General features: G+C 47.2%; 1 protein-coding gene across 2 annotated transcripts; it reads left to right on the top strand.

The window, feature by feature from the left end:
- Positions 1-42,851: 42,851 nt before the first annotated feature.
- LOC119465041 (uncharacterized) lies at positions 42,852-71,360 on the top strand. 2 transcript variants are annotated; one of them, XM_037725872.2, is made up of 5 exons: positions 42,852-43,033; positions 56,338-56,528; positions 63,517-63,626; positions 67,238-67,339; positions 71,147-71,360. In XM_037725872.2, exons 1-5 carry the CDS (start codon positions 42,926-42,928, stop codon positions 71,326-71,328), a joined length of 693 nt encoding a protein of 230 aa, XP_037581800.1. In that variant the 5' UTR covers positions 42,852-42,925; the 3' UTR covers positions 71,329-71,360. The 2 variants fall into 2 exon arrangements, with proteins under 2 accessions (XP_037581800.1, XP_049511836.1); XM_049655879.1 differs by lacking the exon at positions 67,238-67,339.
- The last annotated feature ends 729 nt before the right edge of the window (positions 71,361-72,089 follow it).

Raw genomic sequence — 72,089 nt, 5'->3', positions numbered from 1 at the left:
CCAAACACACTGACGTGTAAAAGCGAAACGCCACGAGCATTTTTTTTATTCCGATCCAATAGATTTCGACCACAGGGGCTGAGAATGGAATTCGCCACCTGTTTTTCAGCAGAAGAATGTCACATCTAATGAGCCTCAGCTGCGTGTAGCGAAATGCGAAAAGAGGACAAAGGCACTAGCAAGAACTAAGACATTCAGGAAAAATATCAGGCCAAGGACCAGCGAATGCTGTCCTGACGTTTGCAGAAAACGCCAAAAGAAGTTTCAATATTTAAATAATAGAGGGCATCTAAAATCTTGCCAAGCAGCTGACGTAGGTTTTCTGCGTCAATGAGCCTACTGCTGCAGTATTTGTGACCGCAGAAACACTTCGAAAGATTTCCAAAAGGCTGACTGAAGTTAGAGTGAAGTTTGCCGGTCATGAATTTGTTCTGGCGAGTTTGCCCTTACTGCGAATGTACTCCAAGCTGCTGGGAAGCATCGTAATTGGAAGTCTTCGAATACAATTGTGTCGCTTACAGTCGAGGACGAAAGGCACATGAAAGACACAAATGAGGTGGTAATATCCACAAATGTTTTTTTTTTTTGGGGGGGGGGGGTAACATGTCTTGTTTCAACCTTCTGTTTCGCTCATCAGAGAACACCTGAGTTAGAGTATTCTCACGTAGTAGTGACGATGAAGCAAACAGTCGTAAAACTGTGAATGACGAAACTGATTCTTTATTGGGCGAACCTGTGCCCACAAAAGCAAGTTACACTCGAAGCACAACGATAGCGGCGAACACAGTCGGTGATCGTTGAAAATCTGATCAGCGGTGAAACGCGTCGGCTTTTATACATGAGGGATCGAAGGGTTCCCTATTATTCCCCGGTGCCCGCGTATCTTCCAGAAATTTCTAGACAATTCGCGTTGCTCATACAATCAGATTACATGAGCGTCGGGGACAAGAGACACCGGATAGAAGCATCGGTAACGTTCGAGAAACTTCGGAAACATGCAGGCGCGTCCTATGCCTAGCGATAACGTTTAACATTTGTTAGTCGGTGAAGAGCGGTCACCGGTGAAAGAAAACATGTACACGTGTCAGTATTAACTTATACATAATAGCAAAAAATGCCATAAATACAACAAATACCACTTGGCGAAAGAAGAGAACCCTGATCCTTTGTTAATGTCGGCTTATGCACAGATATTGTACTTCTTTATTGACTATGGAATAGGCAATTTGCAAACGGATGCATAAACAACCTTGGTAATCCAGTCTCATTTTATATTCAGACATGGTAGCTCGCACTCCTTTCTGCCTAGAATAATCCTATTGTCAAATTGGAGACTGAAGTGAAATTTTTGGCGAAAAAGAGACAAAAACAAGAATCGTCGCTTGATTTTCATTTTATATTTACATCTATCATTCTGCAAACTGCCTGTCTGGTTTATGCAGCTGTTTTACTCGGCTTAGTGGAATGCAAAATATAACTCCTAAACCAAATTTGACAAATGGCTTACTGTGTTTTATTTCAAATAATGCATTTCCGACTTTTGCTCATGTTCTGTCCGGCTAAAGCTATATAGCTTGTTTAGTTAGGAAAATATGACATGGATGTCTGCGCGCGCCATTACTTTAGCTTACGCGAAACGCAGTGAATATAGGGGAGAACAGCAACCTTTTTCTTGTAAATGTTGGCGCCCCTCTTGCTGAGGACACCTCTTCTCTCTGCTGTACTTGCTTGAGCAGGTCTTTTGCAGTGCACATAAGAACATCAGGTAATCAGTCTCGTAAAAGCGTTCTTCGCTACACCACTCATGCCTGTACATAGCTACGCAAAATAAAAATGGAAGGTGTCAAAAAGGGATGAAATTTATTTATGCAGTTATCGCTTATGAATGGTTGTTTCCGACAATCCATGTTCAGGGCTTGTCGTATAGGTTAATTTGGCCACATTGGCACTCCTTGAAGATCCGAGTTCAGGATAGCTTTACGCTTTTCTCGCATAGATTTGACCTCTGTGACTCGAAAAGAATTTCCAGTCCGTATCGCGTTTTCGCTGATGGCTTGGGCCAGCAAGCGATTATGATCGGGGCAGATATTTAAATCAGGGTAAAGAGACGTCGTTGCCTTAATACTATGTTCTCATCCCAAAACTGTTACGAGCCACCTTCTTGGGCACCGTGTGGCTAACGCATCGCGCGTGTTGAGCTATTTCGGCTACCTCTGTAAATAGAAGATATATAAATCACGCCTTGCTTTCCATCTATTTGACGCCCCGTCACACACTGGTAGAGGTGCGGGGTACTACTGCCAGACGACGAAGCTCCGAGACTTTCGGCGCATTGCTGCGACCACCATGGCAGACCAGCCGGAATCTGCTTCAGCGCCGCGAACCAGTATTAAGTTCTCCCACCCTCGACACCCTGGAACCTTCAATGGGACCAATGAAATTGCCGCTGAGCAGTGCCTTAGGCAATGCGAAGTGTGAGCGATCACAACCACTGGGGCTTGACAGTAATGATTGCAAATGTGGTCAATTCTTTTAGTGGAACAGCGAAGTTGTGGCAGGACAAACATGAGGACGAGGTTGGTAGCTGGGAGACCTTAAGCAAAATCTCGCTGGCCTGTTCTGTACGGCAAGCGAGTCAAAAGAAGTTCTGCCAAGAAACGTTTCTGCCTTGTCACTGCATGATTCCTGGCCTTGTCGCCTTGAGTACCTTCATGTACTCAAGGCATGGTTGAACATCTGCCTCAAGTTTTGGCACTACTTTCACAAATTAATTTTTATAATTCTTGTTAGCCATGTTTCTACTGCTAAACAATCGCGTAAAATGCTTTACAATAACGCGTTTGATCATCGTATGATCCTTTGTACCTTTGCCTTCATGCGTTACCTGAAAATGTCCTTTTGGCTGGTGTACCTTATTCCTTTCGATAAAGCGCGCTTGGCTGTGCGTTTTGTCTGGCGACAGTTCGGCTGACCTGGACATCAGCACCACCATCTGTAGTAATCAGTGTCAGTTATCTCGAGTTGACACTGCACCTCGTGTACTTCATTATAATAAACTCCTGTTGTGGCAATTTTCATAGTTATTAAAAATTGAAATTTCGGAGTTTCCGTTTTTGCAGAGTCTGTACTTGTGTTATGCAATGTCCATTTCTATAGCTTTTTATTTTAACGTGCTGTTTCAATTTCACCCACTCGAACAAAATATTGCTTGACTTTATGGACTAATATATCTTATCCAATTCTTTTTTTTTACGCCAGTGAAAAATCATTAATCAATCAGAAGTTCTTCCAGCAGTTTCCAAAGAATCTGGGTAAGAGGGCCGTCGTTTTCCTTATACCAAACGCTGTCATAACAAGGCATTGGTCAATAAATTGGACAGATTTTACTTCCTACTTCATGTAGATTGGCATCAGCTGAAGCGACGCTAATTTCCATTTAACCTAGTGAGGGTGTCTTGCTGACAATGTGTGAAGTGTGGACACCTGAAAAGTAGTGTCGAAATACATTTCGCGATGAATGTGCACGATAATGCATTTAGCACAGAATCAGCATATCACTGCACAACGTATGCCCACCATCGAAATACGTCACGAATGAAGCTTTTTCCTTTTACAGAAAAAAAGTGGAAAGTTAGCTATCAAGAAAGGGTTCAGGCAAAAATCACACAACCTCTCCAATGCTATTCAGTGCACGCTTAGACGTATTCAAGGTCCTTGTCGTCGACGCGAAATCGTACAAAAATGGCCGACGGCGCAAAAGGTGAAGGCACGATGCCGGGTTGGTGTAGTGATTTACTACACCGACCCGGCATCGTTTTTTACCTACATGCAAACACTCACGAAACAATTCTGATTATGTGGGGGTCACCATCCTCATTCCCTTTTATGAGTAAGCAAAGCAAAAACACGTCAAGAAATGCTCGGATTGACGTCAAATTTGTCAGTGACTTGCTACACCAAACCCACATCGTGTCTTACATATATGCAAACACTCACGTAACAATTTTGATGTCGTGCGGGTGACGGTCGTCGTCCTCTTCTATGAGGAAGCGAATTAAGAGGATGAGTGAGGAGGATGTCTAAGCGAATCTGCATTGCAATAATGCATTGGCACTTGGGCTTTCGCGTTCAAGCCATCTTAGAGACAACGTTGGATACCATGTGAATGTTTTAAGCGATAGCGTTAAAGGCACCATGTTGCAGAAATTCCACTGGCACAACGGGAGAGCGGAAGGAAAGGAAACTAGATACTTAAAGCAGTCGGAACGCCGGCAAAAACAGAGAAGTGCGAACGCAGACATGGCCGACGCGGATAGGCCTTTTGTTTCGTACTTTATTATGGACAGTGCTTCAAAATACTGAAATATTGATAAACGCAATCGTTTTCCCTTTAGAGTTGTTAGATTAGCGAGAAAAGCTAAGAAAATTCATGCATGACGTTAGAAATTCTCGCATGAGATAAAAATGCCAGCAGAGTGTTGACTGGACCACGTCGTAGCTGCGTAACCAGGCGCGTGGAAACACGAAGCAACCAGAGCACCGATATCTGTGTGGAATAGATATCCGTGTTCACACCCCTCTACGACTTGTCCGCACCTTCTGCGCGTGCGTAAGCACGCCGGCAGACGTGGCTGTGGTTTGGCCTTAAGGCGTCACTAGTTTCACGAGTGGTGTTGGAGTCTTTATGTGCGTTCCAGATATGTGGTACTTCAGATAAGCGCAACGTTTTAGGTAATTCAGGTGACATTGCAAGATATAGTTTTTCTATTGCTGATGTTGCGCTTTCCTGGAACCTGCCGAACTTTATAGAGTAATTGATATTTGTTTGCCTCGTGGAATTGCTTGTCACGCGAAGCCAAGCCTAGTCAAAAGATGACGTGTGAAGCCTGCTACTTCTAGCATTGAACAGATTTGTGCAAAAGCAAACACGTAAAAAACTTGGAGGACGTTTAAGCTTCGCCTTTAGTAACGCGATAGCAGTTAACGTTTCCTGACTGCTTCTCACGCTTACCGGCAACTGCAGCTTATGTAACCGCAACATTTACCAGGAAACGCGGGCGGCGAACGCTATGCACGAAGGCGAGCTTTCTGGTAGAACCGCGGCCTATTTATTGCCTTGGCCGATCCCGGAGGTCGTGCGCAGCCGCACCAAAAAAATTACATAATTTTCAGGTTTCTGTTATTGTTTTGCACTTTTAACATTTGAGTTAGAGAAGTTTTAACATAAAAGGCAGGCGCTGTCAGTGTTTTGCTTGATGACATTTGTTTGTGCGCTGTCAATGTCAAAATTCCGAGGAATAACTTTGTCAAGAATGTAAGACAAGGTATGAGCAAGATTAGTGATAGTATGGTGTGGCAATATAACCCACATATACCGCATGCCATAGAGCAAGGCATGGCATATACATATACCTAAGTTTATACGGAAATTTTCACTCACTTACACTGCCGCACACGCTGATGGCGACACGGGGCCCTTAACGCTGACGCGGTAATATGTTGACGTAGTCCCTCCCAGAAACCCTGGAAATAAATGTGTTAAATATATGCATAGACAGTTTTAGAATAGCATTGGCACCCTAACGTAAATGCATTACGCACGCTAAGAAATAGCGTTGTCAAACATGGCAGCACCCATGGCTCCCGCTCCAACTTGAATTCTCGTGATGGCTACGCTCTCAGTCTCGTTGACTGCCAGTATCTATTGAAATTACCTATTCCTTTATCTAAGCTCACGTAAAACGGCACTTATGAGCGCTTAACGCGTCCAATTTCTGTGATCGTTTGGCGATGCCGGCGTCCGTTGGCCTAACCAGACGCCTTCGCATAGCAACAACATGGTGGTTGTTAATGGATTGTGTTGGCTGGGATTCGTTTTGCCCGAGGCCCCAGAGGGCGCCCTGTTTTTAACGACTTCCTTACGTTTTCGTTGCCGTCCCGTAAACCAAAAGTCTTGGAGGGACGCCCATGGCACGTAACGTCCCGCAAAAGTACTTACTTAATGTATAGTAGCATGTAGCCACCTGTAGTTTTATGAAGTGTTCGGGGAGATCAACTTCCGGTTCTGATGCGAGCGCACGTCTGCTCCTCGCGCTCCGACTCTCTTCGACTGTTACGCGAGCTGTTCGCGTTTTCACCTCCTGCTGTCGCACATCCTCTTCGCTGTTGCATCGGCCACGCATCGAGACAAGCCTCGGAAAGGTGCATTGCTTGTTGGACGTTTTACGGCCGCTTCTTCGCACCGGCGGGTGGCCTTGCTAAGCCTGATGCATGGCCACGTCGGCATTGATGGCCGAGCCCGGGTCATCGACGCTACCACCATCTGCTGACCATGAACAACAACAACCGGATAATCACCTTTGACGGCGCCAGCCCTAGATTTGAGCAACGAAGCGACTACGCAGCGTCCCGAAGGCGTTCCAGGAGCGTCTACCATCGGACGCTCTGCTGAGGCCCGTGAAGAACGATGTGAGCATGCTACCGCTGCCCAACAACATAGACGCGAACGCCAGAGACGAAAGAACAATCGGGAACTCAACGAACGCAGCCGCAGCCGCCACCGTCGTGAAAGAGACCGCTCTGCAAGCCTTTCAACGACGGCCAGCACGGTATCAAAACGAACGCGGCGCGACTCTTTCACGTCATCGGTCTACGAAGATGCGTCCGCCCTTTCCAGCGACGAAGACAACATGCAAACGCAAACAGTACCGACGTCTTCAAGCCAACAATCTGATGTGACAACGCCACGACAAAAAGAGACTGTACCGCCCGCGTCTCAAGAACTGTTTTCTTACGCATCCTCAGCTGAAAAGCTAGAGGCCAGTCGAGACGCCGGAGGCTTCTCCCAGGACGCGTTCGACGATTACGGCGACGGAGGAGCGTGGAAAGTGCAGCAGCGTAAGCACAACCAAACACGGCCCGAGAAGGAAACACTACCAGAAGCTTTCGTGCTAGTCGTGAAACCACGGGTAAATGTGGCGCTCACGACTGTATCAAGCAAGGACCTCCACCGCAACTTCGTGACGGCCACATCCGCTGCCGTCAACACCAGACCTTTGACGTATTCGTTACAACCAGCATCTAACGCCATAAGATTGCTCGTTTACGACAAGAGGCAAGCTGACGGGCTTCTCAAGCTTTCGCAACTTCACGTGAACCGCGGGCAGATACCAGTACAAGTCTATCAGGCACCCGGCCGAGACATGTGCCGAGGCGTAATATACAACGTCGACTGCAATGAAACGAAGACTGAACTCCGCGCAGCCCTGACCTGTGAGCACCGAGGTATCCTTGACGCGCGCCCAATGGGAAAGCGTGGGACATGTTTGCTGACATTTGAAGGACGCGACCCCCCTAACACTGTTGTTTACTACGGCCGCATCACCCGGGTTTCAATTTACGAACCTAAAAGCATTGTGTGTAAACGATGTCATCGCTTTGGACATAAAAAGGATCTCTGTCCGAACGAAGCGGTATGCCCTACATGCGGCAAGATACACGAAGGAATTACAGTGCTGGCGATGAATGCAAACAGACAACGCCCAAGTGCCGAAACTGTGAAGAAGAAGGTCACAAGGCTACTGATCCGAAGTGTCCAGCGAAACTGAAGTCAGACGCAAAGCCTCGCTAAGCAAATCCGCTCACGGCCCCGCTCTCGTCGTAAAAGGCATGACGTGCACCGATCGAGAAGCCTCCGCACAACTGTCCAGCCCCATGACGTTAAATCAACGCAGCACCGACTTGAGGACGAGAACGTCTCAACGCAGCTACGTACCTTAAAGGAAGCAGTGAACGAGATTGTTTCAAAGAACTGCGCACAAACGACTGCGAGAGGAAGAAGCTCCAACCTCAGCTGCGCAGGAGCACTCAAGCAAACTCGACGAAGTGCTTCTAAGCCGGCGAACGTTTCGCATTGTACCACCCCGATGCCACCTTCACCATCGCAGCTGGCCGACCCATCGAAAGATAGTGTCGAAGCTGAGGTCGCAGAACTCGTACGACAGAACGCCGAACTGCGGCGGAAGTTAGAAGAGAATGAAAAAAGGCATGGAGCTCTACTCGAACGGCTTCGCTCCAAGCGGCAGCAGCAGCCATGTAATCCGCAGGAACCCACTAAAACGCAAAAACCAGCCTCTACTACCATAACACAGCAGACGGACCTGGCTCTGCTGGTACAACAAATTTTGCATCCTCTCCTGCAAGCGCAGGAGCAGCACTTCCAGCGACAATATGGCTTGCTCCAGCAGCTCTTCGCCTCGCGTCAGTAGCCACCCAGCTTCGCGTACAGCTCTCGACGGTCCCACTCCGCACGTGCTACAGTGGAATTGTCGGGGGCTGGGAACCTGTGCGGTGGAACTGAACCTCTTGTTTGACTGTGTCGGACGCCCTCTTGCGCTTCTACTGCAAGAGACCAATGGTACAGATCAGACACTACGAAAGTTCAATGGTTATTACCAACCGTCAATAGAGCATCGAAACAGGAAACGGCACCGGACCCCGCAGCCCCATGGTATCGCCGGTGCAACCGACGAATTTGTGATACGGGGACAAACGGCGGTATTTGTGCGCACAGACATTCCGCAAACTCAGATTGACACGTCTAAGTATTCCACTGCCGTGCAGGAAGTGGTAGCTGTCCGTTGCAAGATCGCAAAGCGCAATGTAGTACTGGTATCGGTATACATGCGCCCGGAAGTTAGCTCCCCCACACGCGGTTCGTTCACATGGATTCGCGCTTTGCGCAGGTGTTACCCAAACGACGACTTCCTGATAGGTGGCGATTTCAACGCCAAGCATCCGCAGTGGGGCTATGATTATCACACGCCCCGTGGAACGGCACTCGTAGATGCCACGGAGATAACTGACTTAGTGCTCGCAAATGACACCGACTACCCCACCCGAGCCGCGCTGCATAGTGGACAGCGTAACACGACCCCGGACCTGACGTTGTCCACACCAGACTACGTGAAAGACTGGCGATGCGATCCAGACGCTTGGGGCAGCGACCACTATCCACTGTGGATTACTTTGAACATGGGACGAAAATGTGCGGCCGGCCGCACTGTGCGTACGATCAGGTGGGATGCCTACAGAAGAGCATTTGCGGAGCAGCCCAAGACTGCATCCGTGCGAGAGCGGGCGTCACACGCCCTGCGAATGGCCACCACTAAGACGGAGGCAAGAGCTGATGCACCGGCGCCGGACCATGCTAAACCTTTGGGATGCGCGCAAGCGAGCACAGTTGATGTACGTAGAGAATGGCCGACGACATCGCGACCGTGTGCGACTTCGACGTCGCACTGCCGTCGCAAGAAGATACGCCAAACGCCTGCATCGGGAACGTTGGAGCCAGCACTGCTCATCATTCAATCAAAGAACTGGCCTCTACAAGGTGTGGTACGCGTTCAAGGCTATGACAGGTCAGCGTAAAACACGCAGTGCTATTTCAAACGTCTCGCTCAAAACTGGCCAGTCAGTCACCCAGCTCCAAGATGATGCCGCGAAGACGTTCTTTCCCCAACCGTCGAGGTCCCCGAACGCCGACATTTACCGGAAAACGCAGCCAGTGACCGACGAAGGCCTCCAGGCCCCATTCTCGCTCTTCGAGCTCGAACAGGCACTTTCTTCTATAAACGCGCGCAGTGCACCAGGCCATGACGGCGTGACGTGGGCGGCTCTGCGGAATCTTGACGAATACGCAAAGAAGCAACTTCTCGATGAGATTAATGCAGTGTGGGTCAACGGTGAAATCCCAGCAGGATGGAAGCATTCGATCCTCACACCCATACCGAAACCAAACAAACAGCCAGATGTCTGTCGAACATGTACCCAGTATCGCTCACACTTACTACGTGTAAACTGGCTGAGCGAATGGCCCTGACGCGCATATCTCACTTTCTAGAAACAGAGGGTCGCTTCGATCCAGCACAGACAGGGTTTCGACCAAACCTTGGAACCCATGACAGCCTCCTGCTTGTGAAGGAAGGTGTACTGCGTCGAAAGACGGTCGGTCGAGGAAACCGTCATCCGAGCATCCTCGTGGCGGTGGACCTCCGAAAAGCTTTTGACACTGTTACGCATGAGGCCATCATCGAAGCAGCAGAGAGGCACGGAATCACAGGCCGCCCACACAACTTTGTGCGCTCTTTCCTTCAAGATCGCACTTTTTCCGTACGGGTAGACGGAGACGTTGGGAAAGTTCACTCAAACATGGTGGGAGTCCCGCAAGGCTCCATACTGTCACCCCTGCTCTTTAATTTGACTATGATAGGCCTGGCTCAGTGACTAGATGCTATTTCCGAACTGGGCTTCACCAATTACGCAGATGACATCACGTTATGGACTGCGTCAAGACCGATTCACAATCAGCAAGAGACCCTGCAGGCGGCACTTGACGTTATTGACCACTACCTTCCACAAACAGGTATGCGGCCATCTCCAGAGAAGACAACGTACGTGGTGATCCGAGGCTCAGCGCAAGATGAAGCTGCCCTCACGCTCACTCTCGGAGGCGAAACACTGCAGCGATCGGAAAAACCAGTGCGCGTTCTCGCGATACCTATTGACCACACAGGCACAGCGGATGCGTGGCTCGCTGACCTTCGCGGGACGTGGCCCAAGACTATGCACCTCATAAAACGGATCTGCTTCCGCATGGGTGGTGCTGGTACCGACGTATGCTGAAAACTTGTGAGTGCTTTGCTGACATCCCGAGCGATATACGGAGCACGCTGTTATGACCTGCTTGCTCGACACTGGACACAGCTAGAGGTACTCCACAGAGCAGCTCTCCGCATCATCACAGGGCTCCCGAAGCACACACGTGTCGGGGAGCTGCATCGAAATGCGAAGTTGCCTACCCTCCGCGCAACCATGGAACCATCGAAGGCAGGCCACGAGGAGCGCCTAAAGCACGCCAGACAAGGCAGGTCACTACTGGCCTACATGGGAAAGGACATATCCACTTTACCCAAACTGCCATCGGAAATTCCACCTTGGGATGACATTGCGGTCGTCGACACTACACCAACGCCTCGAAATATGGGCGCACAACATGCGCACCGTCGGGCAGCATTTGCTGTGCGTCATGCGCAGAGTCTGGCAGACGCTCCACCAAGCCAAAACAAGTGTACACTGATGCAGCTTTCGACCCACGCACCAGTGAGGGAGCAGTCGCCTACCACGTAGTCGGTTCTTGTGCGAGTCGTTCTACGTTCATAACTGCTGATGCCGACGACCCAGCGGAACTTGAACTCCGGGCGATAGGCTGGGCAGTAGACCAGGTCTCAAGCAACACGCATGCAAAACACATCAATATATACACAGACTACCAATATGCGCTGCGTGCTTGCAAGTCTCGCCACACAGCCTCATCAGAAGTTCTTCTGGTCAATGAAGCTTTCAGGCGTGCAGAGGTCCGCGGGGTCACCGCAACACTTCATTGGATCCCTGGTCACCAGGGCATCGAGGGAAATGAGAGAGCTCATGAGGCGGCGCGCGCCCTTCTTTCCAACCACGTCATCTCCCGGGATCCTTCTGAGACCCTGAGCACCAGCACAACCAGCACGACAAAGGACCACCGTATGACCCAGACAGAGCTCTGCGAGTAGCAGCCAACCGACGCAAGAGGGAACTCCGTGCGAGTGTCCCACCAGACCCAAACCCACTACCCGCGGGTCTTCCCAGGTCGGGGCAGGTGCTGCTGCATAGACTCCGTTCCGGCTTCGCCCTCACACCGGACGTGCTGGAGCGGTGGCGGCAGTACCGGCCACGCAGAGAGAGACGCCCTCCTTTCCCTTCTCCTGACTCCCTTCCGTCGCAGGAACCTGGCCCCTCGACAGCCTCTGAGGACGAAGAAGCACCCCAGGAGCCACACAGGTGACCTGACTGCGGCGTGGCCACGCGATCATCCGCAGCCCATCTGTTTTGGGAGTGCCAGCGCTACGCTAAGCAGGGGGACCACCACCTGAGGGCGGTGCAAGTTTCGTCCTACGAGGAGTGGATTAGGCCGGCAACTGGTTTGGCGGATTCTGACAGGGCCATTCTGGACTCGCTCTTGGGTTTCGCCAAGGACACGCAGCTTCTAGGACGGCTCTAATTTCTCCTTCCCTCTCCCCTTCCTATTCCACATAATAGGCCTTCGAGCCATCCTACAATAAATACATTTTTATCATCATCATCATGAATACGGGGGTTATACTCTCTCAGCAGTCATGTGATGGCGTCGGCAAACGCAGTTCACGTTCCGGCATGTGTAAACGGCTGCGTGAGACGCTGTGGCTTCTCCCCCTTACTAGAGAGTACAACAGTTCTGCGTGTTGCTGGTGCTGCAGCATGTCCAAGTGTTTACAGCTGATAAAACTACCTTGAGTCGACCCCATGGCTGCTTCGCATACTACTCAGGGTTCCCCTACGGGAAGATGGTGTAATTTTCTCTCTCGTTCCCGACGCGCGCTCTCTTTATCTCTCGTCCGTAGCTGTGGTTTACCCGAATGATCCCCCGGTGCTTCGCCAACTCATCATCATTCACTTCGTGGATATGCTGTGATTTTTTCTCCCGTCGGTACACGTGTGGCAGCGGCCTCTCTCTCCACCAATTCCCAGAACGCCTGCGTCGCAGTAGCGTCGCATGTGGATGCAGTGGGGCCGCTGCCGCAGCTTCATCCATATAGCCGCTTCATCCCGTCGGCGGTTACGGTGAGTGAAATTTCGAATTGCTGATGATTCTTCAGCCGTGGCGTACTTTCTCAGTATTCCCCCTTCCGCGACTAGGGCCTGGTGCGACGTCACCCATAGCGATGTGGAATGCAGCTCTGAGCCCACGTGGCGATGTATACAAGTAGCGCGAGCGCGCTGCGAGTGTGCTGCCGGCATTACCAGAACGTTCTACTGCCGCGCAGCTGACATTTCCCTTCTCCTCCGCAGCGCCGCTGTTGCCCTTTGACGCCATGCTCCTACGACGCCACATTTGCCCTTTCTCATAACCCTCCTCCGGCACTTCTGTTTCCCTTTCCCGGCACGCTCCGTCTTTCTGTACCTCACAACGCAGCCATGAAACATAGATTTATTTAAATTTTATTTATTTATTCAACGTCCTCACAAGCTCCGAAGGAAGTGGAGTATTGCATGAGGGGGGTCACAAAATGTTAAACAGTGGTCTAAGGCTTTCACCTTAAAAATGAAACGAGCATGCTGGATCTCGCAAAAATACTTTCTTCTGTTTTCGTATGTCATTACGCGAACATAAGGTCTACGTGCCGAGCACCAGTCTCAATTTATGACAGCTCTAGGAGCGGGATTGTGGTATACAGCCTACAACAGACAACGTAATTAAAGCGGGAAAAGCTCATGCTGCGGGAAAACACTTTATCTGCAAAATGATCCAGCGTTTTTGCGCAAAATATTTTCTGGCGAAACTGTTTTCCTTGTGCAAATATTTATCGGAAATACCGTTTTCTGGTAGGTCTAGCAGATGGCAAAAAAAGGAACACGTGGCTTAGGAAGTATTTTTGCGAACCGCTGAGTCTCGACCTTTCTGAAAATGCACCGTAATGTTCCTGAAACAGCAATATTTTTTTCCGCCCTCTCAATGGAAATAGATTTGAAGTTGTCGAGCCGAGTACTTGAATATCCATGCATTTGCTTGAAGCTGTTTTATTTTTCAGGTGTGATTTGAAAGTCTAAGGAATTGGTTTGTGGAATACGTGGATTAAGCCGTATTTTTGCGAACTTCTGAGCGCAATCCTTTACCAAAGAGCACCATAATGTCCTTTGGGCAACGATATTTTATTCCAAATTCTCAATAGCACTCGATAATAAATCTATTTTTTGAAAGGTCAATTTGCTTTTAGCATGTTCTCGGAAAATCAAGAGCATTGTTCAAGGAGAAAAGAGAAAAACAACAATTCGAAGAGCCGGAAGGTTAACTACAAAGCTATTTGCAGTTTGCTACCATGTGCTAGAGCCGGGCGAAAAAAGAAAAGACAATAATGAAAGAAAGTACCATGTCGGTGAGCCCAGCATAGGCGCGCAATCAAACTAACATTAAAGCGTGCAGTCCATCGCACAGTCACTTGAGCTTCGCAGAAGCACATCGCTTTTTTCGGTGCGGGAAACGCCCATTAATGACGGTAGTACAGCAAGAATTTTTTACATGTGTCACCCACTGGCACCTCATCAGCAGGTGTAGTGGGCGTCAAAAAATATTAAAAAAAAGCGTCGCAAGTATGAGAACTACGGTATAACAAATTTTACAGGGATTGTAACCTAACACCTGGCTTGCTTTCATTAGAGGAGTTATTTTAAACTAACACCTTACTTGCTCTATAGGAACTTGCAAATTCCCAGAGCCCGTAGCAAACATGAGCCTCACTCGCCCAACTGCTCCTACTTTTTCTACTGTTTGTCACACCAATTATTTCTAGTGCATTTATTGTTGTTAAAAATGACTTGTTGTGTTCGGCTGTAATAAGGACGTTTTATGGCATGATCAAATTCTTTTTACTCGCTCTTTGGCTATTTCCAATGCTCTTAGTTCGGTCGCAGTCACAGTCACTGCTCAAATTAGTATGCACATACTTCTTTGTTGCTTGTATTTGCCAAGCTCTGCAACGAAACCTCTGTAAAAACAAAGATAGTGCTCGGTTTGAGGGGACAAATACATACAATACCTAACAAAAATATATATATTCACAAGGGAATACGGAAAATAACAATAAAAATGAGTCTCGCGAACAAAAGAAATGCATGTGGTTGGGTTTATTCAGAAGGAAAACTTGAAGTTTCCACAGTGTGAATACCAAACCCCTTTTCCGTTGTCTTCATAAACTTTTTCGCTGCCTCTGGATTGCTGAATTATTCTTCCTTTGGGTTGTAGCGGAGATATTTCTTCAAGAACCCGATTGCTGTAATTACATCATCAGAAAAAAAGTTCACCGCCAGCCCCACATGCAAAATCTCAAAATTATTTTGGACAACACGCATCTGTGTCAGGAAGGAAACTGGCTTTACAACCTCACGCATTTCAAGCTCACAGAGAAGTTTGACTAACTTTAAAGTAATGAGTTCGCCTACACGAGTCATGTATATCATGTGGAAGAAAGCTTCTCACCATTTTAGTGACTTGGCACGGGCCTAGAGAGCAAGAAACTGTTCCGGCTGTATGGCACGGATTCCTCACAACTTGCTTGAGTGAGCTGTTTCCCTGGTGCCTTATGATGATATTGTTTACTCGTGGTTATGGGTAACAATACGGACAATGTGCAAACTGCATGCTTGGCTTTAAGTGACGACCTGTTGCTAAGATCGTAGGGTGCCAAACCACTAAGTTGGGTAGTAAAAAAATGCTGGCTGTCCTGTAATCAAGAGTAGACGTAAGCATGAAATGACCACCATATGGCGTCTTTTGCTGCCTGTGGTGCCGCCGCCTTCAGCCGCAAAGGAACGCCGGAAAAGTGTTCCCCAAGGAAATGCTCATCAAATGCTCTCCCTACTGCGCTCGTGGGTGATTTCAGTTTGTTGAAGTCCAAACTTCAAGTTAGGCCACAAGAGAGCTGACGATGACAGCGATGTTTCGACAGCATTGTTTCGTTTTCATCTTGCAGGGGAAATGCCGCTTTCGCGTAATATGTTCGTTTCTTTCAAGCAGTCTCCTCCCTCTGTGCACAGTTGTAACCAGGTCGTTTTGCTTGAAAATTAATAGCACATGACGGGCCGCACTTAATCAGGTTTATTTGTATTTATGAATGATTATACATATTGGTTAACGCCTCTAAGTTAACACTGGTGTTAGGAGATGCACCCTAGAGGAGGGCTTTAGAAATCTTGACCTCCAAGGAATTTGTTTGGGGGCACCTATATTGACACGTGTAATTATCCTTTTGTCGGGGGTTGCATTTCACCCGCTAACAACTTGTATGTCTCGCTCAGCGCAGGACGCGCCTGCATGGTTAGAGCTTGCTCTTGTGTTGTCGTTGATTCTGTCTGTTGTCTGCGCTCTGGCTGCGTTTTGTGTCGTCGAATTGTGTGCGCGACGCGAATTGTGACGGCTTGCTGGTCATTCTCTTTTGTTGCACTTGCTCAATGCATGTAAATTTTGATGAAAATTCCTCATTTCGTATTTTCTTCCCACAAGGGTTGTTCTAAAATTTAATTGACGTTATAGTTTTGGGAATGGCTTCTGGTTGAAATTACTTCTGGTGTTTTATGTGCGAAAACCACGATATAATTATGAGGCACGCCGTAGTGAGGGGCTTAGGAACATTTTGGACCAGGTGGGGTATTTTAACGCTCACCCAGTGCACGGTACACAGAGGTTTTTGCATTTCGCCCCTATCGTAATGTGGCCGCCATGACAGGGACTTGATCCCGCCACCTCGTGCTTAGCAGCGCGTGTTGGCAACACCATAGCCACTAAGCCACCGCGGCGGGTAACGTGGTGAGTGCTTATGTACATTAGACGGTGACCCTACTAGAGCCGCTCGCCTTGTTTCGTGTCATGTAGAAACTTCAACAGCACTTAAGTTGTTCGCATTGAAGTTGCAGCGTCAGGCCATTAGCGAAGAATAGCGTCCTCCGACAGTGGTTGCCTGCCAACGCTGGCAAGGGAATTATCCAGCGTCCTTCGCTACAGCATATATGCTTGTTAATCGCACAATATGTCTTCGAGAGTTTCAGGCGCCTGGCAATGTTCGCAATCAGGGCTGTTCGACTGGCCAATGAGGTGCATGTAGCAGCGAGTGAAAGCAATGCCCAGTCGGACCCTACGCAGCAATAACGCTTTGCTCCGCGTATGCTTCAGGGGCAAACAAAATTTACCATCTGGGTAGATCATATGCAGGCATCTGTGGATGCTGTCAGCGTGGACTTTGTATGCCTTTGTAAGGTACTGCATGAGGGCCTCAATCATTGGGAAGGTGTCAGGTCGCGCGTAGGCAATTCGTACTTCATCAGAGGAAGAGAATGCCGATCTTGCCTCACTGTCAGCAAGTTCATTGCCAGTCACACCACAATGACCAGGCACGCATTGCAGTTCTGTCGCAGAAGCCAGGCTTCTATCGCACCTCTTGGGGCTTAGCAGTGCATTGCCAAAGCCGCTATGCCACCACGTCGGGCGTTCATCGAAAGAAGTCCTTTTTTAAGTAACAACCACGCACCTGAGCACCAAGTGCAGCGTGCCCCCGTATTGAGAATAAAGTGTCCATAAAACATTATTAGTAAATGTCCTCAGGAGGAACTCCAAAAATTTCGAATCCCTCCGCTGCAGGTTAGAGGAGCTTTAACAGGTTTTGTACTTATATAGGGCATAATCGGCGATGGCCTGAGCAATGCTCCATGATACAGACATCGTAGACTGCAAGGTAACAGTAATCAATGTGCATTTTTGTCTCATGTTGGCCGAGATAATCCAGGAAATAAAGTGCGGTTCCTTGATTGTTTAAAATTCTGATGGAAAGCCTATTGTAGCATCAGGAAGAACCTTCTAGTAACGCTAGTTAACAGCAAATTAGCACAAAATTTCAAAGTGCAAATTTGATATGGAAGCTGAATAACCCTCTTTGGTGCTTCAGAAGTGGAAATGACCCTTGTTATCAATATTCATATAAGACATGGTACGTGGGTTAAGGCTTTTGCGATAATCAATGTCTTCTGTGCAAAAGTGAATGGAAGGTGAGTCGACAAACAAATGGGTTGTCGACTCAGCGCTCCAACTCACGTGTTCACGCATCGCCGAAAAATGATCAGAGTTCGTCAAAGTATAGCTCACTCATTTAAATATATAAGCTCTTTATTATTCATACATCATGAGTAAAATAAAAAATAACTGAATTTAGAATAAAAAGGCTACAGGAAGCACGAGAAACAATAAAAGAAAACCTGGCGCATCAGTGAAACCTGACATCAGCATTCCCTGAAGCATTTTTTGTTGCGAAAGCGTGAAATGTCACATTGAGCGAAAAAGCCGGCGTTTGTCATCTATAGGACTGAAACGGCACCTAAACTCCCATTACCATAGGGTGCGACGCCACGCCACTAGCGCGCGTCGACGGAGTTCCCACTCGGCTGCAACAACGCTACGTCACGAGCTGCGCCTCGACGGAGCAGAGCCGCCGCGTTAGCGGGCTGCAGGTGTTGCGTGAGGGGAGAGGGCATCGCCGTGACGATACGTCACCCTATAGCTCTCCCTCTCTCCTCGACGGACCAAGCAGGCCTTGGTTATGGCTGCGTCAGCGGCATGCGGCGTTGGCACCGCAGGTTGCTGCTGCTTGCTGGATCGGGCAGCACGCACCGCTATGGTACATGACTTGCAAAGCAAACCTCGAAGGACCACTCAGCGCTCTGTAATGGCACATTAATGCTTTCGCATTCCCAACTCATAAGAGGTGCTAAGGTGTCCTCGGCATTATTTTCTTCCAAGCCTTACTGAATACAACGTTGGATTAAGATGGTCTCCTCACTGAAAATCATGCTTGACATATAGAGTAGAGCACTGCACGGGCCGATTTTTTTCAGCCCGGGCCCGGCCCAGGCCCGACCAAAATATTTATGGCAAGACCCGGGCCCGGCCCGGGCCCGACCAAAAGATTTATGGCAAGACCCGGGCCCGGCCCGGGCCCGGAAATAATCTACGTTACCCGCCCGGCCCCGCCCGCCACCCCTTTACCTTAGGCCCGAGCCCGACCCGAGCCCGGCTCGAACCCGGCCCGAACCCGGCCCTAACCCGGCCCGAGACCGAAAAAGACCACCGAGTGGCATTAAAAAAATAAAATAGGGAAGACAATGAAATGAATTTATTCTTAAGGCATAAATACATATAATACGCAATTACGAACACAATTTGAGCGGTCTGAACGCTAATACCAGCGCGCGAAGTAGCACGAATAACCCTGCCGAGCAGGGCCGCGATTTTGTAGCGATGCCTTATGACTTATTTTGGAATAGTCTTATCATCCACCGCTCACGGCCGGCTGATCCCGTAGATAACGCGAGCGGACCGTCCCTCTGACCACTGTCAAAGCGCGATAAGCGCGAAAAGGCATTATTACTTTAAAGGCATCGCTACAAAATACCGGCCTAAAGTCCCTATATAAGAAAAGTACCGCCATCCTTTGATAAACGCCGCTTCTCTCTCTCCTGTATCTCCGATTGGACGATGATAGCGCGCGCTTTTCACTTCTTTATATTTTCTTTTTTTCCGCCTCAGAGCCATGTTGAAAGTCCTCTGCGCAGCCGCAGTCGCCGGCGGCGGCGGCGGCGCGCGCCCGGCCTGAAAGCTTCAACGTGGACTTTCTAGGTGCGCCACCATCGACTTGGCTTTTGCAAGCAAAAAGTAAAGAAAAAAGCAAGCGCTTTAGGAGAGGAGGCGGCGGAGGAAAGAGTAGATGGCGGTACTTTTCTTATATAGGGACTTTATACCGGCCCAGTATCGCCAGCAGTTTCCAACGGCGCGACTTTGATACCGCTCAATCCACTTCTATCGCCACGCCGCCACAGTATTTTTCCACGTCGGGCGCCTCACTGCAAAGCGTGCGACGCCCCAGCCGCTCGTCCCACTCGACCGTATTCTAGTACACTCTAGCCGAAGCGCAGCCGCGACAGGACGTGAGCGCAGCGCATGGTAGGAGTAAATGGAGAAAGAAATCTTCTCGTTCCTCCATGGTGCAGCGTAATGAGCTGCTGCTAGGCGGTTGGTTGAGAACATGCTTGCAATCATGGATGGACGCAGTGCCATATTTCAGCCACGTGACGACTTATCTTACCAGTCATCGTTTCACTAATTCGCCTTTGAAGAATCAGCAAGTCGCGAACGCGCTTACACCGCGCTAAAAGCATTAATTACATTGATTGAGGTAAGGAATGCAATGGTATCCTTTGGTTTGAGGCGACTTCAGTCTTTCTGGACTTTTACATTCTGCTGAAACAGCGCAAAATATGATGTAAGAAGTAAAGGGAACTACGGAGGAGTAGAACTGCTAGCTTCCACCTGCGCCTGGGCAACATGTTTTTCAGAGTCGAGACGCGTGAGGATAACTCGCTGCACGTTACATACACTACCAGAAACTCCGAGCCCAGCCCGGGCCCGCGTCGAAATACCCGAGCCTGCCCCGGGCCCGGGTCAAAAAGCCCATGCCGTGCCCGAGCTCGGCCCGAGCCCATGAAAAAACTGCCCTACCCGACCCACGGGCCGGGCCGGGCCGGGCCCGAGCTTTCGGGTAAGCCTGAGCCCGTGCAGTGCTCTAATATAGAGCTTCGAAGGCTCAAATACCGAACCGTGGTGCTAATATACAAAGCGGTAGTGCCAGCTGCACTTTGTGAAAATTCGCGAAAATTCTATGAATGTGAAAATTTTAAGCAGTCAATTGAGTGCACCACCACCCGAGCTTCAAGGCGACATGGGCCGTAGCTTTGATGACTAGAAAAACATTGCTGTACAGACACGTTTGACAACACGCATTAACTACACATTTATAACATCTAGGCATTTCCTTCTATGCCCCTTACTTATCGAGCAGGCAGGCAGTAATACGCATAGGTGAACAGACAAAAAGCATGTGCAAAAACATGTGGGACAGTACATAATGTTGAAGATACCATACCAGTTATTTCACAACAGGAAGAAATGCTGTTGCGCTTGTGAACTTACCAATCAAACAAATAAGTAAGAGTGCCAAGTTGCGACCTCGTCAGGCTTTTAGCATTTAGTCTTTAACTCAGCAAAGAAATTTTGTATCCTTCCTGCAAATAAACATGTTTGTATTTCTATTATTTGTATTTTAGTGCGTAAACTACAAATTAAGTTTACCGACACATTTCCGTTCAACATCATCTCCCTTTTGAAGAGAACCCTCTGTAAAATGTCTCCGAGTTCAAACAAGAGGTTAAACTACAATTCTCTGTGCGTCATTTCTATGACGCACAGAGGATGACAGTTTAACCTCCGTAGAGCCTTTGCCGTCAGCAAAGATCAAAGAAAATAATTCAAAGCCAGAAGGGTCTGTTGAAATTGGAATACCAACTAGGAATAGAATGCCAACTAGCCAATACCCAATCCCTGCTTCTGTTGAAACGTTGGCGGCTTTAAAGTTTATTTTATGTTCGCCGACATGCCTTCTTTACCACGATGTCCCGATAATGCCGTGTTATCATGTGTACGAGGTAATATGGTTGAATACAGCAACGTAATTTGCATTTAGTTGATGTAATATTGTGCGTGTCAATGCGGAGTACTAGGCTGACTGCTGGCACGTTCTGCGTAGCAGCACAATAACCCACACTTCAAATAAGCTTTGTATTGTTTTCCGCCCGGGGATGCTTCGGTGCTCAATATTCTGTTACGTGAAACTTTTCATTGCACATGAAAAAAAAACTAAAAGGAACAATTGTTAATGATAAAGCACAGCCAAAAGATTATGCGCATCCCATGCACTGTGGGAATCGGTGTAAGCGAAGCTTTCTGGGCTGTTTGCTTTGATTGGCGATAATTAGCGGTGATGTTGACGGCGAATGTTTTATTTATTCAGGATTTAGCGCAATACGAAAGTAGTGAGTTGTTGTTAAACTTTACCTTGCATGCCCCACTGCTGTTTGTCAGCGTAGTGCATAAAAAGCACAGCGAAGCGTGCATGCTTGAGGCGTTGCGCGCCATTGTTCATAACCTCCGAGGAGCTTATCATTGTCATTGCCTCACACGGCACATCGCACCATGGTAACAGTGTGAAAGTTTAATTGAAATACGGGGCTGTAGGTGAGAAAACCCCAATTGGATTATAAGGTACGCTGTAGTGGCGGGCTCCGGAGTAATTGTGACATCCTTGGGTTCTTTGATGTGCACCTAAATCGAAGTACACGAGCGTAGACGTACTCAAGCAGTGGCATAGCCACAAGGCTACCGTGGTGGGCACAGAAGTGCTGATTTGACGTGCGGCCGCTTCCGTAGTGTCGCCTAAACACTACGGTGCTTTGATGCGGCTTTGCGTCTCCAAGCTCTGTGTCAGTTGTCTGCCTGACAAATTTGCACGTTTCTTTTTTTTAAAGAAATAGCAGCCATGTGCCGTACCGCATCAAGAAAACAAATTTATTCAATTATTCCGCAATCACTTTCCTGTATAGTAGTAGCATTGTAACAATAGTCTAACATCAATAGTAGCATTAGTAGTACAGCATTCTAGTAATAGCTTTTCTCTCTCTCGCCCTCCCCCATGTATGAACGGTGTCGGTTCTACCCCTTCTAGGCCTACTCCTCCCTACATCCTCTCTACCATTTTATGTATCTTGCCTCTGGGCTGTTGCACGTTGGTACAAAGCTAAGCGCTACAGTTTCTGCAGTGCTTTTGCGGGAGGTCACGGATAATTACAGCAGGAAAGAGAGTATTGTGGCGACGCCCAGGGAGCTCCAGAAGGCATTGTAGCAACGCGATGCGAAGGTCCGAACGAGTTTCTCACGTCGCCTTTCCTCTCTGCCACGCTCCTGTCAAGTATATGCACGCTCTGAACGACCTCTCAACTCGGCGTGTACGACAGCGACAGCAGCAGCATCAGCAGCAGCTGTGGAAAAGTCGAAGGAAGTGGCAAGGGGAAGCTTCACATTAAAACCTCGCCAAGAAAAAGTTTACTTTAGCCCCATAGAACGCACGCGTGTAACATTACTCGCTTACGGTAATTGCCTTATTTACTGTTTCTGCAGTTGGCCCTAGGAGGTATAGGTGGCGCTGAAGTGCCCCGTAGGCCGTCATTAGAGGGCATGTATAGACTTCTGTGGAGCTTTCGCTGCTATGTTACATAAATACTTGTACATGTAAGCGCCATAAAATTGGCCTTTACAAGCTTGGCGATAGCCTGCCAGCTTGCCTTCCGGCCATCACCCCATTTATACTACATGATATCTCGTGGATATCTTGGGTATGTGTGATTATCAGCCTTAACTTTTGCCTAGTTTACAAGGATGGCTTGGTGGGCTAGTTGGTGAAGCATCTTAAGGGGGTAAAAGCGCACACAGACGGGGACGGCGAGAAGAAACACCAAGACACAGGACTGTGTCCTCTTCAGAGGTGAATCCTTTTAAGAAAATATTCTGTTTGATGTAAATCAATAACAAACCATAAGATAGAAGGCATTCCATGCACATCAGAAAAAGGTGATTCATCAAGCAGAACGTTCTGACTGGGATGATCAAAAAAGTTTAAGTTCACATTAGTCCCTATTGTATTTAGTCGTGATGATAAATTTTCTGCTTTTCTTCCGAGCTTAATAAAGCTGTTACACTAGCACGGTGGGTGTAACACGGACAACACTCTTGAACTTGCTAAAACCTTTGAGTCCGCTATGGCCATGTGGTTGGTAAATGTGCTGCCTAGGTCTTTTATATGCTCCCTCGCCTTAGCTATGTAGCCTACAATCGCGTTCAGTATGAGCTGGTACGCACCAGGTGTGACCTAATTACTAAAAGCGTAGGTTTCGCCATTCCAGCAATGTGCATACTACTGTAGATTTAGTGAAAGGCACAAGACGGCCAGTCGTAATTCAAAGCAGTTGGTTCGCAGTAGGGGGCGGGATTATTGCTCAAGCTTCGATAAGCGCACAGGCCTGCGCGGATGGCTCCGGATGGCTTTCCGATCTATAAATGATAAACGCAAAGTCACAAACACGGTGCCGAACATTTTTTATGCAGAAAATATCTCTGCAGTGGAGTTCGGCGACCTAGCAGCGTCGACATCAACTGCTCAGGAAATATACAAGCACCCACTGAGCCATTCATCTACGTCATAGCGTCTCCTTTTCCATGGCCGAGTTGCTAAGGGTGCATAAGTCCATAAACTCGAACAGTGCGCCAGAAGAGGACGGGATTACAAGGCAAGCCCTGCGCAAACTGGACTTTGACGGGAAAGAGCTCTTCTCCAAGAACTCAACGTTGTCTGGGGAGCAGGTGAATTTCCGGCTGTTTGGTGGGCATTCGGTACACTGCCTAAAGCGGGTAAGACAGCCAGCCCTATTCGGTAATCTGCGCGCCATTTCGCTTACGATGACCACGCGCAGACTGCTGAAACGGCTCGTATACAATCACGCCTGACTTTTCTTCTTAAGATTTAGCCCTACTTTGAGTGTAGTCAAACTAGATTCTAACCCGGTCCATGCGCAGCCAATAGCCTGTCCCTGCTCAGCCGCATCGTTTCCATTCGCCGTAGACGTCGTCGGATACCGGGAATACTTGTGGGAATACTTACGCAAGGCCTTTAATGCAGTTAATCATGAATCCCTCATCTCAGCACTGTCAGCAACGGAACCTGCAGCCTGCATCATCATGTTCGTAAGGGCCATCCTTTACTGCTGCACTTTTGGAATTCGAGGCAGCAGCGACTACCCGAAGACCTACAACAACTGTGCGTCGTCCCCCAGGGTTCAGTAATCTCACTAGTTGCGTTGAATCTAGTGATGCGTGGCCTAGCTGTGCAGCTGCAGAAGATATTTGGCGTCCATTGCGCACTGTACGCCGATGATATCGGTGTCTGGACGGAACCAGACGCACCCTGAACACGACTGGAGCCCTATGCCAAGTTATCTAGCATACTTTGGACATTATTGCGGCGTACTTCGCCACTATTGGCATGGCAACCTCACCCCCCCCCCCCTTAAAAAAACTGCAGATTTTTCCTGCCAGCACTCAACGACCGGAGGAATGTCAATAAGGAAGTCTCATCAAGGTCCCAGTGTGCTTTATGATGGGCAGCGCTGTCGGCAGAACATGCTGGAGACCTATTGCTTAGGAGTGTCAATTGAATGTATGGTTTCATGTAGTATGTCACTACTGTACCACGTATTATGTGCTTCTCCATGGTATCATGGTACCGGTTCGTGTCTTCATCCTAATGTGATAAAGTCTTTTTAACAGCGAAGTTGTTTAGGGCAGCCGTAATTTGTTGTTCGTGGTTCGTATCAAGAACCTGCCGTGCCGTAGCCATGGCTACCAGGAGGGCGGAGGAGGGCGGCGCATGCGCATGCGGTCTGCTCCTCGCCAGCTCCCTCCCTTCCCAGCCCCCGCCTCTCTTCTCTCCGCAGCGCGCTGAGATAGGAGAATAAAAAAGGTGAAAGCTTGCACTAGGCCACGCAAAGCTTAAGATGCAGCGAAGCTGGCCGATTGATATCGAGCGGCTAGACTCCAATGCGTTCGGCGTCGGTAAGCAACCGCGGCCTTTCAAAAGTGCCGTGTAGCAGCGCGACAACTCCTTTGAGTCGATCGTTTCGAAGGCCGTCGACTGGAAGGCCTCCAAACGTGCTCGTGTGACACGGGTATTATATCGAGCGGCTAGCCTCCAATGCATTCGGCGTCGGTAAGCAACCGCGTTCTTGGCACGCCTGGAACGCTGTCGCTCGTAGGTGCTGAGGCGTCCAGCACTAGTCACGCGAAATGACGCCAACGCTTTTGGCGTCGGCAAGCAACTGCGTACCTGGCATGCCACAAACGCAGGCACGCTAACCAATGTTGGCACAGTGCCAAGAACGCTGTTGCTTGCTGACGTCGAACGCGTTGGAGGCTAGCCGCTCGATATCAATTCGCCAGCTTCGCTGTGTCTTGACCTTTTCGCGGCCTAGAACAAGCTTCCGCCTTTTTTTATTGCCTGTCGCCTATGTTACCTCTCTTTCCACGTTGAGCCAGTACCATCTTTAAAATATACCTGTGACACTGCAATGCTTATATGTAGTGCTTTCTGGAGTGACATTTTGAAAATACGATTTATCTTGGCTATGCTAAGGTCATCTTAAGTATCGTAACAGCGCAAACAATACAGGGACAAAAGGAAGGAAAAACGACAACACGGTCCCTGTGTTGTCCCTGTACGATAACACGGTCCCTGTCTCTGTATTGTTTGCGCTGTTACGATACTTAAAATGAATACCAACCAACTGGCCCAACTTGCCGTCTTGTTATGCTAAGGTCATTGCAGTTACGCCACCGGTGTTAGTGACCAAGTTGTGGCTACAAGTAAAACATCATCATCATCAACAGCGTATATTTATTTCCACTGCAAGACGAAGAGTTCTCCCTGCGATCTCCAATTACCGCTGCCTAGCGCTAGCTGATTTTATTTGCGCCTGCAAACCATACTACTGATCAAATGGGCAGCGAAGGGGCGGTAAGTTCTGCGACAGCTAGATTGCAAGCGTTTTGTCACAAGGTCATAAAGCTTGTTCTTTTTTTATGTGTGAGTGTGATAACCTTTGTGATTGCGAACGACGTCGAACTGTTTCAAAGAAACGGTTCGACATGACATTTATTCAAAAAAAGTCAATAAAAGGGTAACCACTGATTTCAGGAACTCTTTCGCCACTGGACTTATTTAAAGCGACAGAAGCATTTTCCTGCACTTCACCAACGCCGCGCGCATTCGGTGAGAACGCGGGCAAAACGCCGCCGCCGTCGACAACAGTTCTGCGGGTTTCTGGCGTGCGCTGGCGTGAGCAAGCGCTCCAGCAGTTGCTTGCGAAGGTTCATGCGGTCTGTCGCTTTAACGGAAACTGAGCGGTGAAAGCACAGCACATACAAAGGTAGGAGCTGTGTTGCAGATCGCTTTCAGGATACGGTGCGCGCGACCGCCCGTAGCCTCGTAAAGTACAAGTACGCAGTTAATTGCTCGCAGAGCAAAAGCCGCACTCCATCCCTCCCGCGCTGCCTTCCCGCTTTCCCCTCTTCGCGGGGGTGTTTGAGTCGCCAGTTCCCCTTGCGCCCGGTCGCCAGATACGCATTTGGTGCCGCAGCTAAACGTCGCCTCCCCTCCCTCCCTCGCGTCTCCCCACGGCCTTTCGCGCGACAGAAGATGTCGCGTTTGCTCTCCGCCGTGCACTCGTTCCCGTGAAAGCGCGCGTCCCTCGTGCACTTTCACTCACACATACAGCATACGGCCAATGAGTTTTCTTTCTAGACGCGGACACGACCATCGGAGACTGATCCCTTAACAGCTTCACTGTAAAATATATTTTATTATATTGATATGAACAAATATTTTCATATTCCTAAGGTTATATAACTGTGTGCTAGTAAAGCAAGAATTGTGTGGATCAGATAATTATGTTAGCAGTTTTTATTGTGATGTAAGCAAAAATGCATGGCGTAATAGTGGATGTTTCATAAATTGAGCTAACTACATGGAGAGAGATTAACACACTTATACGACCCCTGTCTAAGTAAGCGACATTGGTTTAGTTAAAATGTGTATTAAATGTATATTTATAAAAACTTTCATTCGGAGCTGTTGGCTGATGCTAAGCTATTGTTTTATTGGATGCAGTTTAGAATTTTTCTACTTGGTTATAAGTGATTCAGGTAATCTTGGTGTCTCAGTTTATAATGTTTTGTGTGTGTGTGTAATGAAGGTGAAACAGCACTGTCGTCATTGAAATAAGTTTTGGAAAAGTGTGTAAAACAATAATTTCTTTTTTACCCATATTTCTGCAAGACAACGTCCAAGCAGCAATCTCCCCAACAAACTACTGCGTGGTATTTTAGTTGTCCTTCAATTTTCGGGTCTTCTTTCGCCGTTTTTTTCAATTCAGTTTTTGTGCAAATCAGTCTTGCCCAGCTGTACGTGAGGAAGGCATTGTTGTGGTATATGTTTCTTGCGTTTCAGGCTTGATGACACGTTTGTAAAGTTCAATCTGTTGAAAAATTACATGTCAGACCAGAAATTCTCCAACTAATGTCATCAATGAAATGACACAGTGCCACCTACGAGGTTTGAGCGATCTCATTAGCCTTGCACGTTTGCGGTTCTTCTATACAGTATTCTTTTTACTTTGAACACTTCTTTAAAAATGCCCTCAAAAGTTACTCTAATCACGTCACTACAGGTAAATGATGGCTCCACGCGGATGTAATTTCCAAGAAAGAGCAATGGAATAGTTTCACTAAATGAAATAATTCCAAATACTTGAACTCTTGTTAGGAATTTACGGCATATCTTTATGTGGAGAGGTTCAAGGAAATCGGCACTAAAGTCTTACATGTATTGACATTTCGAAAGTACCATATATGCCGGAATAGTTGGCCTCAAACTACTTGTTGAATTTATTGATTATGCACCCAGTCCTGCGAATCGGTGCTTGTGTGGCAACCCACCTGCGACGTAGCAGGGGGCCGTAAAATAAAGCTGCCGTCGCACTTCCCTCTTTCTGCGAGCTTGTTTCGATTGATCCTTTGCGAAACTTATGGTTGCATGTGTAATCACTTTAACATAAAAGGCGGGATTGACCGCTTTATTGCCCCTTAAAGCTCCGTTTCATTTGAGCCACCCTGCTGAAACGCGCAGATTGACTTTTAGGATGTTTCCTTTAACTTTCAAATATTGCCGCCAGCATTGCGAGAACGAAAAGACGACCGCCACATCCTTACTGTGTCTCAAAGAGCTGCCACAGCACAAGTGTCAAGCAAGGCACCGCAACGCAGCGCTGGGCCTCACGTGTCGAAAGCACGTGCTGACAGACCGATGCCTCGTCCGTGAGAATCGGAAGACTGGCACGCGACAGGAGGCGACGAAGAAGAGAACGAGGTTCGAAGAAGCGAAGCACGAGGGACGTTTTTTTTTAGTGTACAGTGTTTAGTTGACAGGCATAGGTTCGCCCAGGATAAATAAGTTTTTTATAGAAACGGCTGTCGTAACTGTTGGGTACATATGTGGTGGAGGTGCTGGGTATGATTTCAAGTCCCACACACGTCAGGGAAGGTAGCCCGGATCACCTAAGTTTGGAGCCAACGGAAATAACGTCTGTCCACCGACGCACAAGTCGCCGCATACGAGGTGAGGCCGCCGAGTTTGGTCCTCTCGCCGATTCACCAAGAGCAGCGGCGGCAGTCAGCTTAGGTGCCAGTGCGATGGCTACTCAAGTGACCACTCCTCACGTCGTCGTAGACTCACCCCGCACGCCAGAATCCTTTCACGGAGGCACATTCGAATATGCCGAGGTCTGGCTCGAAAAATTTGAGCGTGTCGCCAGATGTAACGGTTGGAACGAAACAAAGAAACTCCGCTATGTGTACGTCACGCTGGAGGAATCTTCACGCACGTGGTTTCAAAACCACGAAGCGTCGTTACCATCGTGGAAGGACTTCCGACGAGAACTGCTTACTACGTACCCGAGCCCAGACCACAGAGAGAGGGCAGAAGCCGCTCTTCAGGCGAGGAACCAGCGGAACAACGAAAGTGTGACCATGTAGATTGAAGACATGTCCCACCTCTTCCGCCGAGCCAACCCAAACATGGCTGCGGACAAGAAATTGCCACACCTAATGCCCGGTCTGAAACAGGAGCTCTTTGCCGGCCTGGTTCGTAATCCGCCCCGCACTGTAGCCGAATTTCGATCAGAAGCGAAGACGATGGAGAAGACGCTGCAGCAGCGTGCGAGGCAGTACAAAAGCGATGTAAGCGTCACATCATTTGACGTTGGGACATCCTACATGAAACACCATGGACATCCTACGTGAAATGGTGAGGTCCGTCGTAAGGGAAGAGCTGCACAAACTGCAGCATGGTCCAAAGCCCTCCTACTGTGTCCTCACTTGCCGATGTAATACGCGAAGATGTCCGGCAAGTTATTTGTGAGTGAGAGCCTCAGGTACGGCCCGGCGCATAACCAGAGCGTCTACCGTGGATATCGCAAGCTCAAGCTTTACGTCTGGAGCGAGGAAGCAGCGACTTTGCTCGAACAACCGCAATACCCCCGATACTTCCTCGCAATGTGCCGCCCATGGCGAAAGAAAGACCACGTAAAAGCGATATATGGCGCACTGTAGACCTGGCGTCCCCTCTGCTACCACTGTGGAGAGGCTGGTCACCTTGTATCGGGAATGTCAGTATCGCCGAGGGGGACTGTGTGGCTTCTCTGTAAATGAGCCTTGCCCTCGAAACGATGAGCGCCCTTATGAAATTGAAGCATTTTTATCTACGCGCCAAAGTATTCGGAACCCCCAGCTACATGTACCTCGATCGCCAGCGCCTATGCGCTATAGGTCGCCGAGTCCGCGTGCATCTTCTATTTCACCGAGGCGTCGCTCACAATGTTCGCGACGGGAAAACAAGGGCCAGCGACCTGCGGAGGCAAGGCCGCTGACGCCCGGAAAAGCGAAGGCCCTTCATCGCCAATCCGACAAGATGACGGCAGTGACGAAACGAAGAACAAGTGCACTGATTGCGATGTTACTTCTGAGTTGCACGTCATCATCAACGACTTCGAAGTGACTACGTTGATAGACACTGGTGCGGACTATTCAGTTGTTAGCAGTGTACTCGCCAGAAAATTGAAAAAGGCATTGACCCATTGGACCGGATCTCCGATACGTACAGCCGGGGGACACTTAGTCGACCCCGCAGGAATGTGCACAACAAGAATCGGAATTAGAGCTTTTATATACGTCAGCAGCTTTATTGTTCTTCCTGAGTGTTCCCGTGATGTGATCCTGGGCATGGACTTCTTGCAAATGAATGGCGCAATTATACACTTGCATGAATCACGCGTGTGGTTTTCTGCAGAAAATGCTGTTACAATTTCTGATGCGGAACGGCCACATATTTCCTCTCTCCGTATTATAGATGAAAACGTGACGGTGCCGGCACGGTGCAGTGTGACTGTAGTTGTAAGGAGTGACGTATTTCGTGACTATGAGGGACATGCAGACGGAAATATCGGGCTGCTACTGGAAAAGCAAATATGCGTGGCAAGATGCCTAGTTCACCTGCGTGACGGATGTGCGGATGTCCTCTTGACTAACTTTGGCAATTAGGCACAACACGTGGTGAAGGGAACAGCAATAGCGTCTCTTCATGACTATGCACAACTTGCGGATGTGTCAACCCTCGATGCAGCATTACCAGCTTCTGTCACTTTAGACAGTGTCCTTGCCTCTATCGACACTGACCGAAAGCTGTCATTACCACAAAGAGATAAGATTGTGAGCTTGGTCAAAGAGTTCGTTGAATGCTTTTCGACTTCATCGAAAGGCCGTCGTACTCCCGTGGCAAAACCCTGCATTGTGGTCGAAGAACCTGCAAGACCAGTGCGCCAACACCCGTACCGAGTGGCTCCAAAAGAAAGAGAAGCGATAAGAAGTCAAGTACAGGAAATGCTCAAGGGCGATGTTATAGAGCCATCAAATAGCCCGTGGGCATCTGCGGTAGTTCTTCTGAAAAAGAAGGATAACACAGTACGAATTTTGTGTTGATTACAGGAAACTCAACCTCGTCACGAAGCAAGATGTTTATCTGCTCCTATGCATCGACGACACCTTGGACAAACTACGCAATGCTTACTTCTTCTCTTCTTTGGATCTCAAAAGCGGGTACTGGCAGATAGAAGTGGACGAGCCAGATCACTAAAAAATGGCATTTGTGACACCGGATGGCCTATACGAGTTTAAGGTGCTTCCATTTAGTCATTGTTCTGCGCCCGCCACCTTCCTGCGGATGATGGACACTGTTCTCCCCGGACTGAAAGGGCAGTCGTGCCTCGTATACCTTGATGATGTGGTGGTCTTCTCTACTACATTCGAGCAGCACGTGCAGTGACTGAGTGCAGTTCTGGATGCGGCGATCAGCTCCGGCTGCGCGCCGTTAAGCCGATGGCGGAGGCCACGGGTGGTGTCGTGAGCCGAAATATACGACCAAGAGATTGCGCTGGCAAAATCGAAACTAATATTATCCTAATTACGTAGTGAACAATATGGCCGCGGCGGTAGCTGCTGCTGGGGCTCGCCGCACTGCTCACTGGCTGGTTTTGGGCGTTTTGTTACCGCTGTCGGAACTGACCGACCTTCTCAAGGACACTGCGTCCTTTTGGGGCCGTGAACATGCCGACGCCGTCTACACCCTTATTCGCTTGTTGACAACGCCTCCGTTATTACGCCACTTTGATCCATAAGCACCAACTCAAGTTCGCACAGACGCCAGTAGCCATGGCATAGGTGCTGTCCTCGCCCAACAGCAAAACTGAGATGAGCGCGTCATTGCCTACGTCAGTTCCCTCTTGTCCCCTTCAGAGCGCAATTTTTCTATCACCGAGCGCGAGTGTCTCCCTCTGGTGTGGGCAGTGGCTTAATTTCGCCCTTACTTGTTTGGCCGCCCACTTACTGTCATCACGGGCCACCACGACCTGTGCTGGCTATCGTCACTGAAAGACCCAACTGGCCGCCTTGGTCGCCAGGCACTCAGACTGCAGGAATACTGTTTTATTGTGATGTACAAGTCTGGCCGCTTCCATCTGGACGCCGACTGCTTCTCTCATCACCCCGTCGATCCTCCAGACAACGACGACCAGGATGCCGTTACTTCCCTTCTGGCCAATTCTGACTTTCGGGACATCGTAACTGAACAGCGAACGGACGAGCCTCTACGGTCGATCATCGAGCGCTTAACTTCTGGCCTCTCAGATCGCTCAGTCAAAATGTTTGTTCTCCATCATGACATTCTTTACCGACGCAAAATGAGAATTGATGGACCATATTTACTGCTAGCTGTCCCTCGCCACCTTCGTTCTGCTGCTCTTGCTGAGCTCCACGAGGCACCTCTTGCCGGACACCTTGGCACCTCCTGCACTTAGGACAGAGTGGGACGTCGCTTCTTCTGGCCAGGCCTGTACCACTCTGTGCGAGGTTACGTTGCGGCTTCTGACGTCTGCTAGTGGCGAAAGAGGCTATAAGCGCAACCTGCTGGCCACCTTCATCCAATCGATGTTCCCAAGGAGCCTTTCTTACGTGTTGGCATGAACCTCCTCGGCCCCTTTCCGACGTCCATAAAAGGGAACAAATGGATAGCCGTTACAACAGACTATGCGACGCGCCATGCTATTGCACGTGCCCTACCCACCGGCTGTACTGCAGATGTCGCAGACTTTTTACTTGAGGACGTGTTTCTTCAACATGGTGCTCCGAGGCAGCTGCTGACCGATCGTGGCCGCTACTTCCCGTCCTAAGTTGTCGAAGACATACTTCGTTCCTGCTCCACTGATCACAAGCTCGCAATCGCATATCATCTATAAACTGACTGACTTAATGGCTAAATCGCACCCTTACAGAGATGCTGTTTATGTACGTGTCAGCAGACCATCGCGATTGGGACAACACTTTGCCGTACGTGACATTTGCGTACAATTCGTCATGTCAACATACCACCGGTTTCCCGTTTTTCTACCTATTGTTTGGTCACCATCCCACTCTGCCTTTTGAAACCCAGCTACTTTCGGTGTCGCGACACACCACGGAATACGCCCATGACGCCGTTGGTCGGGCTCATATGGCTAGCCAGATTGCCTATGATCAACTAACCGCGGTTGAGGCACCACGAAAGGCTCGCTATGACAGTCGCCACGAGAACCTTCACTGCTGTCCCGGAAATCTCTTCCTTCTGTGAACTCCAGGTCGCCACCTCGGCCTGTCCGAAAACTGATTTCACGCTATACTGGACCATACCGCTTATTGCGACGCGTAAGTGACATAAATTACGAAATCATCCCTGTAGAAGACACGCCAATTTACCTTAAGGGAACCGAACAATTACGTGGGCTTCTTAGCTGCTTCCACGGTAAGACTCCATGAAGCAATTACTTGCGGTAGGAAAGCACAAGTGAAATTGCAAATGCTGCAGCAGGGAAATGTGGGGATTTCAAGCGTTCCGTTGGAGCAATGCGTGCACCTTTTTCGAGCGGGAGCTTTTGTAATTTAGTCTGCAAGAGTGTCTCGCCTTGCACACATTCTTATGCGCTTGCATATCTTCTCAAGACTTGTGCTTCGATCTCGGCTCAAAAAATTTCCCAAAGAATCTATGTGACTGCTTGGCAGAACTGCAGAGAGGTCAGAGCGGGCATAGTGGGCTCTTCAGCTTGTAGTTTGACGTACATAATGTACGCGATGTTTATTTCAATTTCCCGGAATTCCTAGAACACTCGGAGGTAGGATTTAATTTTTGACTTACAGTCCACATCGTAGGTTACCTTCTTTGAGCTGCCAGGACGTGATTGCTCATCAAAAGGATAAAAACTAGAAAGTCTTTATTTCTTCTGCCGTTCCCATTTTTCTCAGCATAATGAGTGCTTTGTTTCACATGCATTTTTTACGAAGCTCTCCAGCTTCATAACAGAAAATATTTTTAGTTTTACGAGATTCGCTGGTTGCTTGCACGGTGGAATACACTTTATTTCCCTTTGTTTCACGCCGGAATCAGCTGTGACTCGCCGTTTTGCACGTCCTCTTCTATTCAATGACCCTTTGACTGAACACGTAATTTTAGGAGGAGTAATTGCAAGTTCAATCATTGCATTCTATCAGGGCTAACATATGGGGCAGAAACTTGGAGGTTAACAAAGAAGCTCGAGAAGAAGTTAAGGAGGGCACAAAGAGCGATGGAACTAAAAATCTTAGGAGTAACGTTAAGACACAGGAAGAGAGCAGTGTGTATCAAAGAACAAACGGGGATAGCCGATGTTCTAGTTGACATTAAGCGGAAGAAATGGAGCTGGGCAGGCCATGTAATGCGTAGGATGGATAACCGGTGGACCATTAGGGTTACAGAATGGATACCAAGAGAAGGGAAGTGCAGTCGAGGACGGCAGAAAACCATGTGGGACGATGAAGTGAGGAAATTCGCAGGCGCAAGTTGGAGTACGCTAGCGCAAGACAGGGGTAATTGGAGATCGCAGGGAGAGGCCTTCGTCCTGCAGTGGACATAAATATAGGCTGATGATGATGATGAATTGCAAGATGTTTTGCTGACCTTCCCTTATTCGCTTTATCGGTGGCTTTGAATGTTATTACTTTTCTGGGTGTTTTGCGTCGATGCTGCACTAACGTTGTCAACATATTCTTCGTCAAGCTGTAAAATAGACTCATCATCGTTGTCATGAAACAAAATCTTAGAGAATGTTTTCTTCCGATAGTAGGAATTTCCATTGTCTTTTCTGCCATAATTCCGGAAAATAAAAGCTTGTATCTAAAATAAATAAGACTACACGTAAAGGCACAACGTATACAAGTTTATTCATTTCAAGCGGCCATTGGAACATGAAAGTGCCGCCCTCAAGCGAACGCCACCAAATGGAATCCAGAATTCCGTCACGGTACACTTGGACACATATGTCCCAGACACCATCTTATCGCTGAAAAAGTAGTTTATACTAGCTTAATATCAAAAAGCTTGGTTTGCTACAAACCCTTGATAACGACACTTTATATTTCACACGTTACGTTCCTTTATTTGCTAGAAAAATCTACAAAACATGTACTTAATGCGGCGGCGGTGAAGCGCACCTTTGAGGTGCTACTCCACCCACGCCTCGTCAGTGTTTTGTTATAGATTTGTCAATCGAAATTTTATATTTCTTCAATGGAAGATGTTTAGTTCGGTAAATTGCCCTCAGCAGGTTTCTAGGGGCAAAACATATTTATCGAGACATGCTTAAAATTCGGGGACACATATGTCCCATGTAGCTTAAAGGGTTAAAACCGTACTGTTCATATAGTTCGCCATCATGCTAACAAGCACCGGAACGGTGCTCTAGCCCCCGGGGGTTACGTTACGGTGCATTCGGAGAGGACCGTGCGCGCAAGAGACAGAAGAAGTGGTAGTCTGTCTACTGGAGCAGTGACCTTTGTACCAGCCTGGGCGCGTTTACCACTACCTTTTCCCCGTGTAAATAGTTGTATACGAGTTTGTGCATCGGGCTTCCTCTTCGTCACAATATTGTTTAGTATCAAACTAAGAGTCACTTAATGCACTGTTATTGCGCCACTGTGCTTCATCTAATGCCTGTAGTAGCCTCATCCTGTAAAAATGAATCGAATGTCCTTTGTCCAATCAAAGACTTTGGTGACTTTCAGTGAGCCCTTTAGCTGACAAAAAGTCGACATGCGGACCATGTGGCCTGTTTAGAGAAGACGGTTGGGCTAGTTGGTGCTTATTCCATATCAGAGTTATTATTACCTAACGCAAAACAGACGTCCGACTTCACCGAGAAGCACACAGTACACAACGCTGTGCTTCTGGCTATCATCTGACGTGTTTCTTGCATTATTTATTATTGTATCAAATATGGAACAGTTGTCGCTCTTTATGACAATTGTCGCCCTCTAGGAGCAGTATTGAGGTAGGCAGTATATAATAACTTGCAGCAGAGAACCATAATGAGGTCTTATACGCGTGAGCTTTGCAAAAAAAGCTGGCACAGTTCACTAGCTTCTGACCTTTTTGCAGAAAATATACGTACGTCTGCCAAAACCTTTTCGCTACCGCAACAATTTCGTGGAAATATCGTTTTGTGATATCTGCAGATGGCAGACAAAAGGACACGTGGCGTAGGAAGGATTTTTGTCAACTTTTCAGGTTGAACTTAGTCAAAGAGCTCCGTAAAGTCTTTTAAGCAACGATATTTTTATCAGGCATTCTAAATGGGACCGACATAGGGGTTCTGAAACCTAGCACCTGGATAAACCACCATTTACCAGAACGACAATATTTTTATTGGCGACATTTCTTGAAAATATGGAGCATTGATGCGTCTAAAACGTGGCCAAAGAAGTACATTTTTCAAAGAGCGCTGTAGAGTCTTTTAAGGAACAATATTTATTTTGTACTGCATTCTCCATTGGCCTGTATTCGAGGTTTTGATCTAGCACGTGGATACAAAACCATTTACTTGAAGGACTATTTTCTTTTTTATGTGTTTTTGTTTTTTGCATTAGTTGAATTGGCGCAATCAGAAAAGAGAAAAATAAATAAAGAAAAACAGGCAAATTAACCAGATGGCACTATCCAGTGTGCTACCATGCGCGGGGGCGTGCAGAAATTGAAAACAGACGCGAAACAAAAAGAAATACGCAGATCTAACGCAGATTTTGAAATCTGTGTGAACTAAATCTTAGTGAAGCGGATGGTGGAATGCTATAAGTTTGCGCATTTCCTTCCTTGGTCGTTGGCGTAAAGGTATTTTGGCGAGCTCGCATGTGCTCTCGCGTACTGCGGTATACCTTATGTGGCAACTAATATATTGCCTTGTATTTCTTGATTCCCTCTGATATATTTTAAATGTGACACCCCTTTCTTGACCACTCCCCGTTGTGAGTAGGCGCCGTACTATAGGAATCATCATTATCATTAAAGCGTAGCGATCATCTGAACAAGGTAGTTGGCGTTGGCACGATAAGTATGCGAGTGATTCTTGCAAAAATGGTAGCGGCAGTAGGCATAGGAAATAAAGTTTGCTGTATATAGGAATAGTTGTGCTCTTGATGGCGTATATTCGTTGAAATAAGGATGTTTAGGTATATTTCTTTTATCAATTAGTAGTTCCGTAGAACACTAGGTGTGGACACCTATAATAGTAGTAAATATTGTAGTGGTGTCATGCGTAGCGAACTTTTCGGGATAGATAGTAGTAGCACCATGCAAGCAGTCAGGGTGAGGTATGTCCAAAAGGGTTCGGAAATAAAGCAGTTATGGTCAGAAATGTGCAGAAAGGTTCGGAAATGAAGCAGTCACGGTGAGGAATGTCCAGGATGGTTCGGAAATAAATCTCCGCTTTAAAATACGCTAAATTGTGTAGTGCATGCCAGAGATACTATCGTTCAAATGAAACGCATCATTTTTTTGCGCTGATAATCGGCGGGGCCACTTTCTGATCGTCTGCGAACAAAATGATGGAAACTTGCGCAGAATTTCTCTGTCAAACGACTAACAGCGCTGCACTAAACGTATTTCGCACCTTTTGGAAGAGTGATATGGCGCGCAGCAGATAAAGAACTAAGGGATTAACGAGATGGTTACCTTCCGGGAAAATCCTAATAGTTTGCTGAGTAACGATGGAGGTCCCGCCACACTATGAAAAGGAACTCGGCTGAACAACGTTGGTCCGAGATACCTCATATAAATCCTGGAGGCAGGAATTTGGTAAAAAGTGTTTGGATTATCTATGCAGTGGGAGGCTTTGGCTGAAGGCAGGAAGACTCGATAAGCAGGAAAACAGTTTCATGAGGGTTAAGGTTATACAATGCAACGCACGGCATGAACACGCCAGCCGTTATGGCTTGAATGATCTGCCCATCGCGGGCAGATAGCGAAACAAAAACGAGGGTCCCGAAAACGGAAGCAGAAAAGGCAGCGGACGATGCCGGCGCGGCCACTTGCTGCTCAGGATATGTTGCGCCATCTGTAGTAGTACACACCAACAGGCCCAAACACATCACTTTTACCCCTGTGCGGACAACCGAGACCCTTGGTCTAACTTGACGTCCACAGTCACTCAAGCACGAAGGTCTCCCAAGTGACGGTGAAGCTGCTTTTCACGCTGTTGGCGCTGACGCTGTGTCTGGTCGATGGTAGTTTCATCATCTGGTACTGTAGTGGAGTATGTCACCCCTCCTATGCTGGACGAAAGGCGTACCACAAGAGATAACGGTGGTACATGGAAGGTTATTTGCGAAACAGGCACAGTTATTGGCTGGTTAAGCACGCGAGTTGTCATCCCCGACACACGCAGAGCCTTGAATGTGGATGCCATCAGCTGCTCAGTGAGACGGTAGACCCCTTTGAAGCGCGGTGTCATTTTCTCACGGGGCGCAGGTGCTGGACGCTTGACCTATACTAGGTCACCTACTGTGAAGCTATGAGAGCGATGGGTGCTATTATAGTTGCGTTTGCGGTACGCGGGAGCTGCCTCTGAATTGACAGGTGCGTATGAATATAGCGCTGTTACATCGAGGACGCGCTCAACAAGGCTGGTTTGCTGGAGCGACCGCTGTTGCTGAAAGGAAACCTTAGGCAAGTAGTCGAAGAGGAAATGGGAGGGATCAAACCTTGTCCTGGAGTTCACAGACGTGTTCACTGCAAAGGCTGCTTCACAGAGCTTGCAGGCCATGATAAAGGTTCCAAAGGTAAGATTACCCGTAACGCTGTTGGTAATGCTCCGTTGCTACATTCAGCGAGGACGTTTCCGTCAGGTCACTAGGCCGTTCAAAAGTGCAGCTCGACGTTATGTAGACGCATTACCCGCTTGAACCCTGTCGACTCAAAGGCCGATCTATGACCAGAGAGGCAGTGGTAAGGTGCACCATAGCAGCAAAATACATTACGCAAAGTCTGAAAAACTTCGCGTGCTGAGGTTGATGAAGTGGCTGCTGGAGCACTAAAACGAGTCGCAAAGTCAATCACATGCAATAGCTACCATGCTGAGCTATTGGGAGGCATAGTTATATATATATATATATATATATATATATATGGCCAATAGCAATGCTCGAAAATGGAACATATGCAGTGGGCATTTTACGAGCAAAAAACAACACTGTTTGAAGATGGCCTGTTAAACTGCTGGTAGCGTTGGCAGGATAACAAATTGCTCTTTAGTGACTTTTCCATATCTGGCCCCCAGTAGCGGTCTTGCACTTCGTGTAAAGTCCGCTTTACGCCGGAGTGACCTGCACCATGATGGAGTGCCTGGAAAATGACCAGGCGCAATAACGATGGCGCCCAACGGCATAGGTTCCTGAAGGTGTCTGGTGGCAAACATTTTGTCGACTAGGTTGAATTAGGCCGGGGCGCCTCCATTGGCAAGGGCTCTGAGGAATTGCGTAATTGCGTTATTTGTGTAATCTGTTGCCTCAAAAGAAGAATTAAATTTTAGAGAAATAATAAAACACACAAACCGAATGTCTGCGTGTTTTTATTTTACTTCGCACCGCAGCACGAGAGATCTAAGTACTACCGTTTTGTTTGCTTGTTCCCACGTCGTGCAGTCATGCGCGCTGATAGCGAAACTATGTCATTTCCTACCGTGTTCCAGCACGCGATCATGCTCTGTGATCCGCTCAGGGTCTGCTTCAGTGTTCATGTAGCAGTGACTTATACCGCTAGCCAGGTGTTCTCGTACACAGCTCGCAAAATCGTGCGCTGCGCCAAAGGAGTACAAACGTAACAGCTCGCGCGCCCGACTGTCAGCGAAAGGTGCGCCGCGCAGCAAAAAAGCCAGAAAAAAAGGAAGGCAGGCCCACGACGTATGCGTCAAGCGATCTTCCGGCTCTGGTATGGGAGAACGCAGGAAATGAATTTCGCTTGCGGAGGCTAAACGGGGCAAGTGGAGAGGGTGTCCTTGTTGGCGGTGATGCTCCCCTCTTGAAATCATGGGTTCGTGGCACTGAAATATTTCTATCTAGGCTATTATTGAACCAATTCAAATATTATTGCGGTAGAGCCCTCCCAAGAGGGCACGTCACAACTTCCAGCGTATAACCAAAGTTTGCTATATGGCCTGGAGAGGGGCCCTTTAAGTCCACGTCTTGTATGCAGCAGCTGCAAAGGTAGCCAATGTCTCTGCGTAGACAAGGCTGTCTTCGAGATGTGCGTAGTATGCCGCATTTGTCCGGGCAAGGCTGAAGGTATTGCAATACCATTTGCATGGTTCGCTGAAATATGGACGTTGCATGCATTAATCCAAATGGCATTCGGGTCCACACAAAAGTTCCATGGTGGCCGGGTGATGCCTGCGCTTTTCTCGTATTCCTAGGGGTCTCAGCTTGAGTTGCTAGTAGGCCCACCTAGTGTTCTTTGTAGCAAATTAGGCGCAGCAAGCGATGTCCTGAATGATGTGATCCACCAGTGGTAGAGAATGTACAACCTTGATAGTACGTTCATTACGTTCAAGTGCTTCTTTCCACCGCGAGACACCACAAAGACTGGGAACGCCCACGGTACCGATGGAGGCAGGATTACATTTTGAGTAAGGAGCTCTTTGATTTGCCTTTCGAGGAATATCCTGTGTTCTAACGTTTATCTGTCAAGGTTACGGCTGTACGGCACAGTTCTTAGCAGCAAATCAATTCGACGTTGAGTGCCAGTAAAATGACCAATGTCATCTTCATGGCGAGAAAAGACAGTATTGTTCTCGGCCAGTATGTCAGCAATGACAGACCGCCGTTCAGGGGAGAGCTGGCACCCTTGGCTGGCTAGTGGACGTTTCGGGGTGAATGGTTACACGAACAGTAGTACAGACTTGTGGTGCGACAGTAACTGCGGTTCAACGGCACTGTTTTCGTCGCTAAAGCTTGCCAGTGAAGCCCTTCTGGCGGAGGTAAACGTTTCTAGTTGTATACAGTCTGATGGTGTTGCTTCTGCCGTGACAAGAATGTTTGAGCGGGCTAGAATCACGGCGTTGGCAATTCGCGGGATAAGACGCTCACTTCCTAGAAGTGTTACATCCGCGACTGGATGTGGTAACTGAGTGGGCTATGGTCGGTTGAAAGATCAAGCGAGCATGTGCTGCCGAAAACCAGTCTGCACCCAGAATAAGGGGAAGGATCTTGTTTTCCGAAACTGCTACCTCAATCACACCAGTGATAGGACCAGTAGTTATGTTGAGGAGTGTTGATCCAACTGGTTGGTAGCACTATACCACCTCGAACGACGTAAAGAGGCAAATTAGTCCTTGGCAAGATAATTGCCGAAGGAAGGATGGCTTTAGAACATCCTTAGAACATAAATTAGAACATTTAGAGCATGCATCTAGTTATAAGTAGAGATTTTACAGCGAAGCTGTATAGCTCTCGTTCGTCGGAAAATTTCGTGGCGTAAACAGAAAACGCCATACCCCATACAAGGATTGCGATAGCTTCGCCGAGCTGCGGGAGAGAGAGCTGAGAGAGAGCGAAAACAGAGCGGATGCGAGGCGGAGAGGAGGAGTGAAGCATGAGGTAGTGGGAGGCGTAGAGCTGCTGCCGACGCCGATCGCGTTTCTCCGCGCCTGGTGTCCGTCACTGCAGCCGCTGCCGCTGGCGGCGGCTTGGCAGGTTTCGACCAGAGAACTTTACACTAGTTGCTACCGTAAGACTGAAGCGAGAGCTGGGGAAGCTGAAACCAAGCGTCGCAGCAGAGAACATCCCGAGTTTAGATTGAGGGAAGCCGAGGGTTTGCGTAGGCAAAGAAATGAAGATCCGGAGGCTTGTAAACGTATATATATATATATATATATATATACTTAGTGACGTCACCACGCTTTCATATATAAAAGGGAAGAACAGTGTGCATACAATGCTCGACCATGTGTGGTGTTTGATACCACTTCGCTGGACATTCCCGTTCGCAGGACGGGATGGCGGCCAATTTTTTTAGGTTCTGTCTCTGTTTTAAATTGATCATAAGGCCGTCAGTGAAACGCATGAACTACTCACCATCGCCAGTGAACGAGCTTGGTAATTTAGGTGGCAAATACATTTATCTTTCTGGTACAAAACCTGGCAACGAGGGGTTGCACAGTTTTGGTTGGTATGCATTGGTAGCACTCTTTTGAAAGGTGGTGGAGGCGGTGCGTACACACTTCGCACCAAAGTATCTGACAATGAACGTGCGGCCACAATAATAATATTCACATAATAAAGCTACGCGAGGAGGGGAGGCTATCGAGTTAGCTCGTCTAGAGGTCTCTGAAAAAAAAATGCTAGAGCGACAAGTGAGACCTTTCACACTATGTTTAATACTCAATGCCGCACTCTAAGTGAACCTAACAGATAACACAAGGAGAGATAACCCTTTCCTGAGTATTACCCCAGGAAAGGGTTATCGCACTTGTACAACCGACACGCACCTCAAAAGAGTCGCGCGGGGTTAACTGTGTTCACTTCACTGTCAACTCGCGGCAACAACTGTGCGGCCAGTGTTTCAAAGGGCACTAAACCTACTCGAATGCGACTGTGACAAATGGCGCGGTGAGAAGATCTATGAAGGGAACTTAGCGTTCATGTAAAAATGTCATGTTTACATATTATGTGCGAATGTCATGTGCAGCAGTGACGCACGACGCTTACGTCGTTTCGACTTGCTGGTACGCATAAAGAAGCGTGCCTTTGGTGTGGGCAGCAACATGTACTTTAGTTGTCATAATTTGGGTAAACATTGGTACTTCGTTTTAAACAGCGATGATAGTCCTATTGCTCGCGGTCGAATTTCTGCTTCTCAACAAGGCCGAGCCCTACATGCCCCATTCTACAAACTTGTGCTCAATCAAATACATGGACGGATGGGAGGTGAGCTATGTGTCTATCAACTATATAGTAAATTATGTGTCATACAGCGCGCGCATTAAAAAAAGTTGCAAGGGCAAAGTGCAACTCTCAGATTATTGATAATGTAGAGTAAAACATGTGCATTTAAAGTTATTCGAGTTGGTTGTTTCTCCCGATAATCTTCTTCTATCTTTATGTGAATACAAAAACTTGGAGGACGCTTAAGCTTTGCCTTTAAGAGTGGAACGCGATAGCGTTATCGGGACCCATTGGCATCGCATTTTTCTTTTAGGTTGGTTTCACTGCAACATCGAACGTGGGAAAGCCAGCTTACAAAGACCAAGTTTACACCTATCCCATTCAAGTCGGCTTAACTTTTAAACAGAAATGCATTGCTGGGAAGACGTTTTTCTACGGGCAATATATGTCGTCTTATATTAAAAAGTGAAGGCCCTAGGAACTTTTTTTATTATTTTATTATTTGTTCGCTATTGCCCCGACGCGTGCGCGTGTACAAAACGAATTAGGCAGACCAAGTCCCAATTTGACCTGCCGAGGGTACGCGCACCATCTGGATAAGATGTTCGCAAGTAGCATACCCGAGCTATAGTGAACTAGAATCTTCTAGTAAGGATCGTTACAGCGCAAACAAGACATGGACAAAAGGAAGGAAAAACGACAACACGGCGCTGACTCTCGAACTGATATTTTATTGAAGGATCGTCTAACATGTGCACCAAAATTCAAAGAACCATGACTTGCGCAAGACACAGTGATACATCATGGCCGTGGCGACAAACTAGGCATAATCAAAAGTTGCAGATGTAATGAAATTCCTTGTCATGAAGAGCGATCGACGGTTCGCTGATGCATTCCTTGCCCCTAATCGTTATATTGTATGCCTCAGCGATTTCTCTTGTCAACTGGTTAGTGTGTTTAAAGATGATGGTCCAGATTTCTGGACCTACGATTAACCTTTGGTAAAAGTCACATGTGCTGGAAGTATGATCCCAGAACGGTCAAGCCCATTTTGAACTACAATTCCGGTCATTCTAAGATTGTGAAGAGAGCTATAACGAAGACTGTCTTAAATGCTGCACTGAAGAAGTCGTGTATACATATGACCAAGGCTGCCTGTGATGATCAAGTTACTCGTTTAAAAGACTGGTTATCCAAATGTGTTCATTTCTTCTGTGTGTGAAAGTATGCTTCTTGGTGTCAAAAACATAAGCAACAAACGCAGAAAAGCTAAGTCAGATGAAAAAAGAAAAAACGCGGTAGTTCCTTATGTGCACAAAATGGCACATGGGCTAAAAAACGTAGGTTCTAGGTACGGTATAGATGTTTGGCTTTCCGCGAAACATAAGATAGGCCGCATATGATAATTGACAATATGCTCAAAGATAAGCAGGCAAAAGGGAAATGCACTGTTACACATGTGAACAGCTACATCAAATGTGTTAAGCACGTTGTGTATGCAATACCGTTATCTTGTGGTAATGAGTATGTGGGCCAAACAAAACGCTGTGTAAACGTACGACTTAGGGAGCATGAGCTCTCTCTTCAAGGGGTTGAACCACGTCATCTTCCGGTACATTGCAACTCATGCGGGTGTCGCCCCCTTTTTGACAAGACTTCTATCATCTTTAAACACACTAACCAGTTGACAAGAGAAATCGTTGAGGCATACATTATAACGATTAGGGGCAAGGAATGCATCATCGAACCGTCGATCGCTCTTCATGACAAGGAATTTCATTACTTCTGCAACTTTTGATTATGCCTAGTTTGTCGCCACGGCCGTGATGTATCACTGTGTCTTGCGCAAGTCATGGTTCTTTGAATTTTGGTATATGTGTTAGACGATCCTTCAATAAAATATCAGTTGAGAGTCAGCGCCGTGTTGTCGTTTTTCCTTCCTTTTGTCCGTGTCTTGTTTGCGCTGTTACGATCCTTACGATGAATCCCAACCAACTGGCCCAACTTGCCGTCTTGTTGTAGAATCTTCTAGTGGCGCAACCGCCTGCGCTGGAGAGGGCCTCAAGTGGAAGAAAGATGCGGCGGTGCTGTAGTCGGCCGTACTTGATCAAAGCAGTCAGCTTTCGGGCCGTCGCGCTGTTAGGACAACCACTTCGTCCGGCGTTTTCGGCAGGTGAAGTTTACCGCCATGAAGTAACGCACGACTAACAAGGGACAAATGTTTTTGCTTCTGGTTTTTATTCTTTGCAGCTTCGTTATGCATATCGAAAAAATGAAATACTGTAGCTTGCGCGTGTTGTAGTTGTGGAATTGTCTGGTACAGAGACATAGCCGCAATACTTGACATTTCACAGTGATATTCCTTGCAGTTTGCCTGGCTTATTATCGACACTGTTTTTTATACGAACGTGCACAGCGTAAAATTAGTATTTGCGAATGCTTACCATGATTTTAGAGAGCGGCTGAGCTGGATAGCCGACTGCATTATGCAGGGTGTCCGAACTATCATGCACCAAGATTTAAAAATATCCAAATGCCACGCGTAGCGGGACAGAACGAATGTAATGTTGTTTGCCGTCGCCTGGAGACAGCAAGATTATTTTTTAGAATTCCGCCTAATTACATAATTAGTCTTAATTAATCAACTTCTCAAATATTACAATGACATGAAAAGTGTCAATGAGAAAAGTGAAGAGCAACATGAAAAACTCCTGAGGCAGGTTTCTGTTGCTCGATACGTGCTACATAAAAGTGCTTTTTTTTCGAGCGTGATAGAAGCCCGCGAACACGCAAAATTGCCGCGCGACTGGCCGCTCGAGGCACTTTACGTGTATTTGCTGGTAGGGTTATGAACAATTAATAAACACAAAGTTGCGATATACCGCACCAATGCACTTTTATTTACACAATATGCTCGCTTTTGAGTCGACCACTGTCCAACGGCTTGTTATAAATACCCTCATAAGCGACGCTTCGAGTGTTGGTGCGACTTTCTCCGCGCTGCATCACGAGAGTTGTTTAATAATAATAGTATATGGGGTTATACGTGCCAAAACAACCATCTGATAATGAGACACGCCGTAGTGGGGAACTCCGGATTAATTTGGACCACCTGGGGTTCTTTAACGTGCGTCTAAATCCAAGCACACGGGTGTTTTCTGCATTTCGCCCCCATCGAAATGCGGCCGCCGTGGCCGGAATTCTATCCCGCGACCTCGTGCTCAGCAGCCCAACACCGTAACCATGGTTACGGTGTTGGTTGGTTACGGTGCACTGAGGAACCACGGCGGGTGAGACTTGTTTAACCTTCAATATAAAAGTGGAGCAAGCGTTAGGAGCAAGCGTTGGGGTCCCCCTCGGAATTGTTACTTCAGTTTCATTGAACATGTGGACATAATGCCTCAAGATAAAATGCGGCTCGAAGTACAGTTCACAAACAGCTGAATCAGGGTCCAGCGACTTGTCAAGCCTGTGCAGATTTCGCTGCCAAACTGGCCTTTGGTTCAACAAGGCTGATTCTTGGGCTAGTTGGGACGGTTTCCTCATATTGGCAAAGCCTTTAGCGCAATTCAAAAAAGACAGGGACGTGACAGAGACACAGGATAGCGCTATTCTGTGCCTGTGTCACGTGCCTGTCTTTTTTGAATTGCGCTAAACGCTTTGCCAATGTGAGGAAGCCTTTGGTGTTCATCTTTCGGAGCATTAAAAAGCGATAACTTGCGCTCCTGGGCTGTTCTTCCATAGCCAGTTGTCCAGCCTGGCGCGTAACAGTGGTTTAACCGCCCCTTGGGTGGCATCTTGAACACTGACGCAGAAAAAGGCGCGAAATAAGCGGCGTTCCGCACCGACTACGTCGAAAAACAACGTGCAGACGCAGAAGCGGCGCACACTCGCTTCAAGTGCGAGCGACGACAGCGCCGCCGCTACTTTCTTCCAAAGCGGGTACGCGACACGCAATAGCATTCGCCTCCGCTAGACCCACTGTAAAGCATTCTAGTACACTGTACCCGAGCGCGCCTTTGTTGGTATGGTAGAAACAAGGAAGAAGAAGAAGAAGAACGTAAACTTTATTATCAAATCAATCAGATTTGTGCCCGGCGTCTTTTTAGTGGGTCTGGGCACCCGCGGCGGACGCGGTTCCGAGACCTTGTCTCGAAGCAGCTTCCTCGGCTCGCTGGACGGCCCAGAGTTGTACTGTCAGGTTCGACCTGAGCAGTGCGGTCTGCCAACGCGAGCGGAGGCTGGCGAGCGGAGGCTGGCGATGGAAGAGACGGAGGTGTCGGCACTGCCCGAATTGTTTGTTATGTCCTGACATTCCCATAACTGTGATTAAGTGTGGCAACCTCGCCACAGGATGGGCATCTATTTGTAGTGTACATGTTTGGATACATGGCGTGCATGAGTCTGGGGTTTATGTAAAAATCAGTTTGTAATTGCCTGTAGTGTACTGCTTGCGCCCTGTCGAACCTAGCCTGAGGGAATGGGTATACGCGTCTCCGTAACTGGTAGTGTGTCGTAATGTCGTGGAACCTGGTCAAACGATCCTCCCATCGCCCAGACGTTTGCAGTTTACCCCGCGGGGGCTCTTCCTCCGATGATGCTCGGTGAGTGAGAGAGAGAGAGAGTAAACATTTTATTGTAAAGAGAAAAGGTAGTAAAAGTGTGGGAGGGACCACTAGTCGGGGTCCCTAGAACGATCTCAGCGACAGCACGGGCCCGTTGAACTAGGGCCCGGCGGACCTCGGGAGGCCCGTCGCGGAGGGCATGCTCCAACAGCTCTTTGGTGCGGAAGCGGTGCAAGATGACTGGCAGGAGAGAGAATAATTTTGCGGTGCACTCCACCGTGACATGGAACGCCGTGGGAGAGAGGCCTCGAGCAACGCGGTGAGCCGCTTCGTTGGGGGTGCTCAGTCGAGTGTGTGCCGGGATCCATAGCAAGTGCCTTCGGTGATCGACGTCGGCCTCTCCATGGTGTATGGGATGTCGCTTAAGTATGTGATACGCCTCTTGCGATATGCGCCCATTTGCAAAATTGCGAATTGCCATTTGCGAATCGCAGATCACGTATGTAGCCTTGGTTTGTGTGAGGGCCAGTGCTATGCCCGCTTCCTCTGCCGCTTCGGCATATGCCGTATTCACGGTGACGCTCGTGAGGTGGTTACCTCGGTGGCTAGTAACTGCCGCCACGAAACTCTTCCTGTCTCGATAGCGGGCTGTGTCGGTGAAGACTGCCTCCTTGTCTTTGGAGTAACTTCGGTTAATGTGTTGTGCCCTGGCTTTACGTCTCCCCGTGTGGTGTTGGGGGTGCATGTTGCGAGGCAATGGGGGCACGTATAGTTGCTCGCGTATGGTTCTTGGAATTTCCACTTTGATGCCGTGCTGCGTGTGGTATGTGATGCCGAGCTTTTCGAGCACGTGCCTGCCCGGGCGGGTCTTGGATAGGCGCTCGAGTTGGGACACTTGTTGCGCGTCCACGATTTCCTCGAGCGTGTTGTGCAAGCCTAGTTCTAGGAGCTTGGTGGTGCTCACTCCGGGCGCAAGTTCCAACGCACATTTTGTACGCCTTGCTGTATGAGGGCGTTGAGCTTGTTTCTTTCCGCAACCGTCCAGTTCTGAAAAGCTGCCGTGTACGTTATTTGAGAAATAACGAAGGCTTGTATGAGTCGTATGACGTTGCCTTCGCGCATGCCGCGTGTTTGTTGGCGATGCATCGGATGAGCTGCACCGTGCTGGTGGCCGTTGCCGTTATCTTGCGAAGTGCTTCGCCATTGCCACCCTTGTGTTCAATCATCATTCCCAGTGCCCGGATCTTGTCTACTATCGGGATGGGTAGGCCGTTTGATGCCGTTAATTGGATCTCTTCCTTTTCCGGGGGGGGGGGGTGTAGCCTTTAGGTGGGCGCCCCTTTCTGACCGGTCTATATAGCAGCAATTCGGATTTTTCGGCCGAGCAGGCGAGTCCCGTGCCCACCAGGTAGTTTTCCGCGCACTGGATGGCCTGCTGTAAACGTTGCTCGATCGCTCCGTCGCTGTCCGTTGTCGTCCAGATCGTAATATCATCCGCGTATAGCATGTGGTGCAGTCCTTCGATTTGCAGCAATCGGTCGGGAAACCCCAGCAGGACGAGGTTGAAGAGCATCGGCGAGATGACCGAGCCCTGCGGGGTGCCCGAGCTCCCGATGTTGATTTGATCTGAGTCTAGTTGTCCCACTCGCATGCGAGCTGTTCTTCCCGTGAGGAAGTCTCGGACGTAGTTGTACGTTCGCAGTCCCAGATTCAGCTTTTCTATTTGTCGTAATATGGCATCGTGGCGAACGCTATCGAAGGCCTTCTTCAGGTCTAGCCCGAGGATGGCTCTCGTCGAGCGCCCCGGATTGTCTCTGAGTTGGTGTTTTAGTTGCAGAAGGGCGTCTTGCGTGGAGAGATGTCTTCTGAACCCAATCATGGTGTGCGGAAATAATTCGTTGTCCTCGAGGTAATCCGTGAGTCTATTGAGAAACGCGTGCTCCATCAACTTGCCCACGCAGGACGTGAGGGAGATGGGGCGCAGGTTCTCCAGCTGTAATTTCTTGCCGGGTTTTGGTATCAGTATGATCTTTACTCCTTTCCATTGCTGGGGTAGCTTGCCATGCGCCCAACACTCGTTAATGTATATTGTGAGTTTCTCAATTGATCCGTAATCGAGATTGCGTAGTGCCCTATTGGATATTCGATCGGGGCCAGGGGCCGACTTGGTGTTGAGTTTGACAAGGGCCGCCTGGATTTCAGCAACGGAGAATTCCGCGTCCAGGGTGGCGTTGCTTTCTCCCGTGTAGTCCGGATGTATTAGCGGTGGCGTTTAGGACGTGTAAAGGAGTTCCGCATCCCGTAAGAATTGTTGTTCCATTCCCCAGTAAGCGTGCATGATTTTGTATACACCTTGCATGTGTGTGGTCTTGGTGTTGCCGGGATCTATCAGGTACCGCAGCATCTGCCACGTGCCACGCGTGGTGAGTTGACCGTCCATCTCCGCGCATTTATCTTCCCATTGTTGTTGTTGCAGGGGAAGCGCGTGCTTTTCTATTTATTTGTTGAGCTGCGCTATCCGTTTACGCAGTCTCCTATTGTGTCTCTGTTGTTTCCATTGGCGCTGCAGGTGGGTCTTGGCTTCCCGCATGTGCAGTAACCGGGAGTCTATTGTATCGAGCCCAGCTTTTGACGGGATCGTTTGCGTCACGCACTCGATGTCTCGCCGCAGTTGGTCGGTCCATTGGTCTGTCTTTGATGTCTGCCATCTGTTGCTTTTCACGATGTTTGCGTACTTGATTCCAGTTGGTGATCTTCATTTGGCGACCGGCATTGTGTTCCTGCGGGCCGTCTTCTGCTGCTATGGAAATGATGTAGTGATCGCTTCCCAAGTCTTGCATGGTGTTTGTCCGGCGTCGTGCCGGTGCTGACGCTGTTGCCCTGCCTTGTTGGTGCCGCGGGGTCGGTGACGAGCTCTAGTCCGGCGTATTGCGCCACTGCCCACAGATGCGTGCCTTTGGGCTGATCGTGCTTGGAACCCCACGCCGTGTGCACCGCGTTAAAGTCCCCCCCCCCCCCCCCCAATGAACAGCTGTTTCCCTTGGGCGATGTCGATTGCCCGTTTGAAGAGAACATGGAAAGCGGTGCTGGCGGCGGCATCTGGGACTGCTGTAGATAGAGGTTGAGTACGAAGATGCTGTTGCGCGTCTTGCCTGGTGGAATTAGTTCTACGAGGACGTTTTCAGTGTCTCTGACTTTAGTGTCGTGTTCGATAGCTGTGTGCGCTCGCTTGACCAGCGTGGAGACGTTTGGTCTCTCCGCCTTGCCTGTTATAGACTGTTATCCCGTGAGTGTGGCTGGGCCGTTCGTTTCTTGCAATATGATGACGGCTGGGCGTTCGGGGATCGTTTTCAGGTATTGTTGTAAGTGCGCTCGTTTGCTTTCGTAACTTCTACAGTTCCACTGCCATATTATGTGTTTCTGTTTAGATGGGTGTCGGGCCATGTTTATATGTTGTTGCATGTGTTGCGCCTCTTCCCTATGCGACGGTACGGTCGTGCTGTTTGCGGCTTCCAATCTGGACAGTCTGAGGTGAACGCTCTCCAAGCTCTGCTAGATGGTACGCGTTATGGACGCGATGATGGTTTCCTCGAGATTGCTCAAGCGAGCCTCGAGTGCATCTATTCGCGCGTCGCGTTTCGCTGCGCTTGCGCGCTTGCGTCGTGTTGCCTCTGTCAGGGTGGGAGTGGGTCTGCGTTTAGTGTCGGGGCATACGACCTCGTCGTCCTCTATGGGTTCGTCTTGTGTTTCCTGCATGGCCTATGTATCAGTACCGCTTTTCACGGCATTCTGGAGGTGTTCTATGAGTTCGTATTTTGCTCGAATCTGTGTCTGCATGTGTTCTATTTGCTTCTGCAGCGCTTCTACCCTGTGTTAATGTAGCTATCTCCGTCTCTGTCTTAGCGGGTGTTCTGTCGCGAGCTTTGTGCTCGTTTTCCCGTGACCGCATCTGCCCAGCTCACCTTCTCGGTGGTCTCGGTGTCTCTCGTTACGGTCCTTCTGGGGGTGCGGCTGCGCATCCGGCGTTGCTGCCGGGGGTCTGGGGTGCGGTTCCGGGACCGGGAGCGGCCTCGGCTGTGGGTCCTGGATCTTGAGCGGGACTTGCCGGCGGAGCTGGTGGCTTTGGCGGCCTCTTCCGCCTCCTCGGCGGCCCTGTGTCGTTCACATTGCCTCTTTGTCACGACGTAGGGGGTCTTGTATCGTGCGCGGCAGTTGCGATCCACCGTCATGTGTGTTCCCCCGCACAGCTTGCAACGAACGGGGGTAGCACTGGTGGTTGGGGCATGGTTTAATGGCGTCGCAACCAGGGCACAATTTGTCCTGAGGATTGGGGCACACGTCCATGCGGTGACCGAGTCTTCCGCAGCAGTGACACATGTCGATTTGCTTACGATACAGGGCGCAGCGAAGGAGGGCGCCGCCATACATGACGTAGGAGGGCACTCGCGGTCCTTCATAGGCCACTATGACAGTCTTGGTATTACTCAGCCGTTTGGCTGCCAGGGCGTGGGGGTTGCGTCCGTGAATGATGTTGGTGTGAATGGACTTGGCGTCCTCCTCCTACGGGATTCCCCTGATTATTCCCTTCACCGTGTAGTCGGGGGCCGTCTCGTAGGCACTGACCTCATGGCGGCGATCACCGATGGTGATGGCTTCTAATTGTCTATACTTAGCGGCGTGAGTAGCGTGGGGTGTACTCACGACAATGATGTTTTGGCGGTTGTTGGAACACACCATGTCTTCCCCTGCTTCTTGCGCCGGCACGTTGGCCGCCCGGTAAACGGCTGATGCGAGGCGCACGGTGCCGGTGGTGGCAACGTCGAGGCCTCCTCTTGGTCGTATCACGATCTTGAAATCACTTCGGGGGAGTAGTGACATTTTGCTGTTCATGATGACTTGCTGCATGACGTTACGCTGTTGTTGACGGGAATGCTGTCGGTTGCCGTTCGCTCGCTCGCCGGTGTGGGAGTGGGCTCCATTCTGGGTGTTGCTCTGCGCGGTCTCGCGGTTAGATTGGGTCTTGTATCTGATGGTGCACCAACCGTTGCCCTCAAGAAACTCTTCGGGGAGATGTCCTCCCCGTTCACTTGGACTTGCATCATTGTGACACCTCGGGTGGCTGGTGAGGTCCAGTGTGCGGACTACTCCGGTAAGGGTTAGCGTGGAGCCGGTCGGGTGAAAACCTCTCTAATTCGGAAGGAAGTCGTTTTCCACCTTGAATATGGTGCCAGTAGAATCTTGGTGACTTCCTGCGTAAGCGGGTGTTAAATTCATTGAGTGAATGACTGATAATCACTGCGAAATTCTTTGGAAAACGGAGCCGACGTGAGATGCGGCCGCTCCCTTCGCCGACTTCTTCCTCCTCTAGAAACAAGGATGTTTTTTTTTTTCAGCCTCCTTGTGTAGAAATGCTGGCAAAAGGGGTTTGTTTTTGAGTTTCCTCGTAACAGAATTATGTTTTCTTATACGTTCAAATAACAGTGCGACGCCACCATGACTGTAGGATGTGTTTAAGTCGTACTTTACCATTTTCTGACGGATTTCACTGTGAGAAATTCAATTTTGGTTCACTAACATCTTGCACCACGCGGGGGGGTCGAGGTGGTTTTTGGATGATTTTCTCCGCCACGGACTCCAACATTGACGACGACACCGACGCTGACGCCAAACTTTTTGCGACAAGGGGCCCTTAACGCTGTCGCGTTAAAACACAGAAACGCAATATTTCGGTAGCCTGTCAAAAAATGGGGTTTTAAGTGGAACTGGGCAATGTGTTGACCTGAATGACAGAAATTGGAAATTATAGCCTATGAAAACTCAGCCAAAGGCGTGCCCGAATGTATGCGAGTTGCCAAATGGCGGCCCCGCGGAATCAAACGCATTCAACCACAATTATTTTTGAAATTACTCTCATTCTGAGCAACCAAAGAAAATATAATGTCTAGCACTACGCAGCAACAAAAAACTAATACTTTTTTAAATTCAAGCTAACCACTAATCAGTGTCACAGAACGTCGGAAAACAAAATGCCCGCTGTATATTGTAGTTAAGAATAGTACATCAAAAATGAAAATAGACTGCTCTAATTTTTATTTGCTGAGCGCTAGTCGTTGTAGTGAGCTTCATGCATAGCATAAAGTCTCGTTTCCTTGCGCGCGTATCCATGTGTAACATGACTGTTTGTTTTACGCAATATTTTGCGCAAGCTACACGATGTGCCTTGTTCATGAATAAGCGCTAAGTATACGATGTAACTAAAACAAAAAGCTTAAGCACCTTCGTAAGCACTTTCCTTCACCTAAAATGGCTGGTCAATTATTGCTACTGCTATCATGGTGTCTGTTCCCCAGAACACATGAAGAGTAAAAGAGAGTAACAATGAACCTAAAATGATCTGGTGCTGGTGTAGATAATATTGATGCTAGTCACATAAAATTCGTTACTCATGGTATTGCGAATGTGCTTGCCTTCATAATTAAACTAAATTTCAAACGGGTATATTTCGCACCGCGTTGAATATAAGTAAGGTAAACGCGGTATTCGAAAAGGTTGATAAATCACTAATTGTTATTGAAAGTTATTGAAAAAATTATCCACAGTAATCTGTCTGGCTATCTTGAAAAAAAATTGTACTTATTTCCTCTTAAACAATTTGGATTCAATCACGGGTATTCAACTATCCTGGCTCATATTTATTAACTGATAAATGCCTTGAAGGTGAGTGGGCTGGAAGAAGAAAAATGAGCAAAAAACTTCACTAAATTCGGCCTCCCTGAAATGCAACACTTTCGTAAGTTAGCAGCATAATCAAATGCAAAGAATCAAATCTTGCATAACGCAACAAAAGTAGAGAAAAAATACAACTGAAGGTTAAAACAGCCTAATCAACTCCAAAGATAACCAGTTCTAACAAAAAGCAAACGTTCAGATACCTGCTTAAGCAAATTACATTACACCAATCAACATAGCTTTGTAAATGACAGAATGCAGTGCTTACATTCACAGAGTTCAAAAAAGAGTAACAAAATGGAGTATATTGGTGAAACACAGGAACTATGCTGAAGTACCACACATATTTTCTAGCATGGTTTAATTTGGAATCAAACATGCGGATACATTTTTTTACAATTTAAGGTTTTAAAAAGAATACTCACCAAATAGAGAAAAAAAGCACGCAATTCGTTCCTGAATTATTCTTCCGGAGTCAAGTTGTGACTGCTGCACACAGCTATTTATTCACTCTAAAATGGTGTTCAAAAATTTGTTGCGCATGACTGTACTCCCCAAGTCTTTTTGGTAAATGCAATAGTTGTAGATATTTTTGTCCAACAGGCTAATTAAGAGAGAAACTGGTGGTTGTTTTTATCTCTAATTTACAGGCTATAAAAATGCAATAATAACAAAGATAAAGTGCTTGTAAAGTAACACGCCTATGGAATTGCGGATCTGATGTATGATCCCAAGCTAAATTAGAGATGTGCCGTCACGTTTTTTTTCTGAAGAGAGTGTAGCATACATGGGTGCGTAGAAGCAGCAGACGCCAATGGCAATAAAAAGGCGAGATATAAAGAATTAGTATACCTTTTGTGGAAAAAGCTATTTACTGTAACTAATTCATAGAATAGTAAATACCTTTTGCGCGACATAATTACTGTGTTCATCGGTAGACCCTATTTTTGGAAAGTTTTCCCCAAGTGTCCTAAAAGCTTTACATGTGTTATTGTTAATCATTTTAAGTTAACTTTACACGCTAATATTATTCTTGGTGCGTTTTATTCAGTCCATCTATCTATTTTCATTGTTATTTTATTTGCCTTACAGAGAATGTCTGATAATGATATTAAGGAGCAAAATAAAGTCGTGTTGTCTGCGTAATTGGGAAATTTTGCAGTTATACCTTTAATTAAGATGTCGTTGTTATACAAGTTTGAGATAAATGGACCAAAGATACCTCCTTGGGGAGCACCAGATAATTTATGCAATTTATATTTACATACTGCTGCCTACATCCTAAATAATAGCGCTCGAGAGGAAATAATTTGCCGCGAAATTCATACTTTTCTAGTTTTTGTACAACAATGTATGACTTAAAATAGTCGAATGCTTTAGTAAAATGTGAATAGATCCCCAGAGCCATACATCGGGTCTCCAAACCAACCAAAATGGACTTCTACTTCAATACAGTCTGCTATGTCCAACGTTTTTTGGTTGAAACCTATTTGTGCAGAGGCTATTACCTCGCGCACACTATAAAAGTCAGATATTGATGGCAGATTTAATTTGCAACGGGTTTTTATTAAAATAGTAATAATGATAACGGTCTATTATTAGCGATAGTTTTTTCTCCTTTTTTGTGTTATACTATAAGCTTCGTGACTATATTTAGCCTCGCTGAACCTTCAACAAAACAAAGGTTGAAAATAGGTGATAAGGAAGGTGCTATCAGGTCTTTAACGTACTTGACTGGCTTTAGTTTTATGCCATCCGGGTCGCTACTAGCACGGTTGTAGAGTTCTAAGAAACGAGAAATTTTTCCCGTGCTTATTACAGCATTAAGAAAAAAAACACCTAATAGGTAATGCTTCGTACCTGAATAACCACATTTCGGCCCAAAAATATTTGCATAAGTTGAAATACGGCGGATTACTACAAGATTAGTGCAAATGTTTTTCAATATCAAACTACCAACTCTTCCTGCTGCTGGTGAGGAATTAGATGTGGTTGCCTGTACAGCTTGATTCATGTACACTTATTTTAAAATTTTTCTTTCATTCGTGGCAGTTCTTTATGCAGAACATGACATACGTCATGTTGAAAAGGACCTACAGCGTTCCAGGTGGCATCAACGACTCTATGTGTGTCATGGCTCCATATCATCCAAGAATAAACCTCACAAGACATGTTATGAACAAGACTTTCACATACCGAAACATGAGTTCCACGTATAAACTCTTCCCCAATGTTTCTTTCTGGTAAGGCCTCACCTACTACTGCCTGAGAATTAGCAATGAACGTCTTAATTCACTAGGGTTACAAAACGGTAAGTGTAATTCGCCCTTGATATCCCGCCATATTTAAGAAGATAATAAAATGGGTTACAGATGCAGGGGAGGTTTAACCGTATTCATTTGGACGCAGGGGGCTAATAAGGTGAAAATATTCTACACTTATTTCATTACAATCTCTTGATTTGAAACTTACGTCAGCCCTGACGCAACCATTGAGAGGTAACCCGTAGAGTTGCTTAAACAGCCGATTCTCCTACCTGCGCAAGTTTTTTTTTTTTTAAGTGCCAAGCACTTTAGGGGCCTTGGCTGTCGGCGTCTCTCACGTGATCACGCTCAAAAACAAGTGCTCAAAACAGGGTCAAAACAAGTGCACAATTTATCAAAGCCGGTTCAAGATAAACTAAAATGATTCAGAATAATTTAAAACATAGGAATAATCAAGCATTAAGCGCAATAATTTGCAGACGTTTGTTAAAATGGCTGCTAACTATCGTCAGCGAAGCATTGGCTACATGTGCGTGGTGGTTTCCCACGATTTGTGCCTTAGCACAGCTGTCAATTAAAACGGATGATGGATTGCTAAACACAAGATAAACACAGAATAAAACAAGATAAACACAAGGAAAACACAAGGGAAACACCGGCTAATCACTGTTCCGCACTGCCCCAGCTTTCACGTTGAATGGAACTGCATTAGCGCAGTTTTTTGTATCTGTGATATGCTGGACAGGAGGTGAGTAACGCGCATCAGCGCAGATTTTTTTGGTGTGGCTAAGCAATTGCCGTGAAAGTAGGTAACCGGGTGAGCTGGGTGGCGGCGTCTGCGATTGGTCCGTTTCCCTTGTTTAGCGTGCGGTGAGTGGTTGATCATCGCGGCATCGCGAAACTAGGAATGAGAAATACCATCTAATACGACTCCTCAGTGAAAACGAGTTGGTAGAGCTCTGCTGTATACGTGCCGTGAAGGCTCGACAACGGTATACTGCTACGCAACTTTTTTACATACGCAAAGAAATTAATTATCACCGGCAGTTTTGAGTAGCCAGTGCCTGAGTGATCAGTGCGCATATGTATTAGTGGGCATGTTGGGGTGACTACGCAGCGAAATTCATTATCACCGGCAGACACCCCGCTGCTTAGCTCAGACCAGCGAGACCAGAACTGGGCCGTCAGCTAGCCGAGGCAGCCGCTGAGACCCAGGGGATCTCGGTCGTCTGCTACTCGGAGGGAGGCTGCGTCCCTCACCGCCGTGATTTCTGGCAATCCATCTATTATCATTATCGTATTTATCAACCTTTAACATCACCTGCCCATCTATCATTGTCTGTCTTAGCCGGTTCGCCGCAAATATGGGTCTCTGGATAGCCCACGAATGATTGGGTAGCGCGTCAATCTGCTGTGAGGAGGGAACAGGTTCAAGACCAACCTTCGGACCAACTTGTGTCAGTGGGCATGTGGCACCGTGTACCTATATGCCGCTCTTCAATGGACATATTTGAGGCCGACATGGGTAACGGTTGCGAAACTAGGTAGGTGGCACTGGTGCTATAGTACCACCCTTCACTGCATCTCTTTCACGCTCACTTGGAGCACTTGTGCATGTGTCATTCCGTCTGCGCTAAGCTTCTATAAGCGTCTCTGTACCAATTTGGGTCACTGGGCGTGTGCGAGTAGGTGTCCGGCTCTTCAATCACCATATTTTACGCCAACTTCAGTAACTGTAGCTAATTGGCACTGTGAATGTGCCAGAAATGTTCCTTTTAATTACTTCCATTCTCGATGGAATCAAACCCGCGTTTAGTGCGAACTTTACAATGCTGCCGATAGACGGCGAAGCGATTGCAGGGAAAAAGTAAAACCAGTTCCACTCAATTTGAAATCTGCTGAAACAGCGGAGCTGTGGCTCTCTTGTGTTCCTCTGTAATTTTGTTTGATTTTCGGTTATTATCTTTTGGTTTCTGGGGGTTCTGTGATTGTGTATTAGGTTCTGTGATTATGCTTGTTTTCCAGTGGTTTTCGTGTGAGTATGGGTGTTGTTTTGACTTTTACTGCTGAACATTGCAGGTTAGCTTCCGGTCGAGGAAATCTCTTGCACCGTCAGTAAAAGGGATCTCTCGGCGCTTGCGTCTTTGATCTCACTCTTGCTGGGACAAATCAGGGTTTGCTTTCCTCCAAGTACGCTTGACTTGCCTTTTTTCTTTTGCGTAGCTCCGGTTTAGCCTCCCGCCGCTTCCGTTTCGCTGCCGATTCTCGTGCTCGAAAAGTAGAATTCGCCCGGCGACGGCGCTGCCGCTCTCGGGCGAGCTCCCGCAACCGTTCGCGCCGAGCGGAATTCAAGTTGAGAAAGGGCGCGCGCTCCCCCACCCCTCTTCCTCCTCCGGCGCGCCCTCTGATTGGTACGCTACTCTGCCGGCGCGGCCTATGATTGAACGCTCCACCCCTAGCGGTGGGTCTCGGAACCTGCCCCCTGCGTGACACCGCGGGACAGATGGACGGCGTAGCCTCGACCTACAACAGCTCTGCAGTTAAAACAGCGTGAAGCAGCAGCAGTGCATGCGGTGAGCAGCCCGGTTGCATTGTGACCCGCTAGTGTTGCGATGGGAGATTTAAACCAGCCGAGTGCACCTTCCAAATTTATACCGTGGGAGGGAGAATTAAACCAACTTCACAGGGATTTGTCAAGGACAGCAGCCTGAAGATTTAGCAAGCTGCACCCCAAATGCACTTTCAAATATCTTTAATGCCAACGCTTTAACGTGCTGTGCCATTGGTGCACTGGTTATGGGCTGCTCTTCGATGAACTTCTCGACATTTCGGGTAACTGAGTATGCATATTTCGGGATGCACAGAGAGGGAAGAACTCGCAGCGTGCGCACACGGCGACGTGCCATGTATCTTGGTGGCCATGTGTGGACTTCTCTATAGCGCCACTAGATAGCGCAGCGTGTCCATCGAGACAAACGCGCGATAGAGAAGCCCGGCTGCCGCATGATGCGTTTCTCAGCGAATGGTGTGGCATGCATTTCTGAGGCCACGCGCAGTATTCTCGGCGGCACTGTTACGTGGTGGAGAGTGGTCATTGAGAAGCCAGAGAGGGGAGGCCAGCTGCAGTACATGCTTCACACGCAATGTTTTTCGAAGGTGCCAATGCGTGTTCTCGTTATATTGCTTCATTGATATGCGTATTACTGCCGACAATCATTGTGAAATGAGTTCTACCAAATTTTTCTACATATAAAATTAGGTTACTCTGCACAGAGAAGGCATGGCCAACACAAGGTGGGTAGTTTACCAATATCGTGAAAAAACAACATGCAGTCAAACGCTTTTATACCAAATCGCTGGGGGCCTCCAAAAACCTTTGTTATACAGGTGAGTTATTTGTGGAAATCAGGCTAAACTCGTCCAGCAAAGTAAAATCTTAATAAAACATGAATTCTAGAGATTATCATTGAAAAAAAAATCACAGCATATCCACTAAGTGAATAATGATTACTGGGCGAAGCACCGGGGGATCATTCGGGTAAACCACAGCTACGGACGAGAGATAAAGAGAGCGCGCGTCTGGAACGAGAGACTCAAGATAGTTTTATCAACTGTACAAACTTGGACATGCAGCAGCACCAGCAACGCGCAGAACTGTTGTCGACGCCGTCGGCAATTTGCCCGCGTTCGCGCCGAACGCGCGCAAAGTCGAACCGGAACCGGGAGTGCAACCGGAAGTGGAACCAGAACCGGAAGTGGAACGGGAACCGGAAGTGCAACCGGAACCGGAACCAGAACGCCATCTAGAGAACACTTCATAAAACTACAGGTGCCTACATACTACTACTATTACTACTACAGAGGACGGAACGACCCACACCCTAAGGAGCTTCGCCCCTAAAAAGTCGCTCATCGTCTTCTGCACACTTCCTCCGGTGGAATATGCGAGCTGACCTTATGTCATCGAGGTTCATGCATGGGCCGCGACGAAACATGAAAGCGAAACAAACAATGTAGAGCGTAAGATGCCGCTGTTGCCACAATTGTCGTTATTTCTTTGTTCATGTTCATGCTCTTCATCACTGTGGGCTTCATCAATCTTCGCCTCTTTCCGTCGTTGTTGTCTTCGACAAGATCGTCGTTCAATGACTCCAATTAGTTGACATTGTCATCAACCACGACGTATTTGTCAGTCATCACACCCGCTTCGGTGCTACAGCTAACGACGTATGGCAGAGTTGAACGGTGCCTTCAGGTTTGCAGCAGTAATAAAGCACTCGCTGTGATTGGCACGCTCGTCAAGCACGTCGCTAGTACTAGCACTGCAGTGACATCTGCGGAGAGCAGTGTCAAGTGCTCCGCTAAGTGCATTCGTTATAAAAGAATAAATTAGCCATCGGGACGCCTAAATTACTTCATCCAGCAGCTAATTTTACTGTAGTTGTTTTCGTTGTAGAGGCGTTCACAATTCCCATGAAATCAAGGAATTTAGCCGAGATACATAGAATCCTTAGTTGTGCAGGTAATTTAGTTGTAGTGGCATGCGTTCCTGAGGTGTTTGGCTGTAGTCAGTAAATTCCCCAAGAAATAACCTATATCGCTGAAGCCTGCACTGCAGCTAAACATTCAGAGAGATGGGCTACATCTTACAAACTTATGGTGTTGCTATTAAATGTGAAGACAAGTGTGATCCCTAAGTTTATTCTGAAACATGCAATGATCTATAGATCTCACTGCACATAAGCCTGCGTTGCAACAATGTAAACAGGGCAATTTAGCACAGACACTGCACTATGAGGTGATAGTTTTCAACGTCAATCGTAGCTTTTCAATTTCACTATGAAATAATTTTTTTGGTGAAGTGATCAGTATTTGCATTCAATGATTACAAAGGAGGGAATGTACGTATCATCGACAAATATCCCGCAGGAACTTTACTGGAGTTGTCGAAGTATGCGTAAGCATTGTGCCACTTTCTCGTCCCCACGCAACTCGGTCTCATTATCAATCTTTTCTGACGTGATACAAACAGTATAAACACTTATCAACCCTTATCGTTCCTTATCAATCTTATCGGACTCCATCGGACCCTTATGAACCCGAATTTGTTGTGATCAACCTTATCGCAATCAATCCCGTTTTATCAACCCTGATCTGTCCTTATCAACCTTATCGAACATGATCCGACCCTTACGGCGGACAACATAATACCGCGACTGTGATGCGTCTTCATTTAAATGTCCCAACTTTCGTCGGTCTCATGAAGCGACGCTGAAAGAATAACCGAAGATGCAAGAAAAAGCTCGTATTCTTCGTAAAATGTCAAGAGGCGAATCTTCACGTAGAGAGGCTGCTCAATCTGTTTGCTAAAGTGAAGAACGCCCTCGAAAGATGCGCTGCCAAGCCACTTCACAAAAACTGGATAGCGGGGCGTAGGCACCACGACGACCTCCGCCTGTGTCTGCATCGAGGATAGTAACGACACCTACAGATAATTCAAGGTCGGTGAGAGCACACGGCGAATATTCCTTTCCACCAGCTGATACAGACACGGAAAGGCTTTAGCTGCTCTCTAGACCCATGGCCATTACACCGGGCCATAGTGGTACTCTGCGCCAAGACGGCAAGAACCACTGGGCCAAGAAAACCAGCGACAGAACAGGCAAGCATGGACATCGACCTAATGAGAAGGAAACGATTCAGAAAATGCTGGAGCACCTGGTGGGTTCGAAGCGGGGAGCGTGGGTTCTAAGCTCACCTCCACCAACGTTTTTCCTCCTTTTGCATTTACTCTCTTTTTGTACAATATACTCTTTAGAGCGACACGTCTTACGTGGCTGTCAGACAGGTTCCTCGTTGGGTAGGCATAGAAGTGCTTACGCATTTGAAATGTTTATATGTAGGGGGTTCTTTCACGTATGCTTGTAGTTAAGAGAATTCTCTAATTTTTTTGCCTATTTGGTGCATAGAATGTCAAATTTTGAATGGCGACTGTCGAGTAATCCCCAAAAGTGGCACATGTACTCTCTCAAACAGTTTGACGGTGCAGACGGTGCGGCCGACTAATTTAAATTACGTGTTTAATTACCGGGAAACCATTCCGCTCATTGAGTGCGATGCATCATATCAAGAACATTAACCTTGCGGCATTGCTCTGCAGATTTATTGACATGACTTATTAAATGCGCTAGTCATGTGTGTACGGCCGCAAATGTTTGCATTGGTTTACCACGCCTAATTGAAAGAACAAAGAATGTTTCCTATATAAGTACATCAGACATGGAATCAAACCAACCTCCGGCATATTTCAACTGAGCAATTTTAACACTAGATCACCGTCGCTTAGCGCAAGTGGGCATCTTTTCAGAATATGGCGCCGACAAACGCTGTTGCTTCATCGCGGGCCTGACCTTGTAATCTACACCGCAGCATTGACGGAAACGTTGCGCTTGCAGTTTTGACTGACGTGAACTGCGGTGGTGTTTTCTTTCGAATAAGAAGCGTTTGGAAAGCGCTGTATTTGCGTTCTGCCCGACTTCATAAGTGAACATTCTAGGCGCAAAAGTGCCAGGTGTAATCCAATCGCATGGCAGCAAAAGCAAGGCTCAGGCACCTCATGTGACGATTTCTAGCCTGGCGTCTTGCAATTATTGCTGTAGTATAGGTGGTATTGAGTCAGGTGCTTCTGCATGTAAGCTACATGCTTCTTCAAAAAAATGGGAACAGAATGGTGTTATCTAGGAATATTAAATAATACATCAGAGGCATTAGATGGCTCTCAATATTTCCCAAAAGGGCTACTGGGGTTCTATATACGCAAGATCGTGAGAGTCTTCAAGGATGGCCAGCATTCATTACTGATATTGCCTGTAATAGAATTCAAGGACTCGAACCGCTACTCTATTCCGACAATTTCTAAACAAGCGTACTTTCGAAATGATGAAACTAAGAAATTATTTTTTTGCAGGCCCATAGGGAAACTTCATCTTGAGTTTCGAAGTGAAACACCTTATATCTCAGGAGTTAAGCCGAGAGGACGTAAGGACTACAATTACGTGGGCTCTTCAATTTTGATGTGTAAGTCGATATTTGTTGCTTACACAAGACGTGTGCATTTAGCCACGACATCTAAGTGTATCAAATATACTTCTACATGAGGCAGCATTTCACTGAACATGCCTCATGAGATATTCTTAGTAATTTTGTGTAGAAAAAGATAATTCAGGGAAGTTCTTTCTCTTCACCTATCTAATGATGAGGTGTCTTTTCAAGATAAACACTTACCTTCATTGTCACGGTGCCTCCGCAGTTTCAACGCGAAATGAAGTAAACGATGAAGCGAAAACGTTGGAAGAGCGCTGCAGCCGATTATGTTAGCGCGAAGTGACGACTGTCGCTACACACCTGCGAAGGAGCAGGATTAATGCACAAGTCTTTAAGAAATCGCGCACAAAGTATAGAAATGGTACAATTTGTTACTTAAACAAGCTGAATGATCGTAGGCAGGATAAATGATTGGAACTTCAAACACTGCTGAATGATGGAGCTAGACCGAAAGGCCGTGACCGAAACGCATCTATTAGGTTTGAAGCAGCCGCCAGTTATTGTCATTTTTGTATGGGAAGGGTGCGACAGAATGATTGGGTCAAGGAAAGGCAGAAAGCATAGGCATGCTAATTAGGTGAGTTATGAAGGGGCAAAAGTTAAAGGAGACATTTCCTTAGCATTTATGAATTAGTGGCAAAAGGAAAGTAAGAAAGACATGGTTGGGACTAGCTTAACTGTAGACAGGGATGGCAGAGACAAAAATCGAAAAGCGTTGATTGATTGTATTAGAAGCAATAAAAATGAGTTCAAGAAATTGGGCCAAGCGGTAGTAGTAGAAGATATGGATGCGCACCTGAAGGATTTAGACGGATGTAATGATTACAACGGTTCTCGAGTGCTGGATCTGTGCGATGAACAAAATCTTATATTAGTAAACAGGGAGAGTAAGTGTCATGGAGAGATAACGTCGTAAAAGGGAAACAGTCGTGTAACGACCACCCCTTAGACCTAGAAATTGTCTACAAACTACTAGACCAAATGACGATAGATGAACGTGGAAAATATAGCACGGGTAGCTGTCTTGAACGTTTAACCTTACAATTTAGGTAAATACTAACGCCAAACGATGAGCTACCCAGAAGCATAGTAGAATGCAGCACTGTTCAATATTTCTTGTCCTAACTAGAAAAATTCTCTTAGTTCTCATCACCAGATGATTCCTTCTTTTTCTTCTGTTCACTGATCGACTGATCCAAGGCATCTTTAGCACCTGCTGAGTGGTCAGCGATGTGTGTACATGCGACGGCATTTATGAGTTGATTTCGGTGGCCAATGCTATGTCTCTCATGTGCATGTGCCATGTGTTCATTTTCTGTTCCCGTCGTGGCAGTAGAATTCGAAGTCCCTGCTTTCACAAGCATCTTCTACAGTTCCGTAAAGTGTATAGTATGTTTCATAGCGCTTGGAATTTCGCGCGAGTAGCGCCCGCACACTAATGGGGCCCTAGAAGTGCAATTACTGATTACCGGCTTTTATAATCTGCGCTGCGCCAAAAGTGTTTCAATCTGTATTGCATCCCTTGCTTTCCATTTCTGCAAATAATATTTTATTGGATCAACAGCAGGCCCTTTTCATCAAGCCGCTCCACAACAAGGAGCTTGGTCACTAATATGACCCATGCTTCCAGTATGGTACATAGTAGGGGACAATTAGACATCATTACTTTGACCTAAGTAAATCGTTTGATGTAGTTTGCCATGAGCTCCTCATTAGAAAGCTCCCGAAAATGGACCTATACCTTCTTCCATCACTGCACCGCCCTGGCATAAATTAGCGAAGCAATAGATCGTGCTTTGCTGGCTGTAATGGACAGAGTTCTGTTAGCTATGACGCAGTTCCTCAAGCATCTGTTCTTGGCCCTCTTCTGTTCCTACCGTCCATAAATATTTCGTCAGAAATTCAAGTCTTTAATTCTTCTATAAGCTCACGACTTAAAGCTTTTTAAGAGTATCAACAGTGTTTGGCGACTGCATTGACCCCCAAAAAATATTTTTTCACCCTCAAACTGGTGCAGAAACAACAAGACACTCTCAAATGCTTCCAAACTAATCGTATTATGTCAAATGCGGAAGGCACATGAAGTGCAATTTTAGTACACTCAATCAGGATGCTCCACTACCCAGAGTCGATGAAATGAAAGACCTTGGTGTGTGCTTCGACAAACCGCTAAGCTTCTTTTCGCACGCTAATTATGGGAATTAGCGTGCCCTTCGAACCTTGGAATTTTTTCTCGTATATCGCAAGACGTCCACTCCATTGTTGCCTTTGTGGAATTGTTTTCTGCTGTGCGCCTTACACTACTAGATTATGCATCTGTAGTTTGTGGTGCAACGTGAAAGTCTAATTCGGACCTCACTGAACGCGTTGGGAATAAATTGACATCAATTTATGTGCGCCGGTATTCTCATTCCGGCGACCATAGTCCAGCCTTGTCAAATATACCTCAACTCACACCTCTAAAACAATACGTATTAAATCAGACTTTTGTTTCTCTATAAGGTGGTCCACGACATTAGACATTGTCCAGAGATTCCTTCTCATGCGCAATTTTCTGCGCCGCAAAAGCATACCAGGCATTATTCCCGGTTTTCTGCTCGTCCCTGTTGCAATAAAGGCTGTCCTAGGGCACAACTCGAAAGAAAGAACATTGAATAACTATTTCGCCTGTATTGACATAGGCAGACTTTCTTTCGTGTGTTTTGTATATATGTAGATAATGATGTACGAATACGTTCCTTTTGCGCGCGCCTGCTCGTTTTCTGTTTACCTCTGTCTGTATCTCCCACTGTTTTGTCAACTAAAATTTGTCGTCTCTGTATATTTTGCCTTGTGTATTGCTTTTTAAGTGCACCAGTACGAAGGCTCCGTAACTGTCCCTTTGCACTACAGTGAACAGTTGATTGGTTGACTGATTAGTATTCGTAACGGGAATTGTAGTGTTCATTCAAAACAGACGCAAGCAGCAGTGATTACGCAGTTACGATGAGTTATGTGTAATAACCGACGCTTTTCACCGGTAGTTTTAAATTGGGCGATCAACGACTGTGCTTGCTGCTTCGAGTGAGCTCTGAAAATAGGTGTTTCTTTTCTCGTGCGACAGCTTTGCGGCGTCAGAAGCTTGACATGCTGCTGTCAGTAGTGGCACTATGGCGCGAGTCTCTCCCGCCTTAGCTAACGGTTGCGTCGTCGACATCTGCGGCATGTCTTGTATCGGTTTGCCCCTTTTAGAGTGGGTGGCTCACCAGGGTTTGGCTTAAAGCTAGTCCCACGGCCCGTGGGATCCGCATTAATTTCTGTTGTGAGTTTTCCCCAAAGGTTACCCAAGCATGCGGCGGGAATGCTTTGCTTGTCTACAATATATTCCCTTCGACCAGCCGCTATTGGAGCTTAGCGAGCCAGTTAGCGTGATTAGTGTACCAGAGTTCCACTTCAACCAATTACGCTTGCGTATTGTGCAAGCATTTTTTGTAAAGTAATCCTTGAACATTTTTTTGACATGACATTAAGTATCGTAGCAACACTACTGGATAACATTTACTGTGTTTTATATGATTATAAATTTGTATCACATTGCCATGCAGCTTGGTTTGGGTACTCGCTTCCTGCACCACAATGGCATTTTATTTACTGTGACCAGTATTGCGCTGTTGTACGAGTGCTTTCTGAGACACATGATGGTCGCGGTAAGTTCTCAAAGAAAACGTTTTATTTTTCCTCTTTGTGCAAACCAAAAACGGCATTACTAACGGTCATATATACCAAGCATTATCCATAACACCTGTTTCTTTGCATTGTACGTCTGACTAGATTAAGATCTCTCCATGTAGAAATAACTAAGACATTAGACCTTACCTGTTATTATTATTAACCATGCTGAATCGATGACACCAAGAAGTATAACACAATTACGCCTATGTATATTTGAAGTACGTTGCGCAATTTTTATTTCTAGACACTGTTTTTCTTAGTGAAGCTTTAGCTACGAAAAGCCTTTTTCGCAACAGTGTAATTCCCCTTAACAAAACGTAATACAAACACTATTTATTTTCCATATTATTTTGCAAAGACTTGACTCCGGGAAGCACTGCGGTGTGAGCAACGACCAAGTTAGAACTCACAAAACATTTTTCTTTGCATCGTTCTAAAATTAATGTCGTTAAGGATAAAGGAATTATGTTGTATACACTGCGCTTTTTCTTTATACTGCTACAAAAACTGAATACATCTGTGGGTTTCAGCTTTCAGGCATATTCGAATTATTTGGTTCGCTTAGGAGCGCATGATTAACCAATTTCATTTTGCATTTAGAAACACGAAGACTGATCGACAGAGAAAAACAATTATGTGAAACAAATACCCCTCCTATGTCCTCTCTCGAGGTCTAAGTAGATAATCCTTAGTTTTCACTTTGAGTCCCATAATGACCAGTATTCTAAGTAAGCTCAGCTGCAATTAAGATTTTATTGAATAGCAATTTTTGTCTAGGCGCCCGGGGTCATTTTCTGATCCGTTCCTTTAGTCCTTACGTTTGGTGTCCGAAACAACCCATACCGCCATCTTCGTTTGATATAGGCGAATTTCTGTGAATACAGAAACTTCTCTACGCTCACCACCACCTACTAGGGGGGGGGGGGGGGGGCACGAACCTTTCTATGCGATATTTTGTCAGCAAGCAAGGCAGTGATGGTGAATACGTATATCTGCCTGAACTTCGGCCTTCCAGCTTCAAACGGCTTTGTGACTTTGTAAACTCATCCTTTTAAACAAAGTACTGTTTGATAAATTATCAAATACGTACCAATAAAATTGTCCGACGGCAGGATTCATACACACGTGGACTAGTACAGTAGATGATCTTCGAAGCATTACGCCACGGATACATCTATCGACAAGCGGCATAGAGCACCATTATGAATTCTTGGCGGCCAAGCGAGCGCGTTTGAGACCTTGGCACTTGACGATTTGGCCTAACCAAGGCGTAGTTAGAAAGCAGGTGAGAGCTTATGCGCACAAGGAACGCGCAAATAACGAAAGACACCAGATAACTGCGCCTGAAACATCAGAGAGGTTTTACGAGAGCTTCTATAGTATCTTCGGGTATTGCTTTAAAACCTGTGGTAGGATCAGAGTCTAGGCGCTTATACAAAGCCTCATCATCAAGATATCCCTGCACCTCGCTTATACAATGAGGGGCGCTATAACGCAAAATTATTCCAAACTGTTTTGATAGCAAACTGATGACGTCAAATTTACGTAACCACCGACGCAAGCATCGACCGGCAACCCGCAGCGTTGTCTGAACAACCCAATCAACCACTCTCCTCGTTTGTAGGAGGTCACCTTTGTTCGCTTTCAAAACCAATAACATTGTTTACACTCATTGGTTTTTCTGATCTAATTGGCTCACAAGAGGCGAGGAGCATGCACGCTCTAGTGGAGAGGGCTTCGATGGGACCGAGCCAGCACAGTGAAAATAGATAACCGCATAAAGAGGGTGGTGCCGGCTTCTCCGATTGGTCCGCTTCGCCTTACTTGGCTTGTGGTGGCTGGTCGAAAATAGTGGCGGCGTGCAACGGAAGGCTAACAATGCCGCTAAAACGGATCCCCAGCAAGGAAGAGTTGGCAGAGCGATGTTGTATGCATGCCGAAAGGGCTCGATAATGTTTTAATGCCACGCAAAAAGGTTTATAATGCGTAAATAAATACATGCTCGCCGGCAGGTGCGAGTAGCGAGGGCCTGAGCGATCGGCGGGCAGCCATCTTTGATTCCTTTCGGAACGGGGCAGTCTGTGGCTATTCAGAAAAATTTTCAGTTTTGTTCAGGCATATTATTGCATTGTTTTCGCGTGCACGTCACTTTGACGTGGTCAGTTCTCGCGGTTTTGTGAGGTCGCGTGACAGACAGGCGAAGTGGGCGCAGCCAGAAAACATTGGACCAATAGCAGAGGGCTAATAGTGAAAAGACGTGGAATCAGTAATGAATATTTTTCTTTTGTGAGGTTCAATCATGCATAATCAGTGGGTACCCGTTACATCAGATGGGGAGCTATCGACCGGCGAAGTTGGGATTGGCCCGAAAATGTTTGGACAAATCGTGGAGGCTGATTGCAGAAATTGGAATCAAAACAGTTTGGAATCATTTTACGTTATAGTGCCCCAGCTTCCCTCATTATATCATCATCATCCGCGAATATTTATGTCCACTGCAGGACAAAGGTTCTCCCTGTGATCTCCAATTACCCCTGTCTTGCATTAACTGATTACAACTTGCGCCTGCAAATTTCCCAAATGTGTCATCCCACCTAGTTTTCTGCCGTCCTCGTCTGCCTTTCCTTCTCTTGGTATCGATTATGTAAGCCATCCCACGCATTACATGACCTGCCCATCTCCATTCTTTCCTCCTAATGTCAACTAGAATATCGGCTTTCCCTGTTTGCTCTCTTATCCACACTGCTCTCTTCCTGTCTCTTAATGTTAGGCCTAACATTTTTCGTTCCATCGCTCTTTATGCGGTCCCTAACTTCTTCTCAAGCTTATTTGTTAGCCTAAAAGTTTCTGCCCCATATGTTAGCACCGGTAAAATGCAATGATTTTACACTTTCATTTTCAACAAGAGTGGTAAGCTCCCAGTCTGGATTTGGTAATGCCTACCGTATGCATTCCAACCCAATTTTATTCTTCTGTAAATTTCTTTCTCATGATCAGGGTCCCCTGTGAGTAATTGACCTAGATTAATGTACTGCTTTGCAGACTCTAGATGCCGACTAGCGATCCTGAATTCTCGTTCCTTGCCAGGCTATTGAACATTATCTTTGTCTTCTGCATATTAATCTCCAACCCCACTCTTACACTTTCTCGGTTAAGGTCCTGAATCACTTGTAATTAGTCGCCATTGTTGCTGAATTGGACAATGTCGTTCTGCAAACCGAACGTTGCTGAGATATTCGCCATTGATCCTCACTCCTGAGCCTTCCAGTCTAAGAGCTTCAATACTTCTTCCAAGCATGCAGTGAATAGCATTGGAGAGATTGTATCTCCTTGCCTGACCCCTTTCGACCCCTTTCTTGACAGGTAACTTTCTACTTTTCTTGTGAAGAACCTAGGTAGCTGTGGAATCCCGTGTCGCACCCAATTTGTTGACGTTAATCGTTTCCCATCTCAACCTGAGTGCCCCTGAGACAACATCCTTGCAGAGCACCGAATTGTTGTGTATATGAGCTGGGCATGCACAAAGCGTAGTCTAACATTGATTCCGGCAGTGCATAGATTCTGTAGAAATTTTACAAAATTACCGAACAACAAATGTATACATATAGCATAACTTCAACTTTTTGTATTGACTTGTTTATAGACCCCTCCCTCCAGTCTCATTTACAAAGAAGTATTCATGTGATGTACGCGTGATTTTACACGGCCTATCGCAGTGAAGGAGCGCAATTCCGCTTTTGACGCCACATTGTCTTAACGATATTCTTGTTTGATACCTGCAGGTGCACGTGGTGGCCGCTGGAATCGGTGTGAGCAATGGATTAGATTTGACAAGAAAATGAGGGGAAACAAAGCAGATAAATTCACAGATACGAGCAACTGTGACAGTCACTTCGAGGCAGTATGCGACACAACATCCACAGAACAGGTTTACAATGAGCAATATTGTGCTTCGACATTATGAAGTTGTTTCTAGTAAAGACTACTAAAATTCCTGTGTAACTGTTCCTGATTCGCGATGTAGATTCTCACTGTTATTCAGGAAATGGTGGCTCACGTGACAGCAGCTTCATTTCGCAATGGCGACAACGTGGAATTTTCGCAGAACCAGAAAAGAAAACATGTGAAGAAGAGGAGAAAAAGAACTAGCAAGAAATGGGTTCTCAATAGAAAGATTTTTTTGGCAACTGTATGTTGGTGGAGATCCAATAGATACACAGGTACAGCAAACCTTTGGCAACTGCACATTGGTGGGGATCAAATAGATACACAGGTAGGCTATTGCAGAACATGGACCATAAAAAATATATGCCAAAAATGGTCATCTGAGCACTCCCAATGCTAGTAAACACCTGGTTTTAAAGCGAAGCTTTATATGTCTCGGCGAAAGAGTATATGGGTAGCCGAAATCACCTGTGTACAGAAAATATCATCATCAGCATTGGCTCGAGCGTCTTCGTCTTCTTCCGCAGCTGGCTCGTTGGCCCATACTCGGCACGCGCTCGTGCCACTGCTCGCGCGTTCGTCGTCGTCGTCTGCTTCCACAGCTGGCTGCGTTGCCGCTAATCATTCCAGCGTAAAATTTAACTTCTGTCGTCGTAATGGGGAGCTCGCGTTTACGGGGGTATGAGCCATTGCTTAAGGGGTATGAACTATTCATTGTCTTACGTAACGGACATATTCAATTTGGAAGCAATTTAATTTCGAAGAATCGCAAGCGGCAAT

Source organism: Dermacentor silvarum, chromosome 9 (genome assembly GCF_013339745.2).
Source record: "Dermacentor silvarum isolate Dsil-2018 chromosome 9, BIME_Dsil_1.4, whole genome shotgun sequence".
Lineage (NCBI taxonomy): Eukaryota > Metazoa > Arthropoda > Arachnida > Ixodida > Ixodidae > Dermacentor > Dermacentor silvarum.
The sequence above is the reverse complement of the archived record's forward strand: the minus strand, read 5'-3'. Positions and strand labels throughout refer to the sequence as shown.

What these genes read in the sequence shown, in the direction of transcription:
- LOC119465041 (XM_037725872.2), top strand. Translation starts at nt 42,926, where the DNA reads ATGATAGTCCTATTGCTCGCGGTCGAATTTCTGCTTCTCAACAAGGCC. An exon ending in AATACATGGACGGATGGGAG is followed by an intron (nt 43,034 to 56,337) that starts GTGAGCTATGTG and finishes CATTCGTGGCAG; the next exon opens with TTCTTTATGCAGAACATGAC. An exon ending in TGAGACACATGATGGTCGCG is followed by an intron (nt 67,340 to 71,146) that starts GTAAGTTCTCAA and finishes TGATACCTGCAG; the next exon opens with GTGCACGTGGTGGCCGCTGG.